This window comes from Salvia hispanica, chromosome 3 (genome assembly GCF_023119035.1).
Source record: "Salvia hispanica cultivar TCC Black 2014 chromosome 3, UniMelb_Shisp_WGS_1.0, whole genome shotgun sequence".
Classification (NCBI taxonomy): Eukaryota; Viridiplantae; Streptophyta; class Magnoliopsida; order Lamiales; family Lamiaceae; genus Salvia; species Salvia hispanica.
This window is the reverse complement of record NC_062967.1, coordinates 38,977,194-39,047,774: the sequence shown is the minus strand read 5'-3', so window position 1 is coordinate 39,047,774 and position 70,581 is coordinate 38,977,194. Positions and strand designations below refer to the sequence as shown.

At 34.1% G+C, this 70,581-nt stretch overlaps 9 protein-coding genes and 1 long non-coding RNA gene across 13 annotated transcripts; 4 read left to right on the top strand and 6 right to left on the bottom strand.

Moving 5' to 3' along the window:
- Positions 1–6,775: 6,775 nt before the first annotated feature.
- LOC125210129 (senescence-specific cysteine protease SAG39-like) lies at positions 6,776–7,906 on the bottom strand. The gene is made up of 2 exons (XM_048109706.1): positions 7,804–7,906; positions 6,776–7,353 (listed from the first exon to the last, which is right to left on the bottom strand). Exons 1-2 carry the CDS (start codon positions 7,904–7,906, stop codon positions 6,776–6,778), a joined length of 681 nt encoding a protein of 226 aa, XP_047965663.1.
- Positions 7,907–16,050: 8,144 nt separating this feature from the next.
- On the bottom strand, positions 16,051–19,207 carry LOC125212304 (protein DETOXIFICATION 12-like). The gene is made up of 7 exons (XM_048112430.1): positions 18,873–19,207; positions 17,217–17,761; positions 17,055–17,141; positions 16,909–16,965; positions 16,591–16,829; positions 16,295–16,500; positions 16,051–16,206 (listed from the first exon to the last, which is right to left on the bottom strand). The coding sequence occupies exons 1-7, from the start codon at positions 19,098–19,100 to the stop codon at positions 16,144–16,146; spliced, it is 1,425 nt and encodes a 474-aa protein (XP_047968387.1). The 5' UTR covers positions 19,101–19,207; the 3' UTR covers positions 16,051–16,143.
- An 895-nt stretch (positions 19,208–20,102) lies between these two features.
- LOC125210128 (WUSCHEL-related homeobox 2-like) lies at positions 20,103–21,138 on the bottom strand. Its single transcript, XM_048109705.1, has 2 exons — positions 20,841–21,138; positions 20,103–20,470 (listed from the first exon to the last, which is right to left on the bottom strand). Exons 1-2 carry the CDS (start codon positions 21,136–21,138, stop codon positions 20,103–20,105), a joined length of 666 nt encoding a protein of 221 aa, XP_047965662.1.
- Positions 21,139–24,024: 2,886 nt separating this feature from the next.
- On the top strand, positions 24,025–25,681 carry LOC125213600 (lysM domain receptor-like kinase 3). The gene has a single exon (XM_048114239.1). The coding sequence runs from the start codon at positions 24,175–24,177 to the stop codon at positions 25,402–25,404; it is 1,230 nt and encodes a 409-aa protein (XP_047970196.1). The 5' UTR covers positions 24,025–24,174; the 3' UTR covers positions 25,405–25,681.
- Positions 25,682–28,063: 2,382 nt separating this feature from the next.
- LOC125213601 (ATPase GET3B-like) lies at positions 28,064–30,639 on the top strand. Of its 2 annotated transcripts, none has more exons than XM_048114241.1 (11): positions 28,064–28,322; positions 28,665–28,867; positions 28,944–29,006; positions 29,121–29,231; positions 29,327–29,401; positions 29,477–29,545; positions 29,627–29,692; positions 29,789–29,863; positions 29,931–30,029; positions 30,145–30,279; positions 30,395–30,639. In XM_048114241.1, exons 1-11 carry the CDS (start codon positions 28,139–28,141, stop codon positions 30,530–30,532), a joined length of 1,218 nt encoding a protein of 405 aa, XP_047970198.1. In that variant the 5' UTR covers positions 28,064–28,138; the 3' UTR covers positions 30,533–30,639. The 2 variants fall into 2 exon arrangements, with proteins under 2 accessions (XP_047970198.1, XP_047970197.1); XM_048114240.1 differs by having other exon boundaries at positions 28,656–28,867.
- Positions 30,640–32,172: 1,533 nt separating this feature from the next.
- Positions 32,173–33,127, top strand: LOC125213602 (OVARIAN TUMOR DOMAIN-containing deubiquitinating enzyme 9-like). Its single transcript, XM_048114242.1, has 4 exons — positions 32,173–32,223; positions 32,330–32,527; positions 32,610–32,694; positions 32,771–33,127. The coding sequence occupies exons 1-4, from the start codon at positions 32,203–32,205 to the stop codon at positions 32,845–32,847; spliced, it is 381 nt and encodes a 126-aa protein (XP_047970199.1). The 5' UTR covers positions 32,173–32,202; the 3' UTR covers positions 32,848–33,127.
- Positions 33,128–33,267: 140 nt separating this feature from the next.
- LOC125213599 (amino acid transporter AVT1C-like) lies at positions 33,268–37,231 on the bottom strand. Of its 3 annotated transcripts, XM_048114236.1 has the most exons (13): positions 37,212–37,231; positions 36,769–36,969; positions 36,004–36,329; positions 35,699–35,913; positions 35,310–35,333; positions 34,892–35,072; positions 34,514–34,733; positions 34,294–34,429; positions 34,195–34,214; positions 33,912–34,057; positions 33,784–33,827; positions 33,640–33,702; positions 33,268–33,565 (listed from the first exon to the last, which is right to left on the bottom strand). In XM_048114236.1, the coding sequence occupies exons 2-13, from the start codon at positions 36,951–36,953 to the stop codon at positions 33,467–33,469; spliced, it is 1,659 nt and encodes a 552-aa protein (XP_047970193.1). In that variant the 5' UTR covers positions 36,954–36,969; positions 37,212–37,231; the 3' UTR covers positions 33,268–33,466. The 3 variants fall into 3 exon arrangements, with proteins under 3 accessions (XP_047970193.1, XP_047970192.1, XP_047970195.1); XM_048114235.1 differs by lacking the exon at positions 37,212–37,231 and having other exon boundaries at positions 36,769–37,198; XM_048114238.1 differs by lacking the exons at positions 35,310–35,333; positions 37,212–37,231 and having other exon boundaries at positions 36,769–37,198.
- Positions 37,232–39,646: 2,415 nt separating this feature from the next.
- Positions 39,647–41,549, top strand: LOC125212629. Its single transcript, XR_007174762.1, has 2 exons — positions 39,647–40,324; positions 41,257–41,549. It is a non-coding gene; the product is annotated as an uncharacterized LOC125212629 (long non-coding RNA).
- A 4,443-nt stretch (positions 41,550–45,992) lies between these two features.
- LOC125210127 (zingipain-2-like) lies at positions 45,993–47,403 on the bottom strand. The gene is made up of 2 exons (XM_048109704.1): positions 47,088–47,403; positions 45,993–46,570 (listed from the first exon to the last, which is right to left on the bottom strand). The coding sequence occupies exons 1-2, from the start codon at positions 47,401–47,403 to the stop codon at positions 45,993–45,995; spliced, it is 894 nt and encodes a 297-aa protein (XP_047965661.1).
- Positions 47,404–61,958: 14,555 nt separating this feature from the next.
- LOC125210126 (senescence-specific cysteine protease SAG39-like) lies at positions 61,959–63,336 on the bottom strand. The gene is made up of 2 exons (XM_048109702.1): positions 62,997–63,336; positions 61,959–62,539 (listed from the first exon to the last, which is right to left on the bottom strand). The coding sequence occupies exons 1-2, from the start codon at positions 63,334–63,336 to the stop codon at positions 61,959–61,961; spliced, it is 921 nt and encodes a 306-aa protein (XP_047965659.1).
- Positions 63,337–70,581: the final 7,245 nt, after the last annotated feature.

Genomic DNA, 70,581 nt, shown 5'->3' with positions numbered 1-70,581 from the left:
TTTAATTAAAATTATATTATACACAATTTATCATCTATACAAATGCTAAATAACTATTGTTGTCTATTTGATCTCATATATATCCAATGGAGAGTAGTAGACCAAACACAAACAGAGAAGAGGACATACCTACCATACAAAAAGTTTGTTAAGATTTAAAAATGGAGCATTGGATGCCTCCCCATGATTTAATTGTTTTTCATGTTATGGGGTTTTAAACTTTATGGAGAGTACTAAAGTATGACTTGTGTATTTTAGCTCAATATTGGTAATTAGGAAGCGGTCATGTCAATGAAATTAGTACATGAATAATTATTGTAGTGAATGACAATATATTATTTTGAAAATGCAATGTACTGAGTTATTCTTAATTCGCAAGTTAAATTAGTATTATATGAGGAGGTGCACGTATATAACTAGGTGCATATGGATAGTCTGATTTAACAGACCACCCCCACCATCGACAATGATGTTACTTCGTCTCATCCTGGTTTTCCTCTTCATAGCATCCCTCTCCAACGCCCGATTCCCTCCTCCGGTCAAGCCCCTTCCGATGGGCTCCATGCGGCCACCCATCACCTGCCAGCCGCCTTCCCCGGGCTGTCATCCTCCTGCGGCCCACGTGGTAGAGCGCGCTCTGCCTCCGCCCCTACCCGTCGACGTCCTGCCGGCGCTGCCGTGATCCACCGGTCCTTTTTCTTCTTTTCTTTTTTCTTTTTTCTTTTTCCTATTCAATCAAGGGTACTTGTTTACCCATTTAAGGTGGAGGTGGAGGCTGGTATTGTATATTATTTATGTATATGGACTTTAATTACGTATGTCACCTTTTTCCTTCTGTTTGCATCATAAATTTCATATCATATACTGATATATCTAAGTTGGATTCTTTTGTTATAATAATAATTCATGTCCATTTGTAAAAACTAACTTAAAAATGGTAATATGTGAGATTGGAGTATGTTATACCCATATACTCGTATATTATGATAAATAGTTTATAATTAGAAAATGATAATCTTGCCTGAAAATAAAAGTAAAAGTATCAAAATATAATGCTAGTAAGTTGGAAAGCTAAAATGTAACGTCCCGATTTTTTCAATCTTTATTGGTTCTCGAAAGGACATCAGAGTCGAAAGGACATCTGAGTGTTTAGCAAAAACTTTTTGTTAGTTTGTTTCATTACGTTGATTAAAGACGTATTCGTTTTTTATGGATGATAAAGAAAAATTTCAATTTCTGTTATCTTAAAATACCACCAAAATACTAATTGTCAAATTTTAAAAGGAAGGAACCCAAGGAAATAATATTTGGACATATTATTAGGGAAAAAAAAAATAATAAGTTCCCTTTTAAAAATTTTAAAATACATAAAATTACTCTTTTAAAAAGGGTAATTGACATATTAATTTTCGTCAATTTTTAAACTTTTTTTTAAATTTTGGCGTGGTTTATTAAAAACAAACCTCTCCTTTTATTAAAAAACAATTTTTTAAAAAGTAGAATTTTTATGAAACTTTTCCCACCACATTTGATTTTTTCCTTTGATTGGGGGAAAATTAATCGGGATGGTGGGAGTACAATACATGTTGGGCCTAAGAGTTTGAAAATCAAGTACAATCCTTTGGGCCTAATTTAAATAAGAAAATAAAACAATCTTGAGCCCATTGTTTTTTCCAGCGCTCCTTCAGGCTCATGTTCCTTCACCTCCAAAATGTGCAATTATCTGGGACTATAAATTCTGAAATCTATTCAAATTTGTTACGACAATTAAAATATTCCACAATCTCTTCTAAATTCTCACTTAGCTTTCACAACCAAAAAAAATCTAAAAAAGAGAACCGAGTGTTAGAAATAAAAGGAGCAGCAAATTAAAGTCCGACTCTTTCTGAATCCTCACACTTCATCAAGTCTAATATCTAGTTTTAGATATGCTCACAATTTATATAAATAAGATACAGATATCTCTAACGAAATTTTAAAATCTCATAAAGCAAAAAAATGGAATTAAACTTTTTAAAAACATGAGCTATATATAAGAAAAGAATGGAAAAAACTTATATGTTATGATAGGAATTAGAGAGAAATGAAGGAAAATTTCCATTTTGAATTTGTGAAAAATCAACCACGTTAGGAGTTATATATAATATTATTAAATTGATAATTTAATTATATTTATTTGTTTATGATTAGGAACTAGTCAATGGCATGATGATTACCATTCACCGATTTTCTATTTTATAAATTACCAAATTAGAAATGAAATAGACTTCAGCTAGAAAAAGCCTTGGAAACCCATCGCATGCATCACATGCATTACAAAAAAATTGCCATGAAAAGTGACTTGACCGAATTTTGGGCCGGCTAGCTCAGGTAGGTGAAAATTAATTGTGCTGTAAATTATTTAAAATTTTGGGCCACACTTTAATTTTTTGTAGTGTACAACATAAGTGGGGTGCCCGTGCCAACTTATTCTGAAGTAGACAAATTGCGAAGCAATACTAGTACAACTTAAACTATGAGAAATGGTGAAAAAGAGTCACGAGATTCATAATTTTTGAAAACTTGCACTCTTATATAAAGAAGTAAATAGATAGTGATTTTTACATAGCATCATCCTCCACATATCACAATGAATTATCTTCTCATAATTCTCCTCAATACCCTCTCCCTTTGCAACCTCGGAGTAGGAGCTGCGCATTCACGTCCACCGCCACCCATCCTTTGCGGCCCTCCGCAATTGGAGTGTCACCCCCTGCTGTTGCAGCGGAGGAAGTGCGTCAACCGCTACCACAGCAGGGGGTGACATTTCGTCGGCGGCGGCCCACAGACGACGGGTGGCGGCGGCGGCGGCGGCAGGGCGTCCACCAAAATTTGCTTCTTTATATAGAGTGCAAGTTTTCAAACATGGCCTAAGTTATAATAGTATTGCATCGCAATTTGTCTTCTTCAGAATAAGTTGGCACCCACTTATGGAGTTGATCAATTGAGGTACAACAACATGTGTTTGGGATAACTAAAAAAATTTGCACGTCACAATATATTAAGTGTATTGACTTAAAACATTGGTGCCGAACATGGGATGGGCTTTGGTCATTTCAATTGACATAAAAATAAATTGTTCTTTTGACCGGATTAATTAAGAAAACTTAAAGCTTTGTAATTTAATTATTATAGTATTTAGATTTTATGGTAATATGCTGGTTTGATTTGATTTACTACTCCACATTTTTGTATCAATTTCTTTGGTTATAATATTAATTCATGTCCATTTGTAAAAATTAACTTTAAAACGGTAATATGTGAGATAGGAGTATGTTATATACGTATAAATAGTTTATAATCAGAAAATGATGATAATCTTGCCTAAAAATAAAAGTAAAAATATCAAAAATATAATGCCAGTAAGATTGGAAAGCTAAAATATAACTCCCCGATTTTTTCAATCTTTAGTGGTTCTCAAAAGGACATCGAATAATTAGCAAAAACTTTTTGTTAGTTTGTTTCATTACGTTGATTAAAGATGTATTAGATGTTTTATGGATGATCAAGAAGAATTTCATTTTCTCGTTGGTACTTCGAATATGACCAAAGTACTAATTGTCGAATATTACGAAAGAAATCCAAGGAAATAATATTTGGGCATATCCATTAAGGGAAATAAAATATTTTATTTACTTCGCAATTTAAACAAAAATGGAATTGTGATGTTGGGATCTTGGGTAGAGACGGGTGATATTTTAGTAGGTAAATTAACGCCCCAAATGGTGAAAGAATCCTTGAAAGGTTTTGTTAATTTCATAACAAATACTAAAATTTTAGCATAACTCAAAAATCAAAAGAGATTACGATACATTTTTTACATTAATTTATAAAAATGTTAATAGAATGGAGAATACATAATTATATATTGAAGAGATAATAAATTAACAAAAATAACATAAATAATGCTCTTTCCAAGATAAAAATATTTATCACAAATTAATAAATGGGTATTAATTTGATACTTGAATACAGATTTTGGGTATCTAAAATCTGAAAATTTCTTTCTTCAACTATCTGACCCATAATTTCAGATTTTGGGGATTTCGATATATTATTGGACAATATACATTCTAGCCGTATTTCCGGTCTCTTCTATTAGACGTGGGACTTAGTTTCATTGAGACATTAAACAATTATTACTATATATGTTGGGATGCAAATCATATTCTAACCATTGGAAAATTAGTAAAAGCAGCATATAATGAATTAGTGATACAAGAATGAGTTGGGGCAATAATGTTAAACGTATATTAATTGGGATCATAAGTTTGGGCCGCCGTTGGCTTAATCGGCTAAATAGGACAAAAAGGTCACATGAATGTAGTACTTTTTATATATTTTTTAAAATCTTCCAATGTAGTACTAGTAGTATTTTAACTTTTCTGTAAAGCGCGGGTTTTTTTTTTTTTTATCGTCATCCATCCCGGTTAATATAACACAATTCTTAATCGATACACGATTTTAGAAGTTGTTGGCCAATGTATTTAAGATTTAAGTGTTAAACGGAGAAACAAAGAAAGTTGAATATTTCAATTTGGGAGATAAAAAAAAGGTTTGGTATATTAATTAAAAGAAAATGTTACTTTATTATTTATCAAAATTTGAAATTTGTCATCTTATTTAAGACCGACAAAATAGGAAAATGTGTCATTTCGCTAGGACCGGAGGGAGTGTAACTTACAAATTTAAGAACATCCATTTTAAAATTTAAATAGTAGAAGTAAGAGAACAAATTAAAGGCCAAAACAAAGATTATTAGTCTAATTTTAAAGTTTCGAATCATTAGAGTTATGCATAGTTTATAGCATCCCTAAAACAAAAATCTTGGATACACCATGGCTATGATGTATCATGTATTCATCATTCTCATAAGTCGATTACTTGACGATGTGTTTCGATTTAGCTAGATGACATATCGAATCATTTAATTGCTTATTAAATTTATTTCCACATAAATTTCTGACGAACAAAATAAATACAAGTCAGTTAAAAAAAAAAGTAAGCAGACAAGAATATCTCCAAACTACAAAATTTTGAATTTGATTGTTTCATGTAAGCCTATCACCAAACAAAGACCTCTCCCTCACCCTTTGCTGCCTGCAGTGGCGGACGCAGAAATTTTGGTCAGTAGGGGCTTCACTATATATACTCTCATTATCTACGAAAAAGAGTACTACGAACGAAACAGGTTTTAATGCTTATTGTTATTGGAAAAGATAAAGAAAAACAGTGATATAGTACAATAGGAGGGGAGAAAAAATGGTGGAAATATTTCTATAAATAGAAACAATATTAATTTTGGAGAATATGCCAAAATAAAAAAATTAGACTTTTTGTTGTAAACGGATGTACTCCCTTCGTTCATGATTATAAGTCCACATGTGACATGGCACGAGTTTAAAAAATATACTCCCTTCGTTCCCCATTAATTGTCCACTTTGATCCCGCCACGAGTTTTAAGAAATGTAAATAAAAGTGGGTTGAAAAAATTAGTGGGATATGAAGTATCTCACTTTTGTATATTAGTTTTATGAGTTAGTGGAATGTGTGACCTACTTACCATTTATGGTAAAAAGTGAAATGCGGGGTGGATGAAAAAAACAAAAGTGGACAATTAATAGGGGACGGAGAGAGTAGTAAAAAGTGAATGAAAAAAGATTAATTGAAGGTAAGGTCCATTACCTTAAATTGTTAAAAATAAATGGAATTTTTATTGATGGATGGACGAAAATGAGAAAACATAATATTTATTAGTGGATGGAGGGAGTAATATTTTTTAATATTAATATATATATAGTACAAATATAAGAAGTTTTTACATAATTAGTTGGAAAGAAAAACGTCTAAAAATTTAATTTATAAATTAAAGTCACTAAGAAAATAAAAATTGAGTATGCATCGATTATTTGGAAAGAGTTATATAGGAGAAACAATTTAGAATTCATTAATTGAAAACTAAATTATTAAATTGAAATTTAGTTTACACTCCCTAAATCCAAAGAAAATTTAACTATAAGTTACAAAACATATTTTTAAAGAAACTGAATATTTCCTTCAAACCAAGACTTTTAAAAGTTGTTATACGTTTATTTTAATTTAATACAGCTAATAAATGAAGCGGCCTCTTTTAGGAAAACACCCATCTTGACACATTTAACAAGGAAGTTTATAATATTAATTATTACCAAGTCATCTTCTTCCTCGAATACATCTTGGAAGCCATTGTTTTATGTTTTATTTTCTGTAAATTTTAACTTCTTGATTCATTTCAGCCCCTCTTACATTTCAACTTTTGATAATTTGGTCTTCAATAACGTTAATCTGGTGAGGGCTGGAGATAAAATTTAGAACTTTTAAAAAATTTCGAAGTAGAAAAAATCCAAAAAAATATTTTGGGTAGGGGCTTAAGCCCTCCCCCAGTTGAACGTGCGTCCGCCAGTGGCTGCCTGCATTGTCCAAATCCATTCTCATAAAAAACAACAAAGACGAGGATGAAGAAGAAACGGCAACCTGTTTCTCCCAGTTGATGCAAGCCGTGATCAAACTTCTTGTTAGAAGTTTTAGATATGCCAAAAGCTCAACGGAATAACTGCAACTTAAGTGGATGCAATAAATATGAATCTTATTGTAAATGATAAATTTTACTACACATATTAAAAGGACATGTACGACTCAAATATAGAAAATAATTCTACATTCTTGATCGCCCCAACACCAGTTAAGTGTAGAAAAATCACGCATTTGGATAAACAGGAATCATTGCAATACCACACATGCCTTTTTTAGAATGTACTTTTCTCTTTATTTTCATATATCCATTCTCTCCCCATCCTGTTCCCCACGAATTCTTGAGCAACCAAAACTTCACCCCATGTTCTTTGCCATAACCAACCATTACGACCCCATGATTTAATCCAGTTCCACACTTCCCTGTCAAAATTCCAGACTTATAAAATTGGAAGGTACTTGCGTCAATGTAAACCGCGATAGGTTGGTTAGCTACTGCCTTTAACAATGCTTTCTCATTATTTTGAGGAACAACACTATAGCTAGTGATGTTTACGGAAAGAGATGATGGTTTGTTATTGGAACATTTTCCTTGAATTGCAGTGTAAGGATAATCGATAGCAGATGCAAGACCCCCATTTTTTATAACGAATTCGAAAGCATCATCTATTGTTCCGGCCTTGCAGGTATCATGCGCGTAGTTACAATCCAAAACATGTTGTTGTGATAATCTTTTTAGCTTGCCCGATCGGATGGCTACTATGCTTTCAATGGCAGCAACGGCTGAGAATGCCCAACAACTTCCTACACATAAAAATTTATGATTATTGATTTTGTTGGACAACAATGTTTGTTTTTGGGGATCATAATAGAAAGTGTGCAAATTCATCTTAAAAACATGAGCTATATTTATGTAAAGAATGGAAAAAACTTATATGTTATGTAAATTTAGTGCAGTAAGTAGCTTGTAAGTGCATTATAGAGTTCTCATAATTATCCCAATATATATTAAAATATATTGCATTGTAGAGTTAGAGTGCTAACCACATCCTCCTTGATCCTCTATAGGTGTGACGGCATTGTAATCTCTCCAGTCAAGACGATGTGGTACGTGTTTTCTACATTTGTATTCAAAAGATGATTGATTCGATGTTACCTTAAATGATGACACGAAACTTCGTGCATACTTAGCCAAGAACTCTTCATTCGTTAGATCTGCAAATTTATTTATCCCAAGCTTGTACGTGTGTTTACCTTCTTGATTATGCCTCTTAATGTGCGCTACATTATCTTTAAATATCTGATACCTTGTTTTCTTTACTGTCTCATTCTCGTATGAGAATCCATGTTCAGCCATCCATTTCTCATGTTTTGTAGACATGCTTTTCTCACTATACGACAATGATGATGCTACGTGATAACATGATGTACCAAAAATAAACAAAATAGCTGCATAATAACAATTTTTACTGAAAGACATTACTAGATATTGATTAGTGTGATGTTTTGTGAAAGGTTCGTATAGCATATATATATATAGAGCTATACAATGTTCCTCTTAGTCAATTACTATTTCTTTAAATTAAATGTAGATTCGGTAATTATACGAAATTTATTTAGAGCATTAATTGAGTAGATTTACCATGAGTTCACGTTACATGTATCACATTTAAATCTGATTAATAGTACTATATTGAATTTCATAATATCTTCAATTCATTTCTAACGTTGCCTATTTATAATTGAGTATGCATGGACCATTTATTAATTAATTTGCATTTACTATATGATGTATAATATGAATGTTAAGTATATGTATGACGATCGATTCAAGTGTAATTTTGTAAAGAAAGTTGTAAATATATTAATAAGAAAATAAATGACTCGTCCTTAATTAGTATTTGATTTAATCTTTTCTGTAAATATCTTCCCTTGTAATCTACATTTATTAATGTAAATTTTCTCTATTCACCAATTCACAGTGATTCCAATTTCTTTTTTTTTTTGGTAAAATGCTACTGATATCTTTGTTTACACACTTTATTGTGTAGTAGTACTATTTTCTTTTAAGAAAATCAAAGTACGATAAACGTGATATACCTAATTACCTAATATTTGATATACTAGAACATTTATTGGGTGCATAATCAAATATCAAATCAAATCACTTAATGCAAAGATGTGATGTTGTGATTTGTGGAAATCAATCTTCATTATAATATTTGCAAATATTATAATTAATTATGTTAATTGACATCCTAGTACATTTATTGGCCGCATAATTAATTATGTGAAAAATTAAACATAAAAACAAAATAACTGAAATCAAGGAGAATCATCAGGTTTGTATGCAATTGATTCGTCACCAAACAGTATATGTGAATGGTTGAACAATGGGAAATATTATGAGAATGGTTATATGTAGGGGTGGCGAAATGGGTTATCCGCGGGTACCTGTACCCGATTTTAGCTAAATTTGTTGTCCCAATATCCGTCCCGAGGCATACCGAGATTACCCGATACCCGTGTCGGGTATCCTGTACCCGACATTGCGGGTACCCGTACCCAACCCAAAATCCTAATAAAAATTTTGAAAACCATACTAACCGTCAATGTTCCATAATTTACTTTATTAATATCGATGGTAAACATTGAATGGATTGAGAATAAAAGTGAGGGGACACTATAGCTAGTTCCGGTGAGTTTTCAATTGTATATTCATTGGAATATAAAAATGTTTTAAAAGAACTCTAAGATTATATAAAGAACTTCCATTATTCCGCCTTAATTAAGGCATTTCATTTTCTTTACACATTTTGAAAATATAATAATATAAATACTCTTTTCTACTCCCTCTGTCCCATTAGAAATGCAACGTTTTTCTTTTTGGGTTGTCCCACTAAAAATGAAACGTTTTTTAAAATGGAAACATCACTCTCTCTACTTTTCCCTCTCTCTTACTTTACTCTCTCTTCATTAACTCACAAAACAACACTTGCATAAAATCCTGTGCCGGAAACCAAAATGAGTGCGTATATGACTATTAAGTTATTATTTAACTATTTACTTTTTTTTCTCCACTTCAACTATTAAAAACACTTCTATTAATATGGAACGAATGGAGTATTAAAAGATGAAATATGCTAATACTAATTATAACGGGTAATATCAGGACTAACGGATATACCTGCAAAACTTTAAAACATGCTACCCGATCCCGCCCCGTGTCCCGTTATTGTCGGATAGTGGGTATCCAACACCCGATGAGTAGCGGGTCGAGATGGGAATTACCCATTACCCGCTACCCATTTTGCCACCTCTAGTTGTATGAGCTATTCCTCAAAGAAATAACAATTCTTATACGTGAAAGTGATTGATAAGTAAATGTATTTTTGACATTAAATTACTGATTATTTGACGGTAAATAACAATTAATGTCCATATGCTAATATTAACAGCAGAATATCACGGTGAAAAGCGATCCGACATTGTGCGTCATTTCATTTTAACATTATATCTTTAATTAATGAAATGTCTAAGCAAAATAATTTAATTTTAGTCGATTAATTAATGAAATGTCTTATTCTAGTATTATATCTTTTTGTTATTAACTTTTGTGATAAAGCCATTTGTAATTAGAACACGATTGTATTATAAGATGTAGAATATATATTTAATAGATTAATATACTTAACAAATCAACGCTACTCTAATTGTTAAGCTTAAAGTTTTGATACTTATAACAGCGGATCTTAGTCACAAGCCCAATAGTTCGACTAATTCATAGGTCAATAATTCAATATATGTGGTTTGAATTCTGACCAAAGTTTTCATCAAATTGTTTGTAATAATTTTATGGTTTAGCGCATGACTTTAGGGTGATCATCGATTAAAATAAAACTAAACCGAACCTAAAAACTGAATTTTTCAATAAAATGAAGATGTAAAATTAGAGACACAGTTATTTGTATTGAACACTCTCAAATCAGGACACCAATTTATGCCATTTTATGAGGCCCATGCTCCCTTGACCAGACCCGATCACACTACCTACAAAATAAGAGTGTATGTTAATTAGTACTTTATATCCAAGGGGCAAGAAAATCTTTTTTGATATCCCCTTGACTACATGTAGAATTTATTTTTAAAATAATTAGTTTTAGCAAATAGCAATGTTTATCAGTGTGAAAAAGGGATGCGTATCATAGCATGTACATGTCTAAGTCCAATAGTAACTAGTAATCATTGTTTTTATAAATTAGAAATTGACACCCAATATCTAATTAAGAGTTAATTTCGTTACGATAGTTACATTTATATTTGGTGAGTTTAATACGTTTAAGTATTCCAAAAAGATACTAGAATGATTTGTCAAAATTCCTTTCTATGAATATAAGTCTACCCCCTCCCCGCGCAAAAAAAAATCATTTTCCTTATTTTCAGACATATTTTGAACAAGCAAGTTGCTATCGTTTCTTCAAAAAAAATTTGCTATTATCTTTCCTTTCTTGTAATTAGCGTTAGGTACAAAATGATTATTTTATCTTTATCTTCAAATTATAAATGTTACACGTATTGTATTAAATGTCACGCAACAAGGGAAAATAATATTAGTATAACAAAGGATTTTCCACATGAGTGAAAACGAGGTATTATCACACATGTAAGTATCTACAAGATTCTACATAGTTATTCATTCACACCCAAAATAATTAGAGTGAACTACAAAAAGGTGCATGGACTATAAATTTATTTCGCTCATAGTCTCTAGACTTTAAAAATATCGCTAGACATCTCGGACTAAGGGTTTATCTCATATTTGGTCTTTTTGCCATTTTTTGATACGAAAATACCCTTTTGAGCATTTAGTCAATTTGGTATTTTTACACTTTTAACATTTTAAATCTGATATTATTTCAGTAATGTACTAAATCTGATATTTTTCAAAATTATCATTCTTCTTCTCTTTTGTCATCCTTCACTTTGTTTCTCTATTTCAATATTGATTTAAATTTATAAAATTAAATTTTAAATTTAGATTTTAAGCTTATTTAAATTTAGTTTTGATTAAAACTATGAATTCATGGACACTATAAATATTGATTAAAACTTATTAATTTTTGTTATTTAATATAATATTCAGCTGAATTGAAGATATACAGAAAAATAAATTGAGACGCAAACATTTAGAAATTATATCTGCCTACTTTTTATACTTTTTCAATTATATTTATACTATAAAAATAAATTGAAACGCAAATATTTAGAAATTTTAAAAAATAATCATAATTTAGGACTCAAAAGAAAACGTCTCTAAGTTAAGGCCAATTATTTTAAATCTTTTGCTTTTTTAGGACGCTTCTATTTGTGTACCCTAATTTAAATTTGTTGTATCATTAGACACACAAATTAGCGTCATTAATACGAGCAATTGAGGATTTGGGAAAGAAACAATCCAACTAAATCAACAATAGATGACGTTTGTGTTTGGGAGCATCTTGTTGTCTGTGTTATTCTTATTATGAGCAAGTGAGGATTTACGAAAGTACAAACAAATTAAGGGAATCAAGTCAGTCTTTCAACATGACATTTTCTTCTTCATCCCATGTATGGAAGTAATTTATTCAAAATTTACTTTAAGTCATAGTCATTTTAATACCCCATTTCAAGCATAATCAGTAGAATTAATGCATGTTCAACATAGTTTGACTTAGAAAATACCAATGCCTACCCTTCAACTCTATATCATCTAGTTTCATGCCAAAATATCTCAAACCCCAACAAGTAGAATGACTGAAGCAAATGAAGGAACGTTAAATGAATAAAATGATCAATTAAACTAATCAAACAACCAAAATAAATGATGAATTAACTTAAACTGTCTAATACAACCAGCCATTTGATGCTTCATCAGCACAGCATTGATTGTTTGATGTAAAAATATGTATGCACATAAAAGGGGTACTTGATGAAGAAAGTACTAGTTGAATAAAACGCCCATAAGATGAAAAACAATTAAATGTAAAATTTAAACAAACTTTTTTGTACAGGTGCCAACCTGACTTATTCTTAAATAGATAAAATAGAGTACAATAGTATTATAATTTTGTCCATGAGAAAATGGTGAAAAAACGGTCACGGGATTCATAATTGTGAAAAATGGTGAAATACGAATGTAATTTAGTCTATATAAAGAAGTAAATCGATAGTCATTTCTCCATACCATCATCATCCACAGACCACAGTGAATTGTCTTCTCCCAATTCTCCTCACCATCTCCCTCTGCAACCTCTCACCCTCTCCCCGCCGCCCATGAAATGTCATCCCCTTGCCCATGTGGTAGCGGTCGACGTCCTGCTGTCGCTGCCACCCATCACCTGCAGGCTGCTGCCCATGAAATCTCATCCCGCCACCGGAGGATGACATTTCATGGGCGGCGGCCCGCAGACGATAGGTGGCAAAAATTCTTTCATGACTTCATTCTCGTTGCTGAAAATGTACTGGGAAAGATTTACAATTAAAGAGTTTATGGCAATCCTCTTGTGTAAATTAATTAATTAATTAAATTCATGGCAATTCTCTTATGTAAATGTTACATACTCTAGTAGTCTAGTGTCGTTTGCTTTCTTACTTCATTCTTCTTTATAATTTATAACTGAAGTGAAATGGAATGAGAATGAAGGAAAGATTATTGATAGATAGGGGTGTGCAATTTACATCTTTAAACTGTGTATTTTTAAGACAGAATAAATTAGGGAAAGCAAAGAGAAATTCAGCTACTACAAAATTTATACTTGACAACCCCAATTTTTATGGTAACTCTTGATATTTGCATAGCGAGGCTTCAACGGTAATTTGGTGAATCCTCTGGATATTTGCATAGAGAGGATTTCTAAATCATTTATGGGACAGTAGTGAATACACAAAAGAGTCAAATCAATTTATAAAATGAACATATATGGTTAATACAAGCTGGAATCGCGCCCAATTCCACCTCCAAATTGCGAAATGAACAAATATAGTTGGGTGACTTTTTATTAAAAAATACTCCGTATTAGGTTATTTTCACGTATTAAGTGACTTCATTTCGTTATATATATGGCGGCCATATTCAGCTCCAAATTATGACGGACCACATGACCTGACGGATGGAAAATTAGTACCCATAATGAGGTATGAAACATTATTGTCATCTTCCAATTTGTTGAAAAAAAATTACTTTTTGAAAGTTCTGTCATATTAGACGACAAACAATGGATTGCCTCCAAAATGGTTGCATTGTTTTAGTGTTAGACTGTATGTAGAGATTATTAGATAACTACAGAGGTCCATAGTTGTTCGAAATATTTTTCAAAGTCTGTAAAATGCTTATAGCCATGGGCGGACACATTAGGAAGAGAGGGAGGGCTTAAGTCCCTACCCAAATATTTTTTTTGTGTTTTTTTTTTATTTATAAAATTTTTGAAACCTTAAAAAATTTAGCTCATATTTCATATTGAACCGACATATCACATTTACTTTTTTTGTCCACCAAATATTATCTATAGTTGATTCGACTCAAATTTTAAAAAATACGTATGAAGAAAAAGAAGTTAGGAAAAATTAATGAAATTTAATCTTAGGAAAAATTAATGAAATTTAATCTCACTTTTTATATAATTTGTATTAGTAATATATATCTTTTGGAATGCAAATCATATTCAACATTGGAAAATTAGTGAAGGCAGTATATAATGATAGAGGAATGAGTTGGGCCAAAAAGGTTAAACCCCATTTTAGTTGGGCTCATAAGTTTGGGCGACCGTTTGGTTTAATTGGATAAATGGGATAAGATGAAGTACGTTTTTATTTTTATAAATCTTCTAATATAGATTTTAATTTTCGTGTAATAATGCGCAAGTTAAACCCCCTCCGTTCCAACTAATATAAGTTATATAACACATTTCTTAATGAACACATGATTTTAGAAGTTGTTGACTAATGTGTTCAATTGGGAAGAAAAAATATGGGTGGGACTTGAGAGTATTAAATTGAGAAACAAAAAAAGTTGAACATTTCAAGTAGAGAAAATAAAAAAGGTTTGGTATATTAATTGAGAGAAAATGTTACTACTTTATTATTTTTTTAAATTTAAAAATTTGTCATCTTATTTAAGTCGTCTCACCGATGTGGAGGTACTCATCCCACATGTCTGTCGCGCCTCCGTACGCCAACTGCCTGATTGCCGTCGTGCACTTTTGGATTGGGGTGTGGCCTGGTCTGCCAGCCGCATCGTGCCTGAAGCGGAAATAAAGATATCGACGCTCCAAAGCATCAACGATACGCATAAACAACTCCATGCACATTCTAAAACGCCGCCTGAACACTTTTTTGCTGGAAACCGTGGGTCCGGAGCGAAGTAGTCGTCACATAGCCGCTGATGTGCAGCTACGTGATCCCGATCAATCACTGCTCGGCGGTGGACAACCGGTGGAGGGCGAGGTACCGCCTGCTGTTCGACCCTTGGCATGTACCGCTCTAGCTTGCGGTTCATGTAGGCCTCCATAGCCTCGTTCATCCGTCGTTCGTACTCCTCAAGCATCCCCACCACTACCACCACTTGCTACCACCCGCGTTACTTATCGCTCGATGTTGCTCTTGTACAGAAATTTAGAGAGAGAGAAAACTCGTTAAAACAAGTGGTGCAAATGAAAATGAAACTAAAATCGCGTATATATAGGTTTTCAAAAAAAAAAAGTTTAAAAAAAACCGAAAATTGGCGCTGGCCGATCGGCACGCCACAATGGCGGCTAGCGCATCGGCCAGCGCCCTCAAATCGGCTAGCCAACGCCGATTTTTTCGCCGGTTCGACGCTGGCCGATTCCAATAGTTCGGCTAGTCGACCGGCTAGCGACGCGAATCGGCTAGCCGGTGGGCTAGCCGGTATTGTGGATGCTCTAAATGAAGTGAGATGATGGAGTGTGTAATAAATGAAGTGAGTTAGTTGAATGTGAGTGCCTTTTTGACTTTTTGGTTTTTTATTTTTGTTTTGATTTATTTTAATGTAGATAATGACATTTGAGTGTAATTTTAGTGAATAATGAGGTAAAATTTTGTGTCCAAATATGGAAAATTCTAAATGTGACTATAAATATGGGACGGACTTTTATGGCAAAATGTGACTATAAATCTGGGACGAAGGGAGTACTAAATAGGAAAATGTGTTATTTCGACGGAAGGAGTGTAAGTTACAGATTTAAGAACCTTCATTTTAAAATTTAAATAGTAAAGTAAGAGAACAAATTAAAGACCAAAACAAAGATTATTAGTCTAATTTTAAAGTTCCGAATAATTAGAGTTAGGTACAGTTTATAGCACCCCTTAAAACAAAATTCTTGGATAAGCTATGGCTATGGTGTCTCATTCTCATTCTCATGAGTCGATTACCTCACGATATGTTTAGATTAAGCTAGATGATTAATCGAATTATTTAATTGTTTATTAAATTTATTTCCACATATAAATTTCAGACGAACAAAATAATTATAAGTCGTTACCAAAAAAAACTAACCAGACGAAAATATCTCCAAACTACAAAATTATGAATTTGATTGTTTATGTAAGCCTATCACCAAACAAAGACTCCTCTTCACATAGCCTCTCCCTCACCTTTGCTGCCTGCATTGTCCAAATCCATTCTCATAAACAACAACAACGACGACGACAACAACAACAATGAAGACGAAGATGAAGAAGAAACGGCAACCTGTTTCTCCCAGTTCATGCAAGCCGTGATGATCACAAGCATGAGGGACTGCATTGTTGCCCCACACAGTATCCCGATCCACAGCCCTTTCCCTCTAAAGTCGAACCAGAAAGACAATGCAGCTGCAATCGGGACCCCAAAGAGGTAAAACGCTACGAGATTGATGTAAGCACCGAGATGCTGCCAGCCACAGCCCCTAGCAACACCTTATCAAAGCAGCAACGGGGCGATTAACCAAGTTATTCACAAATATACACACACTATTATATATTATCGAGAGAATATCGCGTAAGCACCTGAAAGGACTCCTTGGAGACAGTCTGTTATGATAGACAGACAGACTAGAGGAGCCATGTTGGCTACGTAGTCCACGACTTCCTTCTCGTTGCTGAAAATGTAACCAAAGACCTTCCCACTGGGAAAGATGGTAAGGCTTACAATTAAAGAGTTTAGTGCTGCAAGGAGCATCAAGGCAATGACAGATAGACGAGCTCCCTCTGGCCTTCCTGCTCCCAGCTCGTTTGAGATTCGAGTGCTGCACGTTTAAGTGTCACGGAAAGTTAGGAACTCTCTATATTGTGAGTGTAAATAAGGAGAAGCACAAAATTGAGTACCTTGCTGCTGCTGCTAATCCAAATGGTATCGCATAAAGCGTTACAACGATGTTTAAGCTATCAAGACGAGGAATAAAACAAACACAGAGTCGGTTAAAAGCTTTTGCAGTGTATAAAGCATTCAGAAATGTTTAGGAAGAACTTACCAGATCGAAAGCACTGAGGTTTCAAGCTGTGGATTCGGCAATAGCCCTGAAAGCAAAATTAGTAGCTCAAATGACCACCATTCGAGGCTACAATCACCAAATTTTCAGAAAATTACGATAGTTTTAATGCACATCATTAGCAAGTGCAGAAGAAGTTATTACCAAATCATGAGGGCAGAAGGAATCGCGTAGCGGAAAAATTCTTTCATGCCTTCAAATATCTTCATAGAAATTGGGGCGCGAGTTTTCTGGCAATCGGGGGAGTACTTCATGAATAAACCTAGCATGGCTACATTCAACCACATCGAAATATCCATGGCAACTGCACCTCCGATATTCTCTAATCCCGACTTGAAAACCAGTGCCCAACACAGTGGTATGTGGAAGCAGAGCGTCATGCAGGAGCTAACGAGCATGGGGAAAATCAAGCTCTGCATCTGATAGTACCGAATGAGTGGTTGAAGAATCGCGGAGCCAAAGAGTGCAGGGATAAGCCACATTGAAAATCTTCCTGCTTCGCGAGAAATCTGAGGGTCTTGGCCGACATACTTGAGTAAGTCCTCCACGTAAATCCACAAGATGGAGAGAGGAACGCACACGATTATCAGAGAAAAGATAGCAGTATAAGTCTGAGTCCCCAGTTTTTTGTATTGTTGAGCTCCAAAAGCTTGTCCACTAATCGTTTCTAATGCACTGGCCATACCCAACTGTTCCACAACAGATCAGAAACAATCAATCAACTTTAAATCAATTCATATGAATTGCAATAAATAGAATATCTGATCAATAAGAACATTGTTTGCAATCAGGCAATGGGTGAAAGCTCAGGAAGGTTTTCCATAGACGAAGTGATTCGACTTAAAAAGGGTTCAACATACATCCATTAAATCACAGTCTTGCAAGCTCAACAGATTCTCAAAGATATAAGTTACAAATCTTGGTTTGAACTGCATATGAATTGAAAGAACATATCATAGACCAAAAGTGAGTCGATAAAAACCACCAAATCATACTGTTGTGTGCCAATCTACGAGACAAAAAACACAACATCTCATAGCCCCTATTGAAATTGAGTAACCATACTTAATAAGTAATCACTCAAATCACTTAAGCAAACTGAAGACAGCAAGTGTGAGTCACGGAAACATTCACTCACACGAAATCTTCTCATTCCCTATCACCAATCATAAGATAAGTATGCAACTTTCTGGTCCTAGAAGCCCTAATTGAGTCTTAAACACAACTAAGTGGCAGCCAAAAACATGGAATTATCAACAAAATGCAGTCCAAACATAACCAATGAGGGGAAGCAACCAATCAACTCTCTCTTTATAATAGTAACAAACAAGCAAGACATACACCTTTTGCTACAGCAAGTGAGAAACAAATGAACTAAGTCTGCTCAGACTACCAACTTCCCCTTTCAACCAACTCAGCTAATATAAATAGGAAATCACAAAGCTGCATGTTCAAGGTTTCCCCAATGGCAGCACAACATCCAAGCACAAGAAAAATTCAATCTTTGGTGAATTTTTGAATCCAGAAACAATTCTAAGTGACAACAACCAAATAATCAGCAATGAACTAAGTATGTGCTCAAAGTACAAACTTCCCCTTTCAACCAACTCAGCTAATATAAATAGGAAATTACTAAGCTGCATGTTCAAGATTTCCCCAATGGCAGGCACAGCATCCAAGCACAATAAAAATTCAATCTTTGATGATTTTTGAATCCAGAAACCAAATACTCCGGCTTATTAATTCATTTAAATAACAAAAAAAAAGGAACAGAGAGAGAGCGATATGAAATGTGTATACAAGAAAACTGAAGCCAGTGATCCCAGCAAGAGAAATGGCTATGGCGGCGCTGGAAAGAGCGAGTTCCCCTAAATGGCCGACCATAATCAATGAGACAATCTCGAGCAAGTAGAATGATAGAGTGACGGCCACCATTGGCGCAGCTATATATCCCAACCTCTTCACCTCTTCCCCTATTTCCTTCCATCTTCTTCTCCTCTCTCCCACCAACAGCAATCCCTCCTCCATCTCTCTCCCTCTCTCCCTATCTCTCAAGAATAATAGTATATGTAGAGGTTGGAATACCAAGACGAAGGTTTGTCCATGGATGAATTTAAAAAATGCAGCTTTTGGTTGATATGCTAAAATCCCTACAACGCAAAGCTGCCATTTTTATTTCTTTCAGATTAAACAATTTGATTGTAATTATTTACCAGAATGAATTCTTCCAGGAGATCGCTATTTGATTCATAAATAATTTAATTGTCTGAATTTTTTTAAAAAAAATAGATATCAACCTAATTTTTTCCAGATGTATATCTATTAATTAATTGAAAAAAATACCATATTTAGGCTAACAATATTATTTTTTGATATTCAAATTCAGAAAAATATGCTCCCCTCATATTCCTTTACAATTTCATTAAGTTGGGGCTATGGTCAATACTAAAGCCCAGTTAGCCCGAATTAGTCATACAATATCAAGGCCCATTAATGGCAGAGAGTACAATTTCATTCTGTTTATTAATTAGGAGTCATTACTAGAACAAATTTTAAATTGGGGCCAAATTGAGAAAATTAGTACTCCGTATTTATTAGTATTAATTACTTTTATTCATGAATTAATAAATTATACTGACAAAAGCAATTCAGCATGTATTTATAATTGGGGGCTAATTGTGAACATTGGTATTTATATTTACTTACTTTTATTAACTAATTATATATAGTGACAAAAATTTAATGCAGCATGATACTCTCTCTACTAGATACCCTCTCTCTCACTTGAGCACAAACAGCATTTTTGTCATGGCCAAAAGAGATGAGCAATGTCTTGTGTCAGTTGCCTCAACATTCCAAAGTACAAAACTTCAAAACCCTCAAAAAGTTTGATTAAAAAATGATAATTCAACCCACAAATCAACAGATTCTGTCAGTCATCCCTGAAAAAGCCCTAGAATTCAGTGACTTTTATAAAGATCACATTTTTACTGTCAAATTCTACTCTAACAACCAACCAACACGAGCAATTCAATTCTCACCAAAGAAATCAAAAAAGGGACGATCATAACCAGAAATTGATAGCATTAATGATGAACTATCATCACAAAAACTAGGGTTCTTGAATTCATTATGCTCATTATCACTTCTTGGCTTCAAGATTCCAGTGGGGTGGATTGGGAATAAATCAAGTGTTTCTTGATCATGGCTTAGATGCTCCGTTGATTGAGAATCATGCCTTTGATCCGTTAGTGTGGGATGGCATGAATAAGTGGTTTGTGGGATTGGTGTACACCTCTTAAAATCACCAGACGCTGTAGGGAGTTGTACCCTGTGCTGATTGTGGTAGAACACTGGATCATTCTTTTGTGGAGGAATGTAACATGGGCTACAAACCACTGCAAAAATATAGTAGTAGCAAACTTGGGTCACATCCATAGTGTAATAAATTGAGAAAATGTTCACAAATAAAAGGTTGCTGAATATGAAGTATCTTTTTTTTTTGGAAAATGGAAATGCTTTGGCAATAATTCACATTGAAATAAATGAAGTATTTTTTGGAAATGAAAATGCACATAACCATCAGTCATTAATTTAGCAATTGTGATGAAGATGGTAGGTAAAAATCCAATCTTTTTCCTAAACAGCAATCATACTGATTGAGATGGTCGGTAAAAATCCATTATTTTTCTGAATTTTCCCAAACAGAATATATATGAAGAGACATGACACACAAACACACATAGTAGTGGTGTAAAAATGCATTACCATTGTGGTAAAGAGGAGAAGGTGAATGAAGAAAGCGATTGTAGAAAGCAAAAGTCTCCTGCTTCTGATTCTGATTCTGCTTCTGCCTTTGCCTGGCTTTGTGATTCTGGAACCAGTAAAAGACGTTTTTGCCCTCGATGTGGCCATAATCTCCTAGCCTTGCACTGATTTGATGAATCTGCTCAGCAGTTGGAGTTCTCAAACCCTGTCTGTATAAGCCCTCCAGCATGTCTATTTGCTCCTTCGTTGGATTCCATCTCGACCCTCCATTTCCAAGATTTTGATCTCTACCTTCCATTATAATCAAGAGGAAAAGAAAAGAGAGATCTTGATGGAGAGAATGTGATTTTGTGCATGGAATGTATGTAATGTGCCCATTTTATAGGGGTTGAAAAGGGGCCTTGCAATCAACCAATCATATGAGTGCGTGAATATGTGTGCATATATGTGTATATATAGTTACAAAAAAAGAGATAAACGAAGAGTCAAACAAGGGAAAAAACACACACAAGATAGTTGCATGCGTATAGTTTTTGGTGCAGAAACATCTCTGAAAACATGGAGGGTAGCGGCTGAGCATGCATGGAATGACGGAAATGCCCCTAGAGGAATGGTCCATTGGGAATAGAAGAGGGTGTGGAACAGGGGCAAATTAGGGAATGAAGGAGTAATGAGCATATGGCCTAGGCTTTGGAAATTGCAGAAAACTAAGTTGAGTGCAGAGAGAGAGAGAAGGATAATGAGAGTTGGAGTTGGTTCATAGATACATTGCAAAGGTTTGCTTTGAAATGTGAGATTTGGTTTTTCTTCTATCTACACTACTAGTACTAGTTGACACCACCACCAAAATTTGAATTTGGGGTAGCTTTGGATAATAGATTCCATGAAAGGGATCTTTTGTTTTGATTTGAATTATTAATGATAAAACATCAATATTGTTGTTGGCGTGTTTAAAAACATCAATTACGATGGTGTGTTTAAACACGCCAATGACATGGTTCTAGGTTTCGTACTCAACTCTCCAATTTCGTAGAATGGCTTGAAGCCACAAGACATTATAGCACAAAAAATAGTCTAAAAAATGTCGATGTGATTGCTGCTTTTTAAATGACAATTATATTGACATGTTTACACATGACAATCATACTAGCGTTTTCCTTATTACAGAATGTCAAAAAAGGTTTCCCTCGAACCCTTTTTTCTAAATTCACTCCAAATTCTTTTTTTTTTCCAACATCAAATTCATTCTAACTCAATGATGCAACACAACATTCTAAAATAATATATTTGTTGTTATTATTATTAGTTATGGGATATCGATAGTTAGGAAGAAGAAAATTTTATGTAACTCCTGTTTTGAAATCATTGTTTAACGGTAAGTTCATACCTATTAAATTGGAGTTAATAAATTCCTCTTGCTTCGATGGGAGCATTAATAAATAGGCATGCGGCTAAGAATTTAATTACGCATACGATTATGAGCATGGTTATCATGATAAATTAAAATTTGAGGAACAGCAACATTCAATTTTGTGGCTACTAAATTTTAAAGCTTTTTTTTTTAAAGTTGAATTATATGCTTCGTTCCCCAATTCCCCAAATAAATAGATGAGAAGTATGTGCAAGATCTCGTGCAATAGAGTTTCTAGAATTCCAAAATATTCTAAATGCTCTTCCCACCCATACATTAAGTAGTTATAAGTTTAAATATAATATTAAATGATAAATTATTGGCACTTGGTAGCATAATACAGATACGCTAAGATATTAATAGACTCAATTTCGTCTTAGTTATGCAGTTGGATGATTGTCGGAATTTGATTACGAGTCTCTCAACTTAAGGTGTTTTACCACTTGGCCTAAACATAATTTGTAAAGTACGGGTTGTTTGGTTGCAAGATTGTATCCCATATTAAATATATATGTAGTGTGTTTGGTTCATGAAATTCAATCCCGCAATGCAATTTTATATGGATAATCATGGGATAATTAGTCATATCTAACCACCTATGACTAAAATAATGTCAAGACTCAATCCTATATTATATCTAGCAAACCAAACACCATTACTAGTATTACAAGTTAGGTTATTGCAGCAAGATCTGCCCCTCCGTTGCCAATTGCGCTACGCCCCTGCAGGCAAAAATTAAATTTATATTAAATTAAATTAGGGGATTGGGGATTAAAAAAAAAGGACTTAAAAGAAAATTTTATATAGGAAGGGAAATTTTAATACGTAGCTTTGCATACCCAAAATTCAAATGTAGACTAAAGAAAATAAGTCCTTTGAATAAGTAATAACTTTATATAATGTCGATTTTATATAATTGGATCGCCTCACTGACATCACTTGCCTTAATGACCACCAAACGTGTTCACATAAGTGCACAATAACTTTAATAATAATTTTTAAATTATAATTAAAATAAAATAAGACTAAAAATCAAATGTGGTCCCTAACATATGACAGTTTTATCAATTTGATCCTTAACATTATCTTTTTGATTATTTAGTCCCTCGCAAATAAACTCGAACCCGAATCGATCCTCACTTAACAGAACCGTCAAAAAATAGACGATGACCGCAATTTGACTATATTAAATTACTAATGGTAATTAATTATATCTAATTATAATTCTTTTCCTATTAGTAAAATTGGAAAAAAGATAGTATTAGTTGCAAAATGAAATGAATAATTTGTAATTTAATAGGAATTAAGAATTATAATTAGGTATAATTAATTACCATTAGTAATTTAATATAGTCAAATTGCAATCACCGTCTATTTTTTGACGATTTTGTTAAATGAGGACCGATTCAGGTCCGAGTTTATTTGTGAGAGACCAAATAATTAAAATGATAATGTTAAGAACCAAATTGATAAAACAGTTATATGTCAGGAATAACATTTGGCCTTTACTCTAAATATAAAAAATTAAATAAATGACGATAATATAGATTAAATTAGAGCGGTATTATTTTATTTATTAAAACTCATTTTGTGGGTCAAGAAAAGCGGCACCAACCGATTCTTAACTTAACGACATCGTCGCCGCCACTGTTTGAGGTGGCAAAATTTATTTTTGGGAATAAAATTATTTATGTTGTGAATTTTTAGGATAAAATTAATTTTCAACAAATCAACGTTTAATTATGATTTAACAACCACGGAAAAGGACTTAACTAAAAACTTCCAAAATTCCACCTGCAATAAAACACCTATTCCTCGCCGCTGCCACCTCCAAAACCACCGCGCTCCGCCGCAGCTCCCCTCTCCAAAATCCTACTTCTCCTCATCCGTATTTGTCTATCCTCGAATGCCTCCGTCTCCTTCATGTGCAAATCCAAGAACAAAATGACCAAACAAGTGATCCAGCCCACCCCCAAATCGCCATCTTCATCATCACCTAAATCCAAAAAATCCGCCCAAAATTCCTCCTCCTTCTCCACCGCCTCCGGCAATTACACCCTCCCCAGCACCGCCTCCACCTCCAGCTTCTACAAAGACTCCCGCCGCTCCTCCGCCTCCTCCCTCTCCAGCCTCCGCGACACGCTTCTCTCCGATCAGACCCACCTCTACGATTTCCATGAAATCCGCGTCGCCACCAGCAATTTCCTCCTCAAGCCGCACTCCTCGTCATCCTCATCCACCGCCTGGCTCTGCAGCGTCCGCGATCAGCAGGCGCTAATCGTGCAGCGGCGCTTCCGCCGCCAATTGGACACGGCGCAGCTCGTCGATCGCCTCTCTGTGATCTGCAAGAGCCATCACTCTAGTTTGATTAAGCTGAAAGGGGCTTCAATTTCCGGTAGCTATACGTATTTGGTCTATGATTACGTTTCCGGTGCTAGTCTCTCCGATTGTTTGAGAAATCCTAAAAACCCTAATTTTACGGTTTTGTCGAATTGGGCGTCTCGGATTCGGATCGCCTCTGATATCGCGCACGGCTTAGATTACGTTCATAATTCGACTGGATTAGGATTTGAGTTTGTGCACAATCATATAAAGAGTAGTAGCATCATTGTGATTGAGCCGGATTTGAATGCCAAGATTTGCCATTTCGGTACATCCGAGCTCTGTGGTGAGATCACGAATGTGGGGTCTAAAGAGATGAGCAGATCGCGTAGTAAGATCGATAAATTTGAAGGGACTCGAGGGTACATGGCCCCGGAGTTTCAAAGAAGTGGGATTGCCACGCAGAAATGCGATGTTTATGCATTTGGAGTTGTGATTCTTGAGCTTGTATCGGGGATGGAGGCGTTGACGTACAGAGTTGATGAGGAGAGTGGCAGTTATGTGAGGATATCGGTCGTGGATGCAGCCAGGGAGGCATTGGAGGGTGGGGTGAGGCAGTGGGTTGACAAGAGGCTGAAGGACTCTTATCCGGTGGAGGTGGTGGAGAAGCTGACGCGGTTGGCATTGGATTGTGTGGCAGATGATCCTGATAGCAGGCCGGATATGGGGAAGGTGGTGGTTCGGGTTTCACAGATGTTCTTGGAATCACAGAAGTGGGCGGAGAAGGTGGGCGTGATAACTGACTTTAGCGTCTCCTTTGCTCCACGGTGATGCTTTTCCAAGTTCTAAACTGGAGTTTTGGTTTGTCAAGTTATCCCAATTTTTGAACCATGTAGATTTTGTTGCATGATTATTGTAGATTTTATTGTATGTTTAGTTATTTCCTCATGACATTGGTTTGTCAACTTGTGCAAAAATTAAAATCTTGTAAAGATTGGAAACACACTAGCTGCAAGGCTTTTCAGCTTACTAGTCATTTCTTTGTTAGAGAATTCATTGTAAATTTTGTGATATGTTTCAAGTTGTATGAAAAGAGTTTATTAGATTCTTTCAAGTTTCAACCATTTGTGAGTCCTATCTTGTTTTGAAGTTTGTCCGAATTACTCGTAGAAAATAATTTCTTCCTGTTTTCTCGTGACTCATGGCCTTAAACAAGCTGAATTAAAGCTGATTTGTTCATGAATTCTGGCATGTAATTACTAAACTTTTCCTACTGTTGAATGTTGCTATGTAATCTCATATAGTAGATGTTGGATTGAAGAACTTTGAGTTGTTTTGTCGTTATAAAGCTAACAAGATATGCAGCTGCAGGATACCACGAGAAGATTTTGAAGGTTCGTGGTTGCATATGCAACAAATGCATAACTTTTCTGCTAGAAACATTGATTGATTCTTGTTCCACATATCTTTGTCGTCATATGTCTTAGTATATGCTCTGGAATTCGAAGTTTTTCCTCGTGCAAATTTGTTTCTCTTGCTTGATATGCATCTTTTTCATGGTCGAAGGTGAAATTCTTGCTATTTTTGCTTCATTTATGATTAAATACAAGACGGCAACAAATTCTTCTCATTCACCCGGTCAAGTCTTGCCAATGCTGGAATTTTCTGGCTTTTTGTGTGATGTATTATGATGGTGAATATATATCTTAGTCAATGGAATTATGGAAGCCATGATGATTATGAGTTTAGGAGATGACTTTTTCAAAGATTTATGGGGAGATTCTGTTTGTAGTTATCTAAAATATTTGGATGAATTTAATCTGAGTGCTCCACACTAACTCAAAAGGAAGAATCACTTAAAAATTTAAAGTCTTGAGTTAGTTTTCTAGCATTTGTTTTTATACTACATGTATATTATACTATAGCAGTTCAATTTGAATTGAATCTCTTTGATTTGATCAATTCTAATTCTATGATTGACATAATTTAAATGGATACGGGAATCCCATAATTTAATTTTCTTTTGTAGTTTTAATTTTTATAATGAGTCACGGTGATGGCATTGCATGTCGTGTTCCTGTTTGTTGTAGCAATACCTTCAAACACTTTATTTTTATTTTGAGGCAACTCGGTCAATTAAATTAGTGTGATGATGCATTTGCAACAATTAGAGTTGTAGTAATATTTTTTCGTTTTTTTTCAGTTTGGTGTTTTAAAATCTCAAATGTATACTGATTAATTGGGATCCATATGTTATACTTCATCGTCCAAAAAAATTTGAGCATTTGAAATGACACAAAAATTATACTACACAATTAGCAAAGTAAGAGGAGTTGTAATGGTAGACCATAGTTTTTCTAGTGAGTTGTAATGGTAGACCATAGTGATATAAGTTGTAAATAAATTGATGTATATGAGTAATGAGGTGGAGATAATTTATTTTAATAAATGAAAATGATCATATTTTTTGTTGGATAAAGAAAATGAAAAGTGTATATATTTTTATGAGACAGAATGAAGTATATACAGTGGTATATATCCAAGTATCCAACTATGATCGATGCATGTGCAATCAGTTTAGTTTGAATGATTTGAACACAAATTTTATGATACTGACATTTCAATATCATATCATTCTTTGATCGGCATCAAATGGTTCATTAAAAGTTTAAACTCATCTTAACATTCAGTAAGATACAAAACTTTCCCACCACACAGTATTTTTAAAGTATTCAATCACCATTTGATTAGACAAATTCTTAAATAACTTTTGTGGGTATCATTTAGAAATGTTTGCAGCTCGAGTTTCTCATTTTTCGCATAAAATGGGCTGAGCCCAAAATTTATTGGGCCTAAAATATGTAATCTACAAATACCCTTTAGGGATAAATAAATCATTACCATTCTTTTCAAAAATTAAATTATAAGTACTACTACTAAATAAAAAAGTTTGTAATTTCCGTAATAATCTTATCCACTCATTTCAGCCGAAATATATGATCGACGATTTAAACATGCGGAAATGTTACGGTAATATTAGGAATGTTAACTCTCTTTTCTTAGATTGATACGTGTACTACATGTTTACGTGGTGGGTGTTGGATGATGCGTTTAATATTGGCTTCCGGAAACATATTTTGTAGAAAATGAGACATATCAGGTAACTGTAAAAATCTTAAAATTTTATGATTTTAATTTATTTTATAAATATAAGACTAACCAAAATTTAACACATTTTCATTATTTAGCAACTTGCCATTTTATATTCCTTTTAGAGGTTTGTAAGGTGATGAATGAATTATAATTGATCACGAGTATTGGTTGGATTGCGTTTTGCGTTTCAATTTTTACTCGCGACGTAATTGTTTTGGAATTGGTTGAATAAAAACGTTACATTTGAGGTAAAAATAACATTATAATTATTTATTTTATCATAATAAAAATTTAAAACTAACCAAAAGTAAAATCCATTTCATTCATACAGGTCATTGCCATAGGTGCTCTGTTAAGTGTTAACGTAGTCGAGCTCAACTTCACCCATTCTCGCGTCTCTTTCCAAATTATCATGGCCTCCTCTTCTTCGTCTTTCTCAACCAGTATCACTGATTTAAAACCCATGGCAATTAATTATCGCTGTCTTTTCTCACTTAAACAGGATTTCTCCCCTTTCTTCAAATCCAAGTCAAATTTTAGCTCCACTTTTTCGTCTCTTTCGGTCTCTCGGAAATTGCACAGAAAAACATTCCAAGGTGCGTTTTTTACTCCGAAATTCGCTCATTTTCGTTTAATTTCCGGCCGGATTAGGATTAGTCGGCACGTGTTTAATGAGTTCTTTTGCTAATTGATGAATTTCTTAATAGTTCGTTTGATTAATAACAAATTTATGCAACAATTGATTCCCACTGATTTGACCAACTTCTGCATAGCTTTAATTCTATTCATGACATTGATGCAAAAGGGTTCCAGCAAAAAATAAAAAGAACAATTTAGCCTAGATTTTGAGATGCCTTAGTTGTGTTTGCGAAATTGCATAAAAATGACTTCTTTGGCTGGGTAACAACATTGATGCTATTGTTTGGCAGTGAATTCAGTCAGTGTTCCAACCGAATCAGTAGCGGGCTTCGATGAAATGGTGTCGGGAACACAACGAAAGTATTACATGCTCGGTGGGAAGGGGGGAGTTGGAAAGACTAGCTGTGCTGCATCACTTGCTGTTAAGTTTGCGAATAATGGTCATCCAACTCTAGTGGTTTCAACTGATCCTGCTCATTCTTTGAGTGACTCTTTTGCTCAGGTTCAAATATAGCAATTTCAACAAGTGATTGTTAATATGTTATATCTGTTGTTACTTTAAGTTGCTTCGTGTTCAGGATTTAACCGGGGGGAGAATGGTGCCCGTGGAAGGTCCCGTTTTTCCCTTGTTTGCCCTTGAGGTGAGTGGACAAGTGTTTTGCCTATGAATCATGGTGTTCTTCTGTTAATCCTAATCGAAAGGCCATATCTTGTTGTCCAAAGTGGAACAAAAATTGAATGAGTTGCTGGGACAGATAAACCCTGAACAAGCAAGGGAAGAGTTTCGAAGTGCCAGCAAGAGCAATGGTGGGAGTGGTGTCAAAGATTTCATGGATGGAATGGGGCTGGGGTTAATCGCGGACCAGGTAAACATTGTTTCCAAATGTCCGCGCCCTCATTTCAAAGTCCTTACCTTCGTTGGTCTCTCAGTGACATGTTTTCGGATTTGATATGACCGTAGCTTGGGGAACTAAAGCTTGGAGAGCTTCTGGATACACCTCCACCGGGCCTTGATGAAGCTATCGCAATTTCAAAGGCATGTTGTGATTATGTTAGAAATTCTTGCTTCCATGTTGTAGGCTCCATTGCTGACATCTAGAATATTTTCCAGGTTATTCAATTTCTCGAATCACAAGAATACAACATGTTCTCGCGGATAATATTCGATACTGCCCCCACTGTGAGGAAACTACGGCTTCTTTTTATTTAGCTAGATTCTTTAAGTTTGGCTGTGCTGATGAGCAATGAGCTGCTTCTGCAGGGCCATACTCTGCGACTTTTGTCATTGCCGGACTTCTTAGATGCATCAATCGGGAAGATATTGAAGGTAAAATTTGAAGATGGAACCCTAAAGTAGATATCTATTCGCAAAAGTTTTTCCAAGATATTCAATCCTCAAATTTACTTGAAATACCTTTTGCAGTTAAGGCAGAAGATTTCGTCGGCTACTTCAGCCATAAAATCTGTGTTTGGGCAAGAAGAAAATCGGGAAGATAGTGTAAGCTTAACGAATGGAAATATTGTTTCTTATTCAACTGATCCTAACTTCATTTGTTTTCTTGTAGGCCGAAAAGTTGGAGAAACTTAGGCAGCGAATGATAAAAGTGAGGGAGCTTTTCCGTGACACGAACTCTACAGAGTTTGTGATAGTAACAATTCCTACGGTAATGTCGTGTTAGACTGACAGTTAGTTCCTCCATTTTTCAGAACAATATACTTCAGAATATAATGAAGATTTGATGCTTTTCATGTTCGTAATTCAAAATTCGTACATTTCAGGTGATGGCAATCAATGAGTCATCAAGATTAACTGCATCCTTAAAGAAAGAACGCGTTCCTGTCAAGAGACTAGTCGTTAACCAAGTTCTTCCCCCTTCTGCCTCTGACTGCAAGTTCTGTGCAATGAAGAGGAAGGTATAGCATAACCGTCTCATCTTTCTCGAACCAAAAACTGTCTCGACAAGGAATAAACTTATATGTGAATTGGAAATTCCGGTCGCCTCTGACGAATATCTGATTTATACTTCAGGATCAAACGCGTGCGCTTAGCATGATCGAGAGTGATCCAGAGCTCTCCGGCCTAACGACGATCCAAGCACCTCTTGTTGATGTGGAAATCAGAGGTGTACCAGCGCTTCAGTTCTTAGGTGACATGGTTTGGAAATAAAACATGGTCGGACATAGTGAATATAAATAGAAATGAATAATTGTTAGAGTCGAGATACAATAGTACTATTGTTTATTGTTAGAAATATCATCACTAACGATTATACACTACTGGTTTAAAATATCTAAAATGAAAATGCTCGAATATGTTGTCGCTTTTAAATTTTTTAATATTAAAAATATAATCTTCTCACAAAAGGTAAAGGAAGAGTAAAGTCTCATTCACATGTTTATTCTATTCTACTAATGTGTAAAATTGAACTTCCTCGAAGTTGAATAAGTTCGTTGAATTACACCATCCAATTTCAAAATTGGTACATGTGGTTACCCCAAATCGGGTAAATGAAATGCCCGAATTATTATTATTTTTCATGGTTGAGATGATAAAGTGTGACTATCCATTAAACTAATAAATTTCTACGAGTTTTATGGACAAAAATTTATGAGATGGAAGAAGAAAAATGACACTTTATTAACAGAAGTTATTATAGTTATGAGATGGCGAATTTTACAATTATTTAAAATTCTATATTATCTACTTCACATATGAAATTGAGATAATTTGAAATTCAATTGTAGTCAAAATATTTTTTTCCTTATAAAAAATTTAAACGCTTCATTTCAATCTCACAGCCTTAATTCCATAGTGGAGTACCAATTAATTTAAGCTTAAAATACGTACAATCAACAAAATCGCATACCATTGTAAACAGATTGAGAATACAACAAAAATATCCAGTCTTGAGGATTTTTAAATGCTTGTATTTCACGTTTTATATGAGAGAAGTTGCCTCATTCAAATTTCCAACAAAAACATGTTTATCCATAGAAATAGAAATTACAACTACTATAGTACTTAGTAAATTGAAAAACTGGTCTTGTCATCTTTGTCGATATCGACAATATTAATATGAAATTAATAGGTTAATTGCTAAATAAATCACCACTTTTGTTATAAATATTTTTAGTATTTTAATAAAATAATATAAAAATCATGAACTACTTTCCTTATTTACACTATACTTATCACTTTTCTGTTAGGTTAAAAAATATCAAACGGGAACTAGATTATTTTCCTTGATTAAAAGACTTCCATTCGTTACTTATAAATAGACCCTCTCACAAACTACAAACTTCTATACCTTTATTCATCAACCAACTCACAAAATAAGTATAGTTTAGTTAGTTCAACTTTGCTTTTCATGACAATGCTTCGCCGCCCTTCCTACGCCGCGATACTGGCCAACGGCGCTTCTGCCTACGATGCCAAGATACCGGCGAATGGCGCTTCCGCCTATGATGCCGAGATACCGGCTAATGATGCTTCCGCCTATGACTACGTACCATTTTTTTCCTCAAAAATTGTGATCAAGAAATATTTGTTTTCTTGCATGTCTAACTTCTTTATGTCTTAATTAATAATTATTGTTTTCGTTTATTGCAGCATGTTCCTGAATTTAATGGAGGACAAATTCTATCTGCGAATGATGTTTCATCGGATCATGAAAGACTCTTGAATAGGTATTAATTAATCGCTTCTTTTTTTTAAAGAAGTTGAAATCTTGAGATTTTCTTGATTATTAGTAATTAATTACTCTATTTTTTTTGTGATTAACCTCTTTTCTTGTTTTCGACAGGTTGGAGCTATATGAACTAGTCGAACACAAGATTATGGGAGACGGTAACCGTCAGGTTCGTTCCATGTTTTTTGAGATTTTGAGTTGTGTCGTCTTATACTAATTTGTAGTAGTCGAACCATCCTAGTTCGCGGCTTAATTACATGTGTTTCTTTCTGCAGTTCCGCTCGCTGTCTGATCAGATATACGGGACATCAGACTATCACGACGTTGTAAGAGAAGAAATAGTCCATCAGCTGAAGTCAAAGCCCGAGTTATATGCCAATTTTGTCCCCATGGCTTATGGAGACTACTTGAAGAAAATGAGCAGAAATGGGGGATGGGGAGATAATTGCACGTTGCAGGCCGCTGCTGATTCCGTACGCTCTCTTATCATCCCGTCTCTCTCTTATCACGAACACCATATCTATTCATATCTGAACGAACGTTGCTTCGTTGCAGTATGGCGTAAAGATCTTTGTGGTTACTTCATACAAAGACACATGCTGCATTGAGATTCTTCCAAAATTTGACAAATCAGACAGAAGTAAGTTTGTTTGTATGTTTGATGATTATTGTTATTACATGAAACATTATGCTCTAAACAATTGTGTAAAATGCAGCTCTCTTGCTTAGCTTTCGGGCTGAAGTGCACTACAATTCGGTTTATCCTTTGCGAAGATGGCAAGAAGAACAATAAGTCGTGGTGTATGTGAACTGGGAACGTCGTCGCTCACGACTCCAAGCCCATCCCCCTCTACACCTCCTACGTCAAGCCAAGCAGATACAGAAAATCCTGTCTCAAGCCGATCAACACTGCTAATCCACCAAAGCGTCCCAAATGGGCCGCTGGCGTTCTGAGACGCTTCCTAGATTATGTTTGTTTGATCAATGTAATGAGTCGAGCGTGATTATAAGCTCCTTTCCGGATTTTCTTTGTCGGTTCTTTCCCGGATCGCAAGATTCGAACCGCATAGGGTCATTAGAATCTGTAATCTCCCATTGGATTCTAATAAGAAAATAGATACTATTATTATCAAAATCTCTTGTCCCTTTTCTCTCTTCTTCTCCCCTTTCTCATCAACCAATCTGTAACTATATAATAGGCTAATAGTATACATAACACAGTTGCAATCTCAGTTGATTTTATAGAATGAGTGAATTAATTAGTTAAACAATACATATAACTAGAATGGGAGGTATTAAATAAGTTCTTCCCAGCAACAAAAATGTTGTGTAAACAATGAAATAAAGAATAATACTTGTGCAATCAAAATTTAAATGAAACTGCTGGTACAAATTGCCCTCACCACCATCAATCATCCTTTGAGCCTGTCGATGATTTTCGACATAGCTGAATAGCTTCCAATCGCAGACGCCACAACGCCAATTCCAATCACCGAAAAACACATCGCCCTCTGCAGAGAAAGAGAGATGGTCAAGTCTTGATATTAAAGCAAATGCCTTTTTTGATATAGTAAATAAAGTCTACCTGGAGTAAGCTCAGTTTGCCTTTTAGGATGCTCAAATAACAAGCACACGGAAGAATCAACGTCTGCACACAACAGAACTCGTGAGCCGTAGAAACGAGCAAGTGTTGCAACAGCTAGAGAAGTGGTGGTTTAGAGGAACTTACAACTAGCATCGTGAGAAAGGATCCTATCAATGCACTTACCAGACCTGCGTCACAGTGGAGGAGTAGAATTAATGAGTGCACGAAGCACTTGCAACGACTCGTTGTGAAAGGAAGATGACAAAACTTACCAAAGAACGGGATGCTAAGGCCAACCAGCAAGGTGGATATCACCAGTAACGTCCTTATGATGAGCGAATACATGTGGGATTGGGCATTTCTGGATGGTATCAATTCTTCGAGACTCATTGCTACCGGAGCCAAAGTTAGTGCATACGTGTTCGTGGTCAAGGACAAGACAGTTTTTATTATTTCCTCACATTCTTAGTAAAAAATATAAAAATCCAAAGAAATTTGAACACAACTGTGGAATAGCATTGGATTCATGAACATATTAAATCATGTAAAGGATATTTTGTAAATGGATTGACAACCTGCAAAAGAAAGAAGGCAAATTTAGTAAAATGAGACAAAAATTTGAAGATAGTATCAAAACCAAGAAACACAGCTTACTGTAGTCCACACTGCAAGTTTAGTTGCAACTAAATTGTTAGGCATGTTGAGGGTGAACTGCGATTTTGTCCCTTCTCCGAACATATAATAACCCATTATAGCAGCTCCAGCGTACATCAACGTGCAAAGACCAAAGCTGCATCAACAAAAATAGTGAACTCAACAGATATCAACATATCACCTAGTCGAAATTTGTCCAGAAAAAGTTGAGTAGATTTACCTCGTCAGGAGGACAGAAGGGTATTCACTGGGCTTTTGCATCGATGAGTATATATTGGGGAAAACGGCATGCCCTGAGTAGCAATAACCATAGAGACCTATAGCAACAGGAAGACTGGAAAGGTTGATAGCTGCCCCTTGAGCATGGACGTTAACTCCGTCCACTGTGCCTACCCAAAACAGGCAAACGACGACCAAGGTTGATGCAAGGACACCTCCAGCTGCAAAAGTTGAAAAAAGAGAGTGAATATTTATATAACCATTGCTGCTGATGAACAAGCATATCTATTTTACTCAGAATTTTTTTCCCTTTGATCTAATCTTGAATTTAATTCATCAAATGTTTTACTATTTGCATTGGAGAATAAGCAATGCTCACCAGAGAGATAGCTAAGAATACTCAGGTCTCGTAACCAAACAGTAGGAAGAACGGCCAAGGTGGTAGCTAACGCAAAAATATGATGCGAGTCCAACTCAAAAGCTCCAAATTTCAAATGCGCGTTTGGAAATAAAGACGATAAGTTATCACCCTCCAAAATTATATACTCAACACAACAAGCCTGCAAAAAGCAGATGATTATTCAGCAACTATAAGAGTGTATCGATGCTCATGGAGTTGTGAAGGCCACAACAGCCACAAATCTCTTTCCTGATGAAACCGCAGGGGGTAAAGAAATCGATTCATGGAAATCATAACGCATAGACGAAAGAAAAGTTTGTCGTTCTATTAGGAAAACTGAAGTTGGCCTATTGTACTGTCATATGAGATTATTCTCAGAGTTGCGAGATGTACTTACATATAACTCCACGTACAAAATAATCTGCATACACAGGAAAACAAGAAGAAAAGAATGTGAGCTATGAACACTTAATCATGTTTAGTTGATAACAGAACAATGCAGTAACTCTCTGATTTAGATTTGAGCTAAGCCTTTTTCCTAACCATGAAAAGTCTTTCGCTTAAACAAAACCATGATTCAGATAGAAAAACTTAGGACTTTTCACATATGATCTCTGAATAGCTCGCTACTTGTTCAAGATTTCCAAAATGGATGAGGAAAAAAAAACTACCCTATATAACTGCAGTTATTGTCCGGGACTGTCCCATCCTTGACAGAATAAAGAGATAATAAACTCATAGATTCCAACAAAAAATGTCAGTGAATAAGATTGCTATGAAACTCACGGATATGATAATTCGTCCTGTAATGCCAAAGGCAGCCTGGCCAATGTCTGGGTACGTTTCAAGACCAGGCTGACTGTCCAAGCAGTGGCGCAAGAGAATTCCAGTATAGTAAGAGAGACACGCAAAAAGAACTAAAATACAAAGCCCAAGCCACCCTCCTTCTCTGATAGCATAAGGCGTGGAAAGTATTCCAACTCCACATAGCACGTTCATACCTGCATAAGATCGCCATAACCCATATCTGTTTTATGCAACGACAAAAAATCGAACATGAACTAATCCTGTGTGGAAGAAAGAAAACAAACCATTAAGCACAGCCTGTCCATATGTACTCTGGTAAGACACTGGAGGCTCTTGTGCGATTGAAGCTCTCTTATCAAGGACTGCTTTCCTCAAACTGGATTTCCTCGAGAGCCCAGGTGCAGGCCCATAGTAAGAACCACGCGGATCTTTGGATCTCTCAGCCTCTAGCTGTGGCAGAAGTGGCCTGACAAATGAAGGTAGCCTATCGGGAGTGTGCCTCCTCACGAGGGACGATGAAAGGAACGAGCTCCCCAGTTGTGATAACGATGGTGGCCCCAAGAAGGTGAGACTCGGAGATGGAACAGTACCATACAAGTCCATGGTTTGCCTGTAACACACATTCAACAACAGAATTCATTGATCAGTTACCAACCACATCCCGAATCTCCGTCGAGAACACTGTCTACACCATTCAACCTGCTACTTCCATATTCCTCTCATCCAGATCCAGATCCAGCCATCGAATGAATGCTCGTTATGAGCGGATTAAGTATCGAATTGTGAACCGATCCATAACATTCACAACTAACTATCTCAAGTAATTGGATCTCATCATCCATATATGGCAATATAGTCCCCATATTCATCTCAATTCTCATCATCAAACAACACACTCAAAACACATACACATTAAACAAAGGGCATGAACATAAGATGAATGATGTTTCAACACAAACAACAATCAAATTGATACATTAATTGGATAGATTAGATCCCATCTTCAGCTCATCATTAATTAAATTACAAAATGTGTGATATTTTTATACCTGTAACTTTGAGGCCAGGCCGTCTTGGTCTCCTGATTGTCGTTGTCGTCGTCGTCGTTGGAGTAATTCGAATGTTCGGAATCACTCCCATCACCATCACCTTCTCCATCTCCATCTTTGTAATTCTCATCTTCTTCTCCCTCACTTTCGATATAGAAATTCTGCTCAGATGCGGAATTCTTCATCCTCTCCCTTCAAAACCTTCAAATCCAATTCAAATTGCCGCTTTTCTATTCAATATTTATACCAACAATCTTACACCATCATCATCACATGAAAAATTCTTGAAATCTAATCAAACAGATATATATGAATAATGAATTAATGTGCATGTGCATTGGATTCAATAATGCAGAAATCATTCATTAAAATTCAAGAGAAGAAAATGAATCACTGGAAATACGGCTAGAATGTTGGTTGTATGCAGAAACCAAACAGCTTACCTCCAAACAATTTTCTTTCAATTTTTTTGACAAATTAAATCTACAATGGTAAGAATATTTAAATGTTTCTGATATACTTTCATAGTTATTGGATAAAATTATAATATAAAATCTGACTAAGTGATGTGTAGATATGCTATTAATTATTGATTATTAAGATTCTTAATTATATGCTTTATTCAGTTTAAATCCAAAAATCTAACACGTAGCTAATGTTGAAGGCCCAAATATAGAAAAACCGATCTTTGCTTATTCGATTTTACACTTCCCAACCAATTATCGCCCACGTTATATTGTGCTATTGTCCAAATTCATTGCACTTTAATTGTCACAACATACAGCTAGCTGAGTGTTGGTATCAGATTAGCTGTTTTTTATTTGTCACCTTTACTGTTTTCTTACCCAATTAAAAACAATATATAATTACATATTTTAATTTTCTTGTAAATAAAAGGAGCATATATATAATACTCCCTATGATTGATACTTTACATGGACTCGAATCGATTTACAGATCTCATGACTGTATTTCTAACTTGACGCATTCCAAAGGCATGAGCATATATTTAGGGTAGTGATAAAATTAACAAAAATTGTATATACAAAATTGGATATTTTAGGTATTTTACCTTCACAATAGTTAATACATTACATATTTACCCTTTTATAACTATTTATGGAAAGTTGAGTTTCTAAGTTTAAAAACTGCACATTTACGAAAGATGATTCAATCTATTATAAAGCCACATAATTATAGCTAAATAAAAATTAAAAAGATAAATTCTTCACTGTCACGACCGCACTTTGCTAAGGATAGCGAAAGCGGGTAAATCGCGACTAATGGGGGATTAAAGAAACGGGGAATGAAAAAGGGGGAAAGAACTTGTGAATATACTCGAAGGCCAAGTCGATCATTTCATAGGATAGAAGCCAAATGTACCATTTCATGGTCTTAGAACTAGAATGAATATTACATCAATAAATCAGAGTTCGAAGGTGAGATTCTAAGATGTCTCACTTCACAAAAGAGCAGCGGAATAAGTCCATACTAGACGACTTCGTGTATGAAGACACGAATCGTGAAAGATCCACTGGATTATTTAGTAGCATCGACTCCGATCGTTTCTCCAACCTCTTGACGTTCAACCTGCACATTTATAAATACATGCAGGGCTGAGTACAGGAGTACTCAGTGGACACATGCCGAAAACAAAACATACAATATATAGTTGTCATCCATCCACAGTATCGCACGGGGGTTTTTCTTAAAAGGCCCGAGCATACTAAATTCTCTGTGATCTTAAAAGTCCGACTGCAGTCTAAGTTCTTTCAAAATTTCTACCATATCTGTGAATCGTGTACCGTGAAGGTGGCCACCTTCAGCGGACACATCGCCGGCCAACAGCTGATGGCTCACGGCTCTCGTGCACATTATTCCGAACAGGATTTGCGGTCCTATTGGGAACCGAATTCGTTAAACTCGGGCTGGCATCGCCAAAACCCACGGGCTACAACCCCAACAGATAGGCCTCACAACAAACAATTTATGGCATGACAACACTTTAAAACAATCACTGCTTCATTTTGAGAAAAGATGATTTTTCATAATTTCACAAATATTTGCTTTATATCCACACTATAGTGCTGGATATTAAAAGAAAGCCCACCTGATATGCTTATGTCTCAACTCAATTACTCGCTTTGGCTTCACTCGCCCTTGAGCAATTTATCCCTTGAAAATAAATAGCGTAGCACGCTAATTAATACTTGAATTGTTTCTCTTTAGAAAGAATGCATGCATCCTATTGGATAGCACCTATATCTCAGTCTCGGCCTATAGGATTTTTCTTAATCCTACCTCGGCTTTACTACTCTGCAGAGCTTATTTATTCTCTTTATTAACTTTGGAGAAATTCTGTTTTCTCTAACTTAAATATTCGGGCGCTTATTAACAAGAATAGGAATTCTTGGAAAGTCTCTTCTCAAATCCTTTTCTTCGGATTTTTCTTAAGGCCGCCCATGGCGTCGCGGGGCGACGCCGGTCGGCTTTCGCGTCTCCCACTTTACTACTTTATTTTTTTCGGAATCTAAATAAATTATTTGGAAATTTATTCCTCGGCCTTCGAGCTCCAACTCTATTTTTCTCCATCTTTGGAAAACTTAGTAAATCATTCGGGAATTAATTAATTGAGCTCCAACTCATTTCTTAAATTAAATCCCAACTTCTCATAATTTAACTTTCGGCCCAAACAGTAAATCCACTGGCCCAAATCAATAGAAATTCCTTGGCCCAATTCTTAATTAACTACTAAGGCCCAACAATCATTTAAAATAAAATTGGCCCAATTGCCAAAAATTAGAAATGGGGCAGCCCACATTATACTCCCTCACCCATCGGTCAACTCTCTCTTTCTCTCCCACACTTCTCAAAATCAGATTGGGGGAAAAATCGGCGTGGAGAAGAAAGGCCGGTGCCTCCTTCTCTCCCTTCTTCTCTCGGCGGAACTCAGCCGCCCCCGTCTCTTCCTCGCGACCTCTCCGGCGATCGCCATCCTCGGTGTCGCCGGAGCTCTCTCCTTCTTCCCTTAATTTCCAAAACAAATTCCTAAATTAAAAACAGAGGCGGCGCCCCCTTTTTTTTTCTCCGGCGGAAATCGCTGCCATTCCGACGAATCACCGCCTCTCCGCGTCGCCGGGTTACACCGGCTCCGCCTTCTCCCTCGAGTTCGCACCGCGTCTCCTTTCCTCCGGCGAAACCGCGCCCCGCCTGGCTCGCCGGGATTTCGGAGTCCCGCCAGCGCCCGCCCTCGCGCCGTTCGCCACTTCGTTACGCGAGCGGCTCCCTTCTTCACCGCCGTTCTCCGTCATTTGCCGCTGCCGCCGCCTTGCAGCGCAGCTTTCCGACGAGAGGGGGCGTGGGGAGGCGTCGCCTTCTCCTCCCTCTCTCAGCCGCGGCTTGCAGCTGCTCCGCAGAGGTCCTCGGACCCTGTCGACGCTCTTCCGTCGCCCGGCAGCCTTGCCTCTGCTGCCGCCGTGATCCGCAGCTTCTCCGCGGAAGTTCTTCGGCTCCGTCGACACTCGCCGTCGCCCGGCAGCCCCTCCGCCTAAGCCAAGTCTTCTCCTCTTGACCCCTTTTACTTGTTCTATTAAGTAATTAACTTCCCTGAGGCAGTAGCTATGTTGAGGAATTGGGAGTGTGATTGAGTTTGGAGAAGGTTCCCTTTTTAAAAGAAATCCTAAATCTCGACACTTCACCGAAAAGTGTCCTTACTTTTGTGATCTTGCTATGGCTTAGTTCTGCTCCAAGTTATGTGTTGTTTCTATTCTAAGCTTTTGAGCTTTAAGCATGATATTCTATACTTGCTACGGCCGTGAATATTCTATTGAGCTTCTAAGAATCTAAGTTCTCATGACTTGCTCAAGCTATTGTGCAACACTATTGATCTAAATTCTTGGCTAAGTGTTGGTAACTCTACATGATGCAAGAGGGTGTTGAGGAAATTACCTCACTTGGTGAATCCTTGAATCTTGGCTGCCACTTCCTTCTCTCTGCCACCGCCTCTCCTTCGATACTTCTTACAAAATTCAAACTTTGGGGTGCTTGAGAGGTATGGGAGAGAAGTGGCGTTGGGTGGTTTATATAGCCACTTTGCTTGGATGTTTGTGATTGGAATCTTGGAGGCAAAGGCTCCTATTTTGGGGTTGCTAGCTCTTTCTCTTTCGAGCTTGATGATTGTGAGATTCTTGCCAAATTGATGCAATTTTTGGATGACATCCTTGGCTGTATTTTCAGCCTTGTTCTTGGTGTAAGGAGGGGTCTTGTTTACTCCCTTTTAGGCCTAGATGATGACTTCATCCCTTGTCTACTATTGTCTCTATTGCTCTATGTGGAGAATTGGGGATGTCTCGGTTCTTGGGCATATTTTTCGATTCCATGGCAGCAATGTGATGTCTTGATCATCACTTATACCTTATTGGTGAAAGCCAAAATCCTTGCTCTTTTATTGGAATTTTTCTAACCTCTTTGGTGGCTATTTCTTTGTAGGTTTCTTTGGTGTAGCTTGGCTATCAAGGTGGTGTAGAAGTCGAGAGAGAGGAAGAGATGATCTTCCTCAAGATCCTCATGATCCTCTTCTTGGAAAGATCCAAATGTTGGTTTGGGAGCCATAGTCATACTTTCCATTTTCATGTAATTAGAGTCTCTAGAGGAGAGTTGTAATATAAGAGTGTATTGTCACTTTCACTTATGTAAGCACTATGTGAATAAATGTATCTCCAACATTCTTGTACAACTTTTTCTTCAATTATTTATCTAATAAAAGCATAGCTTTACTTTTATCCTTGAACACAAAATTTCCTTGCACTTTATTCCTTCCACGAAACATACTTAAATTACTCCAAAGTCGAATACAACGAGGAAAGTACGATTACACATCTTCTAAAAGAAATTAATTAAGCTAATAAATCCGATTTATCTCGAAAGAAAGGATCGAAATTTCCGGGGCGTCACATTCACCATGCATTTTTATAAATATTGGGCAAGTATTTGAAGAATATTAAATTTCTTCTATTTTCTCACTCAAATACGTATACCTTATTCAATAAAATCTAATGAATAAATTGACATATAAAATGTTAGTAGTCATTAGAAAAAGTCACGTAATGTATTTAAATTTTTAGTATTGTTATCCAATTAATTAAATATTATTATTTTTAAATTTAGTATAACAATCCAACTAATAAAAAATAAACCAAAATAATAATAGTTATTCAAAACAAACTATTTCATCGCGTAGTAAAAATTACATAAAAATTATAAAAATAACTTGTAATATACTTAATTATTTAGTATTACCATCCAACTAATTAAATATCATTCCATCGATTTCTTTGAGTATTGTATATCTTTACTCGAAAATTATGAAATGAATATAAAATAGTAAAAAGATGAATATTAACAAATAACAGTCATTTATATCCAACAATTTTAATGCTCTTATTAGTAAATTTTAAAATTGTAAATTATAAAACAACCACACGTATATTTACTTAATTTGTTAGTATTGTCATCTAACTGATGACCATTTAATCGATTTTTTTTTTGTATATTTAATATTTTGACTCAAAACCATGAAAAAAATTTAATTATCATTAAGTTGATTTCATTGTATTCTCTACATCTGGAATAAAAAATCATGTAATGAAATTATAATTGACATGATATTTAAAAAATAATTTTAATAATTTTAATTTGCATCGAACTATTTTATGATTGAAAAATTCTAAAAATTATAAATACAAATGCAACTACTTCTATATGTACTTAATTTCTACTACTATAAACACCCTTCATGTTAATTAAGAAAGAAAAAATAATTAATATTTCCTTAATATAAAAATACTCATCACTAAAAGTAAATTAAAATAAAAAATATTCATGCATCTGCTTTTGGATATATAATGAAAAAGAGAATAAGTTGAGGAAAAATAGTATTAAAGGAAAATAACACAAAAATCAAAAGATATTGCAAGAAATGTCAAATCATTATTGCTATAATATTTTCTCATGTAGTCCACATATCAAATATAGAAATGCTTTATTATTTAAATTTATTTTTTTCATATATTAAATTATTTTACTGTCACATCATTGATGATTTATATCGTATGATAATTTGAAATAAAAATTAACAAAAAAAATAATCAAACAAGTTATGAAAAAATAACACAATTGACAAAAGAGCTAGATACTAAAGTATAAAAAGATCATATATAAATTTCTTCTAAAAAATATACGGTACTTTATTAAATTATATAGTACTAGTAATTATTCTACAATTAAATATAGTACTTTAATTATGTAGTGTGTTAATTAGTATTACCATAAATAATTCATACTCTAAATCAATGATACTTTACTAAACTAATAGAGTTAAAAATATCCAGCATTAAATAAGGATAAATTAGTCATAAAATTATATCCTAAAAAATAGAACCAAAGTAAAGGGTAATTTGTATATACAATTTTTATTAATTTATCTTTTCTCTTTAAAGATAATATAAACTACAATACTTATAATTTTACAGAAAAAGTTAAACTTGCAAATTAGTTGTGTCTAGTTGTATGTATCCAATCTATATTTTTATAAAATTGTGCATTATTGCAAGTATGACATTATATTTATGACATATACGCATATAATATCCCTACTTATTTTAATTTTAAAATGTAAGTTTTCAATTCAATATGCGCTTATTTTGGTATATAAGATAAAACTACTAGCTAGCATATTGTCATGCCATATAGGAGATCATCAATTTCATATATTAATCTTATTGAGAAATAATACCCATTATCACAAAAAACGATAAATAACACCAGAAAATTATTTATCATGTTCATCTGTAATTATATTGTATGAGTAGTTAGGGATGTCAATTCAACCCGAAACCCGTGAGCCGACCCGAACAGCCCGGTAAAATGAGTGGGTTAGGGCTGTAATTTAATTACCGGAATATAAAACGGGCTAAACGGGTTGACCAGAATGGGTTAGCGGGTTAAATGGATAGGCCCGAACCGGTTGCGGGTCGGCCCGATGGGTTGCGAGTTTTAATTATAAAATATTAAGTTTTAAGAGTTTTTTATATATTTGAATCCTCAATCTTCATTCTACACAATTATTAGTCTTATTCAATTTTCATTTTACATTTTTCCACTCCGATCCCACAATATCAGCTTTTAAGTTCCACCTCACCACCAAAGCCAATCAAGACAAAATTAAGAACTAACCCATCAAAATCTCAATATAATTATCATTTTAATAATGATTCTTGTAAGATATGACTTTTTATTTTCATAAAGAATTAGTTACGAACAATGTCATAATAATGACACGAATACAAGCTTTAATTTATGTTGTAGTTGATCGAGATGAAAGGCTTCTTTTCAAGTATTATTGAAGAGAACTATAAAAATTTGAAGATTTCATTCCAAACTAAGAAGAAAAGAAGTATCTAAAATTTAAATAATTTTATATTTGATACAAGAGATTATTTTTTGAAAGCTTTTAGGCCCGAATAGCCCGATGGGTTAGCCCAAAACCCGGCAGGTTAGGGTTAGGGTTGAAAATTTATGACCCGAAAAATCCATAACCCGAATGGCCCGCACCCAAATAGCCTGACGACTCGAGTGGGATGGCCCGAACCCGAACGGGTTAGCCCGATTGACATCCCTACGAGTAGTTTTATGATTTTCAGATATAAAAATAGAGGGAAACAAGTGAAAACAACTATCAAATCTATAGCAAGCAAGTTTACAAGTAAGCTTCTTAAGATTCCACCTACTTAGAAACTTGGTGAACCTATTGGAATCAAAATTATGATGTACTATATAAATGATACTCCGTCCGTTCGTGAAATTTTGTTCGGTTTTGTGATTTTAGTCCGTTCTTGAAAAAATGTCCATTTTGTTTTTTTTTCTATTTTTGATAAATGGACTCCACTTTCCACAAATTCTTTACATTCACGTTCTATTATAAAATTAATGCTCCCTCCATTCACCATTAAATGTCCCATTTTTCTTTTTTCGGTTGTTCGCCAATACATTCCATTAACACATTCCACTCACATTTTCTTATAAAACCAGTATAAAGTAGGTTCCACATTCCACTAACTTTTCTACCCACTCTACTACATAAAGTCAAATAATTTCTTAAAATTCGTGCTGGTCAAATATGAGACATTTAATCACGGACATAGGAAGTGTATAAATGTGGGATCCTCATTTAACTAACTTTTTCAACTCACTTTTCTTTACTTTAACAATTACAAATTGTTCCTACTGAGTTTATCATACTATGTTAAATCATAAATTGAATGCAAATTATTTTCATCCTCCCTAGTTGGGTAGTATAATGATAGGGAAAGTATATAGAAATATAGGGTTGAGAGGATGACCCATGGTGCGGTCATCTCGTTGATTAGCCCCGCGAGGACCTCGACGTTGGACATGAGGTCCTTGAAGAAGGAGAGGAGGATGAGGGTTGTCTGGCCGTATCCCAGAAATGTCTTGATCTAGAGAGTACAGACCGAACATGTAGGTGGCTTCGGCTGCAGCCATGATCAGGGTGGTGGCGAATACAATGAACCACGCCTTGTGAGATCACTTGGGCCGCAAAGGCCCCGGTGGCAAACTCGGTGCCTCCATTGTTTGCAGCCACCATAGTTATATTGGATGAATGTGTAAAAGGTCTTTGGATGTATGGGGAATGTATAGTTTGGTCTTAATTTATGGTGGATATTCTAACTATTTGAGTCGCCGCTATATAGGACAAGAACATTAATTTGGAGAAAGCCTATATTTGTAAATTTAATTCTCATTCTCAGGATTCATTCTTAAACTACTACTACTATCTAATTTATTTTCTTACTCCGTATTTAAGCTTATTAAATACATCTAACATTCTATCAATATATTATAGTCTTTTATTATAAAATCAATATATAAAGATAAAACTATAATCTACAAATTTTTCAACCGTACTTTCATATTACTCAAATTTATTGTCAATCTCAAATATTACATTTATCGACGGACATAGAGTGAATAATAATAATAATAATAATACTAATAAAGATTCAAAACATATTAAATGGATACAAAAAACAATTCTTTTTAAAAACAATAAATTTATATAAAAAAACAATAGTACACCATAAATATATAGAGAACATAATTCTACGTTCTTATTTATCTTAACACACCGGTTAAGTGTAGTAGAATTAGACATTGGGATAACAACCAAACGTTGCAATACCACACATGCCTTCTTTAGCACCTGCATTTCTTTGCACTCTTACATATCCATTCTCTCCCCATTCCGATCCCCACGAATTCTTGACCAACCAAAACTCAACTCCATTTTCTACTCCATAACCAACTATTGTAACTACGTGATCTAAATTATTTCCACACTCTCCTGTCAAAATTCCAGACTGATAAAAATGTAAGACTTTTAGGTCAATATTAACCGAGACAGGTTGGTTAGCTACTGCTGCTAACAATGCTGCCTCATTATAATTAGGAATACAACTAAATCCAGTGATCACTGAGGAAAGAGATGATGGTTTGTAATTGGCACATGCTCCTTGAGTTCCAGTGTAAGGATAATCAATATCAGATGAAAGACCCCCATTTCTCCAAACAAATTCGAAAGCATGATCCATTCTTCCGCCATTGCAGTCTTCGTGGTAGTAGTTGCAGTCCAAAATATGTTGCTCTGATAATTGAATTAGCCTACCTGATCGGATAGCTACAATGCCTTCAATGGCAGCAACAGCTGCAAATGCCCAACAACATCCTGCACAAGGGAATTATGGGACATATCCATCTATAAAATGATTATTAATTTTGTTGAACATCAATATTTGTATTTTGAGTTCATAATTAAATGTGTGCAAATTCATCGTAAGGATATGAGCTATATATAAGAAAAGAATGGAAAAGTCTTAAATATTAGCACATCAATTAGAGTGAAATTGAAGGAAAAATTCCCCCAAAGGAAAAAAATCAACATAACTGGAAAAAATGATCTACAATATTAAATACTCCTATTGATCAAAGAGGGCAAGCCAAAGCCTAAATAGCTAATTTTGTCCAACACAAACACATGACAGTTGACACGCATATATAGGATGTAATTCAAAAAATAATACTCCGTACTATGAAAACTTTGCCAATTACATTTGCTAAGTGTAAATTTTAGTGCAGTAAATAACTTGCAAATGCACTCATGACTTCTCATAATTATCCTAATATGCATTAAAATATATTGCTATGATGCTATAGAAAAGAGGTCGTAGAGTGAAAGAGCTAACCACAACTTCCTTGATCCACTACAACTGTGACGGCATTGTGATCTCTCCAGTCAAGACTAGGTGGTACATCTTTCATATCTTTGTATTCATAAGTTGATTGATTTGATAATGGTACCTTGAATGATGGCATGGAACTTCTTGCATACTTAGCTAAGAACTCTTCACTTGTTAGATCTGCAAATTTATTTATCCCAAGCTTGTACGTGTGATTTCCTTCTTGATTATGCATTTCAATATGCTGCACGTTATCTTTAAATATCTGAAACCTTGTTTGCTTCACTTTTTCATTCTCATAGGAGAATCCATGTTGAGCCATCCATTTTTCATGTTTTATAGACATGCTTTCCTCACTATAAGACAACGATAATGTTATATGATAACATGTTGCAAAAATACACAAAAGAATTGCATGATAACAAATTTTATTGGAAGACATTACTAGATTAAATGTTTTCTTAGAGGGATTCTATTGACTAGTGTGATGTTTTGAGAAGCAGACGGCAGCGGGGGTGGTGGAGCAGACGGCAACTGGGGTGGAGGTGCGGTGGGAGATGGCGGAGGAGGAGACAGGGGAGACGGAACGCAGACCCCACATTGGGGGTGGTCTAAGACGTTGAGAAAGAGAAGAGGGAGAAGTTGAAGAAACATTTTTAAGGTGATTGATATCAGATATGGTTTGGAGAGTTATATAGAAAACTGAATGTGAAACTCATGAATTAAGTTTTTTTTCAATGGAATAGTATAGGAATAATTGGAATTGAATTGAATGCCGTCGTATCGCAGATTTTCAACGGCTGACGGCAGCCACGTGATAAAATTAAAATGAAATCTAATTCCCTCTGCAAATCATTGCCTTCATTTTTATGGTATTAAATTAATATTTTGTAGTACTCCATCAAACATTGTAACAATTTTTTTTAGCTTAAGAAAAGGTTGGAGTCTTTGCCATGGTTTTTATTTTTATTATTTGCATTTAATATTTTATTTTTATAAGTTACTCCACTAATTAAGAAGTCGTTGCACATTGCACAACACACTTTAAAACTAAAAATTAAAATGAAATTGATAGAATTCGAGTAGTGTCATTTAGTAACAACCCGAAACTTTGAAGGTATTTAACGAGACTAAATAAAAGCATGATGCAATTCTGATCTTCAAAGGAATAACTATAAAACAAGGATTCAACGGTACACGTAAATGAAAATCCTATAGATACAAAATAATCAAAGTTTAATTTATTAGTATAAGAAGCCGATTGATAGGGATGCTAGAATCCAAAGGAAGGAAGTCCGACACATCTTTGGGTATCAAGAATACCCTGAATCACTTTCCTGAATTATTAAAGAATATATTAAAGGAATTACTTAAGTTATTTGAGAAAAAAAAAATATCATGATCAAAGAAAGGTTATCTTATTCTGCAAAATCAACTCCAACCTTGGGAAGATTTTCATAAGATATATATGGATAAGAGGATCAAGTGGATAGTATGCATTTAGTGCATATAATCTTTCTAAAATTCCTTTACACACCAACATGTCATATTTTTGCATTAAATGCAAATATCATCACAAGATTTGTTAAGAGCAATGGACGGAGGAGATTATGCTAAGTAAAAAGAAAAGCAAGATATCAAATCTATGCTGCCATACTTTGCTATTTGATCACATTCATAAACAACACAAACAAAATTACCTTTACAAACAAACTCAAGAAGAAAAGAAGTCAAAGGAATACATGTCCTGTCTAATTTTTATTATTACATCAAAGCGTCATTGCATTTAGAATAGGATTTAGAATCTGCCCAAAACTAACAAGCAAAACTTAGACTACAAATTGTTCCAAAAATGTCAATATGCATAAGTGCATCAAACTCATAATAATGAAAATTAATTAGGAAGCTTATCTCGTTGGCATACTTCTGCCCGGAATCCGGCAGTGGCTCCGGCGACGGTGGCAGCCCCATACCTTCATGATTGTCAACAAGTTCCCAAACTTCACAAATTTACAAGTTAAATACTAAAACTTTTAAGTCAAAGATTACATCTTAGGAAATAAAGTAAATTGGAAATAGAATATATTCGGGCTCTTTTAATTAGGCTAGGCCAAGTTCTATTTATTTTAACTTGGTCTAGTGCAAAATAAATACTACTCCTACTACTGCTTATCGACTAAGAACAAATAGTCGAGAGCGAATTATAGGAAATGAGCTCATGACATTAAATTGATAAATTGTAAAATGAAAATTATAACAAAACCCTCCTACCGTTTCAGTGTAGTTGAGTTGATCCCGTTACCAACACTTTTATAATTGAAGCACGTACGCGTTTTTCCTTCTTTTAAAACTTACCTATACTATGTTTTTATTTTAAATTTTAGCAGCACTTTTAATAAGTAAAACTGTAATTAATATTTTTTACTTTTAAGAATTAAGAGAAGAGTACATCTTCAGAAGAAGAAATGAAGTTGGAACTGTTTTTCGGTTCATCATGTTTTTTTGTTTTTTCCTCAACTCAAGATTCAGAATTAATTATTGCATACTGACTAATACTCCAAATATACACAATAAATTCTTGTGGGCCAAAATTTTTTACTAGCTAGAAATTTCTGCACAATAATTATAGTCAAAATTAGCCTAAGTTTTGGCAACACAAACGCAGTAGTACTCCGCAAAATGAGCTGAACATGGTCGAATAATTGGATGAAAGTAACAAAATTTTTTATTTACTTCACACATGCATATACGCCATTTCTCGATTAGAAGAGAAACCAAAATTTTCCCAAGCAATTTGTTCGAAAGAGCTGGATGGATAATCAAAATTTAAGATCTGCGTGATAAATTATGACGAATTCAAACAGTAACAAAACAAATCTTGTTTGGTTTTTAGACAAACAATAGGTGGGCGTACAACTAAAATCGAAAAGCAATTAAAATTTTTAAAAAAAATGTGCGAATTGATTTATTGTATCCAAGATTATTCAGTTGATCAACGAAATATATATATGAACTCATACAGAAACGAAGCCAAAGACATACTATAAATCCTTTTAGCACTTAATAAAACACAAATTTATGAATTTCAGTTTACATTAAAACTTGAATAATCAATTTGATCCAACATGTATCAATTAATGATCCACGCAAGTATTGACTAGTCGGTTAATCCTAACTAGGAGTATCAGGATACAATGACACATTACCCGACTACTCAATTAGATTATTGAATTTCAATTTTTAAGTTTTACGGAATTGGTACGATAACAATTGAATTTGATGCAATAATATTTTCTAATTATTTACATCATTTACATGAATGCTGAAAAATACTAGCAGATAAGAAAAATCTTGGTTTTGTGTTATCTCACAAAAAACTAATTTATCCTAAAGGAGACTTATTTTAGCTGTTTTCTTATCAATACTTTTTATCGCACCTATCTTGATTTATGTATAGATAGATTGTTTGTGGGATGGAGGCATAGTGTCTAAATTAATTTGTTTTCTTTTCATAAACAGAAAGACTTTCGCTACAACAAAAATAACATCCAAGGACACTTTTTTATTAAGTTAGGGATGCTAATTTATGTTGTTAAATATATCACCGACGCTTTAAAAAGTGTCCTTAGTGGTGGTGTGCCAAAACAAGATAAGGACACAAAATGTAAGCGTCGGTGAAATAATTTTGAGACGCTTTTTAAAAAGCGTCCTTAAAAAATCAACTTAGAGACACTAATTAAAAAGTGTCCCTAAATACAAATTAGAGACACTTTTCATAAAAGCGTCCCTAAATTCTAATTTTAACACTACTCTACTATGATATTCCAATCTAAGATGATATCCCTAAATTAATATTACCTAACGCGATCCTATCTATCTATATGTATATAGGAATATAAAATGAGTTGTCAACAAGTGTATAGTTTTTTGTTAACACGAGGGAGAAAAACAGTTAGTAAAAAATTCTCAACAGATTATCTCATTCACATTTTTGTTCTAGTTGGTAGTGAAAGCTAAAATAATAAATTACAATTTCTTACATGTACTTAATGCCATGTACTTAGCCGTAGCAGTTAAAATAAGATTAGAACAATCTATTTGTCTTCTAATTCAATATAACCAGCAACTACACTACAAAACAAAAATAGAGGATGATCAAGTAGCACAATATAGAAAAGCAAAGGGTTTAAAGTGTAAAGGTGCTTCTGATCTATGTTAAATCCTTAACATGGTTAAATGAATGACTATAATTGATCCTATAGTTTTTGAAGAAAAATAGAAGCCACTTGAATTACATGAAATCTAGAGGTCACAAGATCGCCACGCAGCAAATAGAAACATACCAAGTATAGCATGAAAAAATAAAAACAACACTCCAATATATTTGCCAAAGCATCCATCCAACAACGGACTTTTCTTCCGTGCTTCCAAAAACTCAGCCAACATATAATTTTTCAAATCACAAGGCAATTTCAGATAAAACATATAGTACTATATTAGGAACTTTTGTTTCAATAAACTATTTAAACTGAAAAAAAAATGCTCACCTGATTGGTAGAAAATTCAACAATGTGTTGAGTTGAAGGTTTCACAATAATCTCATTAACACTATCAGCTGCTTCAAAGTCTCCTTTGCTTAGTCCACCATATTGTGATGGAGTTTCCTCAACAAAAATATATCTGTTCCCATTTACCACAAAGCTCTCATATTCAATGTTTAATAATAACTACTCATATATATATAAAACAATATTTAAACAGTTCATTAAAAATCAATGTAATGTCAAATAATTCATACCTCTAAACAATCTCCATCACCATCATTGTCATATTGTGTTGTGCGCTAGCACATCATCTGCACGTGCGAAGATGTGATCCCAGTTTCTAAATAATCAACCTATAAAATGCAGGTTGTTTTAGCCTAAATAAATATCCAAACATGTATAATCATGATCCAAAATGTAACTCAAGACTGAAATCATTGGATATTTTCCAGAAATGAAGAAGATCTGAAGTAGTATGCTTTTCTTGTATGGAACGAGACTTTAAATTTCTTCACATTGATCAAAGGATTAGTATGAAGTACTTAATACACAGATACTAGTATACATATTCAAACATGTATAATCAAGAGCAACAAAAGTGTACCTCAAGAATGAAACCAATGGGTATTTTTCCAAAGATGAAGAAGATCTGGAGTAGTATGTTTTTCTTGTACCACTAGCACTTGTACGGATCTGAGGCAGTAAATTTTGCATCAAGAGAATAGCATGGGAAACTCATAGCAGGAAAATAAAAATTGCATATGAAAGTGATAAGGAATAGATGATCAAGTTTCCCATGGAAAAAGATGGTGCAACTGAAATATATTTTTGCAGAGCTGAGGCATGTGCACATAATAGAGAACTAATGTAAGAAGTTTGTGACCTATTTAGTTCAAACATAAGATGATTGTATCAAATATATATTTACCTCATCTTTATTATTGATTACAAAGGAACCAACTTCAACATAATGAGTAGCATTAGAAGGAAGCAAGAAAGGTCCATCGGGAATCTAGTATGTGTATGTCATTATCAGATAACTTTCTCTGCTTGATGAGATGGATACCGAGTCAAAGTACAATCTCACACATGATCAAAATACTAGCAACAACACATAAAAAATGCTTACTTTTTAATTCTGCATCATTTGAATATCAAAAAATTATATAAAGCACTTTGTAAATTAGTATAGGAAAGACAAAGGAAGATGAGGATTTGATACATATATCCAATTTTATTTTGCATTTCATGAAAGGAACATAACGATCTACTGTACTACAACATAAGCATTTTACCTCAGTCATTTAGACAAACAATTGATGTTCAATCAATTTAACTACTCCACAAAAGAATAATTTCATAATGCAAAAAATACAAAATATACAATTTTAAAATGAAAAGTGTTAACATTGCAACCAACAACAACAATTTAGCAATAAATTTACCTGAAGAAATCAGAGAAGTTGGAAGTGCATATGTAGTGAAGCGATGATGTGAAATCGCGGATGTACACCTTCGATTCGATTAGGATATATGCAATGAGCAATTGCTTGGAGAACAAGCGGTCCGATCATCGTGATGTTTGATTCCAGAGCTTCTCCTGCTATCATCATCAGATTTACGCTCAGCTTGAGCGATCGTTAACGGCGGCGACATGCGACGGCAAAGCTAGGGCTGCGTCATTGAGGTTGTGTAGAGGAAGGGAGAGAACTGATGGGTAATTAGAGATAAATTGGGTTAATTAGATCGTAGTGGGAGTGGGAGTAGTTTGTGTAGAGGGTTAATTGAAGTTTTTGATTAGTGATTCTTTGTAACTGGAGAGGGATTTAGGATAATGCCTTCTTCATTTGAAGGCGCGCGTTATTAGAAATGAGCCACTCACCCCTTAAAAGGCCTCATAAGGGAGGGTTATCCACACTTATATAGATTAGATTGGATCATCCTTATGAGTGTGGATAACCCTCCCCCTTATGAGGCCTTTTAAGGGGTGAGTGACCCATTTCTAATATGGTATCAGAGCGGACCCAAGTCGATGATGGATTTCTCTTTATTTCTTATCTACCTCACGAGTGGAAGACCGATGTCCTTTCCGGCCCACATCGATGATGGTTCTCTCTTATCTCTTGCATTGCCTACCCACGTGATGGAAGACCGATGTCCTTTCCGGCCCACACGTGAGGAGGCGTGTTAAATTCTCTAAATTCTATCACACATCGACTTGGTGATGATCCAATCTAATCTATATAAGTGTGGATAACCCTCCCCCTTATGAGGCCTTTTAAGGGGTGAGTGACCCATTTCTAATACGCGTCTCAAATTTTAACATTTCTTTGAAAAATTACAATGCAAGTAATTGCGTCCTAAAATTTGCGTCTTTATTAATTGGATTTATTGTAGTGTTTAGTTTTAAAATGAACTACTAAGAAAGTATTATCGCCATCTAATTGGAGGATATAAAATGCACATATCATGATATTTCGATTTGTGTTGTCTTTGTTTGATTGAAAATCAAGTTTCCCATTCTTGGATCCGAACCAAATAAATTAAGACTTCTGACATCACATGTTGTAGTCATGTAATGTGAATTTGATAAACACGATGTTCAAAATTTTACACAATTTGTTCGAATATTTTACAAAGCCACAAGGTACATACTCCATAAAATTGTAAATGGGGCTCAAAAATATTGCGATTTCATATAAAAAAAAAAACTAAAAACAAAACATCACCACATTATAACATCCCTACAGTTTCCATTATTAGGAGTCATATAATAAGAATTATTTTTATGGGCTTACCCTCAGGCGTATTTGATTTAGGTTTGCAATCGACAAAATAGAAATTTTATGAAATACAAAAGGTAAAAATATTAGAAAGTGAATCATATACTCCGAGATAAGCAAAAGCCATCACAGCTGCCCGAAATTAACGAAAAAAGTAATGTACTGTGGGGCCAACGCTTCTTTTTGTAACATTTGAATCATATTATCATTATAATCCATCAACTAAAACTAGTTTTCAATCAATTATAATTGTTATCTCTTACGTCAATCATTTTTTATCTATATACCTCTTTATTAACTTTACATTAAAATTGGTATTATGTACTATCAATTCTACTGTATTTTTTTGTGTAAATGAAATTTATAAATATTTCTTACTACTGCATTATATACTACTACAAAATTCCCCTAAATATTTAAGCGGTAGACAGAAACACGTGTAGGTGATTTTTAGATTATACGGTGCTTCATTAGTACCAGAAAATAGTTTTTGTAATCACTGCTGACAGCATGCCCATAAAAATCAAAGAATATAACAAGAGTCTGATTTGACGATGCTTAAACATATAATTAATCTAAATATGTCAATAAGTTATAATTAACCAACGTATTTGGAAAAATAAAATTTATACCATAGGGAAATAATTTTAAAATTATACCATAGAGAAATTAAAATTATAATTAAAATTAATACTAAATTTTAAAGCAGATAAACACTAATGTTCCATCCCAAAACAATCCCAAAACAATCATGTGAACCGTTTTAGACTTTTAACAATAGAGTTTCTAATCTCTATATTACTCCTAATTTTGAATTTATAGAGACATCTAATAATAGGCAGATACTAAATTACTATGCCACATAACATAGATTAAAATAAATATCATACTAAGGACTTTATTTGCATAAAATAAATAAGTAACTATTGTGCATTAAAAGTGAATGATCCAACTGTAATGTAACGGTCCGAACAGAGGATGTATATCCATGTAGAAGAGGACTTATGTGTGTTCTCTACACCAGAATCTATACATATATAAAAGACGAGCTTTGGGCATAATTTTAAATATTTATTTGTTTTGGGTCTCATTTCAATTAATCTAAATTTAATGCATTCAGAAATTTAAAATCACATACGGCAGTTTAATATGCACTACTATAAATGTAATCCACAATGTAAAAAAGTTAATCTCAATCATGCGTTTAGGAATTTGTATTAATATTATGTAGTAGTAATGCCCAATTCAATCAGATATAAATTGCATATTAATTATTATTTATTAATTATTAAATCAATGTGACTGCCGTTGCGCAATTGAAATTAATATTAGTAAATGCTAATAATTCCCAATTATTGCAACGCTTTGCTTCATATGTATATTTAAATATCGAGTCATCATTTTCAACCTCCATTTTTATGGTCATTTTCTTCCAAGTTTTCTATTTTGTTCTTTTCTTATTTGTTTATTTTGTTCTTTTCTTATTTGTTTATGCTTTCTAATTATGTTTATTCGTGTTTAGGTCTACTTTTTGAGCTTGTGGATTCTGCTTCGAATACAATTAATATGACACTGGAAGAAAAAAGAGAGTAACAAAAGGAGGAAGTTTTGCTTGGCAACCGTCTTTATATTCTTTGAAGGTGTTATTTTTTCTATTATCTAAATTAAATTTTGTTCAGTTGTCATTTGAATGTGCAAGGCTTAATGCAAATAAGAATGCACTCCATGTAGACGATAATGAAAAATGAGCATTCAACGGCAAGGTCTTGCAAGGTCAGTAGTTGGGATAACAACACGAACAGGATTTGTACAATGTATTCATGGATCCATGATGTCGATATGGTGCTCATATTTTATTGTGTTTCCGTTTGTTATCAACCCTTTATATGTTTGAAAATCTTATATAGCTATCTATTATTGCGAATTCTATCATAATCTTATTTAGGCTATTTGATGTTTCGTTTGAAAATTGCAGAAAATTCAACATGAAGCAGAAGATGGAGGCGCTACAAGTTTGAAGAAAGGAAGCTATCATTTTTTTAAAACCTGATTGACTCTATTAAATAGAAATAGGTCAATTTGATGGTTAACTTAATTCAATTAGTGGGTTTCAATATAAATTGGCTCAATTTATTCAATTCAATTTATATTTGTATAACTGTATTCGGCTGAATTATTTAATGCTAAGAAATTATTGTAGAAGGGTTTAATTAGGTCTTACAGTTTGAGGTTTCCATAATTTTCTGTATAGATTTAGGTTTTGAGTTTTAGCATATGGAACCCAATTATAATATTTTGGAAAAAATAGGACTCTAGGTGTAATAAAAGGTAATATTATTTTTAAATATTACTATATATTAAAATTACATAAAATACATAAATATATAGAATTAAATCATTTACTGAATATCTTATTCAGTGTATTTCTATGTGACGTATACTAAAAACAAAGTACATATGGATATTTTATTCACGCATACGAAATATATCAAAATAATGTTGGAGCAATAATATAGAAAAATCAAAAAAATACGTTAATGCAAAATGAATATAGAATGACCTATTTATATAGGTGACTAATGAGAAATCAATTATATAATAAAAAATAGAATTATAAATATATAACATAAGAAAGAGAATAAAATCTCAAATTTTTATTATACAAATGGATTAGGACATTGCCTAACCTGTGATTAGAATTATCAATCTGATAAACTTTGTGCACTGACAAATATGTTACATTATTAACTATAGTGATAAATGGATTAAACTATAATTTATATTTCAATTCTACTGACAAATTGAATATGACTTTATGAAATTTAAATTCTTAATTTTCTGTAATTAATATAAAATATTTAGTTTAATTTAATTTTAGGTTTAATACTCATACACAATATTTGTGTCTTATATTACTGATGAATTTCTTGAATTTATTACTATTTTTTTGTAGTATAGGATTAAATTATTATTACACACATTTATTTGTATTAATTTCATGCAGGTATTGCTTAATTTTTTAAAATTTAGACAAATATATAAATTAATGGTCCGTGCATAGCACGGGTATTACATTAGTATTTATAAAATATCACTTTTATTAAAATAATAATGAATACCATTACCCGCATGCAAAAAGAGAGCTACTGTCAGTTTTTATACCTTAAACAATGATAAACCAAATATCTGGTCTCCCCAATTCCTATACATGAGGAAAAAAAAAAGATTATAGATATTGATTATCGTGGGGTGCCACGTGGGCAAGGGGCAGAAAATTTTGAGCCACAAGCTTTGTAGGCGGGGGACTCTTAAAATTGTAGAATTGGATTGAGATAATGGAGAAATCTCCATTGGAAGAAGAAAAAGAAACTGAAAATATGAAAAACTGTCGGTAGAGAGAGATATGAGAAAAGGGGAAAATTCATTTATGGACTACATTTTACTGAAGTGTTAAAATGCAAAATACAAATAAATGCCTTATATATAGGCACAAATACAACTAATAAAATTCTAATCTAAAGCCTAATTACATTTTATTTTATAGTTTCAACAGCCTCCCTCGAGATGGAAGCAAAATGCTACCATCTTGACAAAAACATCAAACTACAAACATCTAAAATTTATTCTAACTCTCCCTTGAGATCATCATGAGCTGCTGGAGAGAAACCATTTCAGGCCTTGAGTTTCTTTCTTCATACCTTCTTAAAGATTGTTGATGGAGCACAACTTCAATGAATATCATAGCCCAAGCTATCTATACCCAAGCAACGTTGTTTGTGGCAACTGAAATAAATGGATTGAGAGTCTGTAATCCAACTGATCCAATCTCACAGACCTGCTGTTCAGTGATGTTTTATATACTTTGGACCACAATCAAACACCATAAAATTTAACAACAGAATCAATCACATCAGACTGGTTTCATTGAGGAAATCACTCCATCTTGAGCATTTGCAAACCAATTGGAGCTGCTGCTGCATATTATAGTAAAACCTTGCTGCCTCAAAACATTCACTAGCATCGAGTACAACCAAAATCACCACACAAACCAAATAACAACCTCCAATTCTCCAATATAGCTCAACAAGAGCTTTACACCAAAAAATCACCAATTGCAACTTTCAATCCCCCACCCAACGCAAGACCATCAACAGCCACGAAAGGTCTTGCAGTTGCAACAACTAGGAACCATCACAACACCAACAACGAACAACAATTCTAATTGGTGATTGATGAGAAACAAAACACCAAATTGGTATAGAAAAAAAAACAGAGGAATCATCCGACGATTTCATCGGTGAGAATAGAGCAAATTCAGAGATAGATTCAACCGAACAATCGGTGAACAACAAAACAAACATCCGACATACAATCGGAAAACCAGAGATAAATCTGAAAACATATTCAGATTCAACAACAAATTTGAGAAATCACATCTCAAATACTGAAACGAGAGAAACAAACTTGGATCATACAAATCCAAAAAAAACAACGAACCGATTCAAACAACGAACCGATTCAAACATCAGAATTGAAAAATCAGAGAGATTTGAAGAGAGAAAAATCAGAACCTGAAAAAGGATCAACCGCAAATGCAGCGGGCAAATTCTACAGCAAACCTCACCAAACAGCAACTGCAGTGAGCCGAGCACATACTCTCCGGCGACAAAGCAGAATACCAAAAAACACCAACCCTAGATCTATTGATATCAAACGGAAAATCAACAAAAGGATAGAGAAGTTAGAGGTAATCAGAGGCGCGCAGCGGATTTTGCACTCTGATACCATGTTAAAATTGTAGAATTGGATTGAGATAATGGAGAAATCTCCATTGGAGGAAGAAAAAGAAACTGAAAATATGAAGAACCGTCGGTAGAGAGAGATATGAGAAAAGGGAAAAATTCATTTATGGACTACATTTTACTGAAGTGTTAAAATGAAAAATACAAATAAATGCCTTATATATAGGCACAAATACAACTAATAAAATTCTAATCTAAAGCCTAATTACATTTTATTTTATAGTTTCAACAGCCTCCCTCAAGATGGAAGCAAAATGCTACCATCTTGACAAAAACATCAAACTACAAACATCTAAAATTTATTCTAACTCTCCCTTGAGATCATCATGAGCTGCTGGAGAGAAACCATTTCAGGCCTTGAGTTTCTTTCTTCATACCTTCTTAAAGATTGTTGATGGAGCACAACTTCAATGAATATCATAGCCCAAGCTATCTATACCCAAGCAACGTTGTTTGTGGCAACTGAAATAAATGGATTGAGAGTCTGTAATCCAACTGATCCAATCTCACAAACCTGCTGTTCAGTGATGTTTTATATACTTTGGACCACAATCAAACACTATAAAATTTAACAACAGAATCAATCACATCAGACTGGTTTCATTGAGGAAATCACTCCATCTTGAGCATTTGCAAACCAATTGGAGCTGCTGCTGCATATTATGGTAAAACCTTGCTGCCTCAAAACATTCACTAGCATCGAGTACAGGCAAAATCACCACACAAACCAAATAACAACCTCCAATTCTCCAATATAGCTCAACAAGAGCTTTACACCAAAAAATCACCAATTGCAACTTTCAATCCCCCACCCAACGCAAGACCATCAACAGCCACGAAAGGTCTTGCAGTTGCAACAACTAGGAACCATCACAACACCAACAACGAACAACAATTCTAATTGGTGATTGATGAGAAACAAAACACCAAATTGGTATAGAAAAAAAAACAGAGGAATCATCCGACGATTTCATCGGTGAGAATAGAGCAAATTCAGAGATAGATTCAACCGAACAATCGGTGAACAACAAAACAAACATCCGACATACAATCGGAAAACCAGAGATAAATCTGAAAACATATTCAGATTCAACAACAAATTTGAGAAATCACATCTCAAATACTGAAACGAGAGAAACAAACTTGGATCATACAAATCCAAAAAAAACAACGAACCGATTCAAACAACGAACCGATTCAAACATCAGAATTGAAAAATCAGAGAGATTTGAAGAGAGAAAAATCAGAACCTGAAAAAGGATCAACCGCAAATGCAGCGGGCAAATTCTACAGCAAACCTCACCAAACAGCAACTGCAGTGAGCCGAGCACATACTCTCCGGCGACAAAGCAGAATACCAAAAAACACCAACCCTAGATCTATTGATATCAAACGGAAAATCAACAAAAGGATAGAGAAGTTAGAGGTAATCAGAGGCGCGCAGCGGATTTTGCGCTCTGATACCATGTTAAAATTGTAGAATTGGATTGAGATAATGGAGAAATCTCCATTGGAGGAAGAAAAAGAAACTGAAAATATGAAAAACCTTTTGTAGAGAGAAATATGAGAAAAGGGGAAAATTCATTTATGGACTACATTTTACTGAAGTGTTAAAATGCAAAATACAAATAAATGCCTTATATATAGGCACAAATACAACTAATAAAATTCTAATCTAAAGCCTAATTACATTTTATTTTATAGTTTCAACAGGGACCACTGAGAAATACACGAGCTAGATTCGGAGTTACTCCGCAAAATGAGGTGAACATGGTCATGGTCGAATATTTGGATTAAAATCAGATAAATTTTTTATTTACTTCACACATGCATATATGCCATTTCTCAATTGGAAAAGAAATTACGAGGAATTCAAGCAGAAACAAAACAAATCTAGTTTGGTTTTTAGACAAACAATAGGTGGGCGTACAACTAGTCTAAAATCGAAAAGCAATTAAAATAAAATAAAAATTGCACGAATTGATTTATTTTATCCAAGATTATTCAGTTGATCAACACAAATTTGCGAAATATATATATGAACTCATACAGAATCGAAGCCAAAGACATACAAATTTATGAGTTTCAAAATTTATACTATTAAAAACTAAATAGTCAATTTGATCCAACATGTATCAATTTGATCCAATAGTATCAATTAATGATTCATGTGCAATACATGTCAAATACTACCATTCAAAAACATAAAACATTAGCATAACATTGAATAACTAGTATCAAGATACATTACCCGACTACTCAATTAGATTATTTAATTTCAATTTTTAACTTTAACGGAATTGGTATGATAACAACTGAATTTGATGCAAAGATATTTTCTAATTATTTAACTTGCATTTGTGTCCTCTCACAAACAACTAATTTATCCTAAGGAAACTTACTTTAGCTGTTTTCTTATCAATACTTTTTATCGCACCTATCTTGAATTATGTACAGATAGATTGTTTATGATATTTCGATTTGTGTTGTCTTTGTTTTTTTGGAAATCAAGTTTCTCATTGTTGGATCCGAACCAAATAAATTAAGACTTTTGACATCACGTGTTTATATAATGTGAAATTGATAAACATGATGTTCAAAATTTTACACAATTTGTTCGGCAAACAAGGTACATACTCCATAAAATTATAAATGGGTAAAAAATAGGATACTTATTGTAAATGATAAAATTTTCATATTCAAAGGACACATCGTTCTTATCTATTCTATGAGCTAAATGCAGAAGAATCATGCAATTGGATAGCAACCAAGCTTTGCTATACCACACATGCCTTCCTTAGCATCTATATTTCTATGTAGTTTCATATATCCATCCTCTCCCCATCCTAGTCCCCATGAATTCTTGACTAACCAAAACTTAACTCCATCTTTACTTTCGCCATAACCAACTAGTGCAACTGCATGATTTAAATTAGTTCCACACTTCCCTGTCAAAACCCCAGATCGATAAAATTGCCAGGTTGTGATGTCAACGTCAACCGAGACAGGTTGGTTAGCTACGGCCTCTAACAATGCTGTCTCATTATTAAAAGGGATAAAACCAATGTCAGTGATCTTTGAGGAAAGAGAAGATTGCTTGTTATTGGCACATGATGTTGGAATTCCCGTGTAAGGATAGTCGGTCTCAGATGCTAGACCTCCATTTTTAATAACGAAATCAATTGCATTAATTTGTGTTCCACTATTGCAGCCTTCGTGCTTGTAATTGCAATCCAAAATATGTTGCTCTGATAATTCATTTAGGTTGCCTGATCGGATGGCTATTATGCCTTCAATAGTAGCAACGGCTGAGAATGCCCAACAACTTCCTACATATGAAAATTATGCGAGATATCCATCTCCCCATTAATGACTGAATTTACTAAAAAAAACAAAATTGTATTTTGAGCTCATAACTAAAAGCATGCATATTCATTTTTAAAAATTGAGCTATATATAAGAAAAGGATGGAAAAGACTTAAATGTTATCACACACATTAGAGTGAAATGAAGAAAAAAACCTACCATTGGAAAAACATCAACATAACTTGGAGAAATTTATCTACAAATGGTGATCAGAGAGGACACGCTAGGTAGCTGATTTGTCCACTATAAACACCCGACACACATATATAGTATGTGGTTCAAATAAATTTTTAAAACTTATGAGAACTATGCAGATTGCATATGGTTCATTTTAAAGTTTTCATAACTATCATAATATAAATTATAATGCATTGTACTGTTACTATAGAAGACAATAGGTCATAGAGTCAGAGAACTAACCACATCTTCCTTGATCCTTAACCGCTGTAACAGCATTGTGATCCCTCCAATCAAAACTAGCTGGTATATCTTTCATATTTTTGTATACAAAAGATGATTGATTCAATGATGCTACCTTAAGCGATGCGATAGAATTTTTTGCATACTTAGCAAAGAACTCTTCATTTGTTAGATCTGCAAATTTGTTTATTCCAAGCTTGTACGTGTGATTCCCTTCTTGATTATGCCTCTCAATAAGCCGCACATTTTCTTTAAATATTTGAAACCGAGCTTCCTTTACTTCCTCATTCTCATAGAAGAATCCATGTTGAGCCATCCATTTCTCATGTTTTATAGACATGCTTTCCTCACTATAAGACAACGATAATTTTACATGATAACATGTTGCAAAAATACACAAAAGAATTGCATGATAACAATTTTTATTGGAAGACATTACGAGATTAAATGTTTTCTTAGAGGATTCTATAGACTAGTGTGATGTTTTGAGAAAGTTATGTATTGTTTATTTATGGCTATACCTCTTAGCTGGTTATTGATTTAAATTAAATGTGGATTCGGTTATTATTCAAAATTTATGTGGGGCATCAATTGATTTATGAGTTACCATGAGCTCATCCATCACATTTAAATCTAATAAATGATATCTTCAATTCCATAATATCTTCTATTAATTTTTTACATAAACTGCCTATATATTTATAAAGATCGAGCATACACAAACCGTTTATTGATTAACTTGCATTCAATTTATGATTTAACATAAATTGAGCGTACTTTCTTGAAATAAAAATTGTTATATTAATAAGGGAAAATTGTTGACTTGACTCGTCCCTGATTAGTGTAGTTAGTAGTATTTGATTTAATCTTTTCTATAATTATATTTTCTAAAATCATAGGAAGAAGTTGTACGCATCGCATATGCAATCTATTAATACACGTTTCCTCGAATCAATGTTGATTCCTATATCTTTGTTTACATGGTATGAGTATCAGTCATACATACTTTCTTAAATCGTATCATTCCGCAGTCACACCCTAATTATTGTAATTAGTATTTAATTTAATATTTTCTATAATTATATTCCCGTAAATCATGGTAAGTTGATTTAAACCCTATAATTAATCCATAATTAACACGAGTTTTCTCTAATCACCAATTCACGGTGATTCCCATATCTTTTTTTTGGTAAAGTGATCCCCTTATCTTTGTTTACACATTATTATCCACTATTTTCTGCATTACATGCAAGAAAGTAAACGATTAAACGTGATATGCCTAAGTACATGCTAATGTTTGATACCCTAGTATTAATATCAAATCCCAATCATTGAATTCAAAGACCGATAAGGTGATAAGGCATTGTGATTTGTGGAAATTTATTTTCATTAGGGTATGTTTATTTGCCTTGTAAGCTCCTAATTCACAGACCGATAAGGCAACTGATGTGAATGAAAAGATTAAAAAATTATATATTTATATATATATTTTTAAATTTCATCTTTAAAAGAATTATCTCAATTAATATGATGAAGTACTAGTACTATATTGTAAGTAATAGAATAAAAAAAACAAGAGCAAATGTAAATGGTTTGTGTATACCCGATCTTTATAAATAGGCAGTTTATGTTTCTTTAAAATTAATTGAAGATATTATAAAATTGAACATATGGCATTTATTAGATCATTATAAATAGGCATTTTATGTTAAAAATTTAATTGAAGATCTGAATCTATGTAACAGTATAATTTATAGCTATAAATACACTATGCATAACTTTCTCAAAACATCAATTAATCCAGTAATGCAGAATTTTAATTTTAGAGGATCTAAACTGTTGTTATTAATTGTTGCATAAGTTTAATGTCAACGACTCCAAATAATTAGAGAACGAACAATATAAATTAGAGATACATATGGAATAGTGTCATCATCGAAATAATTTTAAGAATTTGTTTAAGTATAAAGTAACTTTAAAATTATTACTAGAGTAAAGACCAAAATTGGTCCTAAACATATACCAATTTTATGATTTTGGTCCTAAACATTATCTTTTGGATTTTTTGGTCCTGAACATATGGAAATTTGATCATTTTGGTCCTCCGTCAACATTTTTGTTAAAAACTAACGGTCAACGGATTTAATCCCTATTTTGACCAAATTAAACTTTTAATTCTGATTTTTTACTTCCTAATTAATTCCCTAATTATTTTTATAAATATTCTTTTAAAATTAGAATTAGATAATATGTTTAGGGATTGTTTCACTTCAATTAAATAATAGTCAACATATTTAATCCAATTTTAATCAAATTAGACTTTTAATTCTAATTTTTAAGTTACTAATTAATTCCCTAATAATTATTTTAGCAAATATTCATTTAAAATCAGATATAAGTTTGAGCAAATATTACTAATAAGTTTTCGTCAATTCCAGGTTCCAGCTTTCATTATTCTAAAAGTTTCGAAGGGATGCATTCGGCGCTCTCCACAGCTGCCGGAGAGCAAGCCTCAAAAAGCATTTCCATCTATTCGGCTACATCAATACCTCCTCCGACGATTTCTTCGAATTCCTTGAATCCACAGTCAAAAACTACCAATTAAACTTCAACCTCAACCAAACCGGCGAGCTCGACGCGCCGACGCCAGCAAATCATCCTCCCAACTGCGGCAACGTCGACATCATCCACGATGCGTTCAGGAAAATCGTCGAACACCTACAGCGCAAACTCAACAATCCACACGTCGCGCACTACTCCTACTTCCCCAACCGCCCGCGCCGGCCGCCGGGGAAGAGCTAGCTCACCTATGCATTAGCGCCAGAGAAACAACTCTTCGATTTGGTAGAGGCATCTTTGTGAGCGGTGGTCGGAGGTGACGCCGCTGACGTTTGTAGCGACGATGTCGTTCAACCGCGCGGATCTGAGGATCGGATTCTTCAGCGGCGACGGGGAGCCTTTCGACGGCGTGCTGGGGACGCTGGCGCACGCGTTCGCGCCGCCGGTGGGGCAGCTGCACTTCGACGGGAGGAGTATTGAATTTTCCAATTTGGGGGTGTTCCTCTTTAAAAGTACAGTAGAGAGAAAATCAACTGGGGAAGAAATGGGAGAGGGAGAGAAAGAGATAATGTGATTTAAATATTAAGTTGCTTATAATAATTAAGAATGTAATTTGAGGGTTAATAATCACGTTTAAAGATTGTAATTGGGTCAAAATCGTGTTCAAAGATGTTGACCGTTACAATTTAACGGAACCGTCAGTTTAGGACCAATTGTGATCCGATTTGAAATGTGTAGGACCAATTGTGATCCGATTTGAAATGTGCAGGAAAATTCAAAAGATAAAGTTTAGGACCAAAATCATAAAATGGTCATATGCTCAGGACCAATTTTAGCCTTTACTCTTATTACTAATACAAGTATAATATACATATGCATGCTAAAGATTTATTACAATAACAATATTTATTGAAATGGAAAAAAGTATACATTTTGGTGATATAAAGAGTGAAAAAATAAAATAAAAATTGAATTAAGTAAAATAATTGGACAAATTTGAGAAAATAAAAAATACTACTCCCTCCGTCCCCTATTAGGAGTCACTCTTTGACCGGGTACGGGTTTTAAAAAATGTAAAGAAAAGTTGGTTGAAAAAGTTAGTGAAATGTGAGACCCATTTTTTTATATTGGTTTTATAATAAAATGTGAGTGAATTGCAGTTATGGAATATGGGACATACTTACTATTTATGGTAAAAATGAAGTGCGACTCTTAATTGAGGACGGACTAAAATGGAAAAGTGTGACTCTTAACGAGGGACGGTTAATTTTAGGAAGTATATAATAAAGTTATTATAAAAGAAAATGAGTATGGTCAAAAGTGGTCCTAAAGATATTACGATTTGCCAAATAAAGATTCTAAATGCTCAATCCACATGAGTTTATTAACCTACAAATCAAAGCTAGAAACCGAAAATATGTTTGATTTATCAAAAAATCAAATCCCCACATCACTCGTGTTTTCCCTCACAGTAAAATGGCCCGCGGCTACATAGAGATCCCCAACCGCCTCCTCTTCCCAAGCAAACAGATTCCTCCTCTATCTAAATCTCTATGTCCAAAACCTATTTTCCCACTCTCTAATATCCTTAATATAGTCATCTTTCTGTTTGGATAGCAAGAAGAGTCTAGGAAAAGAATCTTTAGGCTCTCCTCACCCATCCAAAAGTTGTGCCAGAATCGTGCTTGGGCACCATCGCCCACCTTCATAAGCACTCCTCTTGTTGCCCCTTCCTGAATTACTTTTTGAAGTTATTGAAGCCAGCTCTTGATTACTTTATGTTTCTATCATCATAATTATTTAAATTAGACATATATTGCTAATATAAACATATTGAGATAGGGTACGTTATAATGATAACCTTTTTATTAAATTGTTAACTTGCTAACTCATCAACATAGTATATATAAAATGTCAACACTGTACATTAAAATATCAACTGAGTTTAACTTTGACATTTCAATGTTATCATGTTGATATCTTTAATAGACTGCATTGATGAGTTAGCAGAGTTAGCAACTTAAAGGAAGTTAGCAACGGATCATACCTCTAATACAGGGATGTATTAATATCTTAGCTATAAATATATGGAAAACAGAAAACACTTGTCAATCCATTAGATCTTGTAATATAACGGTTATATTAATACGGCGTGTCATATAATAATAGAGATTTTTAGTCTAATAATGTAGTTCGGCTAATAATATGGAATAACTTTTTTAGTCTAATAATGCAGATTTTAGTCAATAATTTAGATTTCCAGACTAATAATGTAGCTCGACTATTATTATCACAATTATCCAATCCAAGGTTCAACACCACCACCTCTCGTTCACATTCAACCTGCACTTTTGGAAAAGACATGTAGGGCTGAGTACTTGATATACTCAGTGGGCACATGTTGAAAACATAGTTTTTCGTGAAAGAGTTTTGTTAGCCACAGTTGAGTGATGTCCACCTCAAAAGCTTAATCTTTAGTAAAAAATCTGACTCTGACTTATTTGACATGCGAAGATGCCTCTTTTAGAAATAAAATATTATTACTTTAATTAGATTTAAACATGAATGCATCCTATGTGTGGTCATTTTATTCTTTCTCTTATTTCTAGAAAAATTCATTGCATTAATTAAATCAGGAGATTTAATTATTAACGTTGTGTAATTCGACATCTAATTCCTTAGATTAAACTGTTTTGGGCTAAATATATCGGAGATTATTTAGTTCTCTTGGAATTTATGTATCGGCTCATCACATAAAATAATCGAACCTTGGAATTTTCTCAACTATTAGCCCCTCGAAAGAAAATTATTTGCTGAAACCCAAAACATAGAATTAATATGAACCTCAGTCCATGTAATGACCAAAGTTATCGACCCACTACATTGCACTTATTAATTAATGAAATTGGCCCAAAGTGTGAAGAAATCTCCTAGCCCAACCAATTATCAAATAGTTTCCAAAACATGCATTAATATTAATTAATGAATTGGTTTAATTTATCTAAAAACATGCATTAATAATATATACCAGAAGAATTTAAAAACTGAAAGAAATAAACTATCAAAGAATGAAATACAACCAAATGGGAAGAGGAACACATGTCAGAAAATGGATGCACAACTTTGTACTTGTAATTATGGTCCCAATTCCAGAATGTGGCTACGAGCAAGATACAACAACGTTACAGAAAGGGAAAATTAGTCAAATCTCATTTAAGGATGTGGTGCAAAATTAGTCAAATCAAGAGTAGGAAATCATTTTCAACAACAAATCCGAGAATAATCAGTTCACTATCATTATTTATAACAACTATCATTATTTATATGCTTGTTACCTTCACTAGTTTTCAACCTTTGTTATGATATATTTGGTTCGTCTTGCATATGAACATTTTTGTTACACTTTTTTCATCCTTTGACAGTCGTAACTGCTGCATTAGAGTAAAAGAAGTAAGCATAGACAACATATTAAAAGAGGAATGAAGAATAATATTGCATTCATACCAAAACATGAAAAGTAAAGCTGATCAAATTTTCGCGGACGACTCAAAATAAGAACCGTATCAAATTTTCGGACGAGGTAGATTTCTTAATAAACAAAATTGTAGTTTGCATAATCCAGTTACCATGTTCGATTTTGAAGATAAGGAAACAAGTTTGTATGGTTTACTTTGTCCTTTCTTTCCATTACTTGTGGTTAAACTACACAAACCAGAAAACATTTTATTTGGTCTTCAACACCAGCATAACATATAAGAATTGTCTATGGTTATTAACAAGTTTGTAAAGATAGCATCATAATGCTAGATGAAGAGAAACGAAACAGAGAGAACTTGATTTTGATTATTGATTTTGAATGAATCACAAAACAAGTATGAGCACCTTATATACTAAAGTGCTTTGGTGTCGCTACAACAAGTACAGAGAGATAAAACTCATCTAAACTAACTACAAGTGACAGCTTCATGACAGCTGTGCAAGCTCAAGTCTTCACCTCCACGTAATCTCGAAGCTCCATGCATAGCTTCTCGCTTGGTTGATCTTAATCACATATATAATAGTTATATTAGTAAATTATGTTGATTGCTAAGTATTTTACACATATAGAAAATTGAGAGGATTGGCTATCGTCCCATGAGAAAAGCATTCTCTATTCTCTAATCAACCTCCATCTATTAAGCAAACAACTTCACTAATTCTTGCAATTCCTGTTATGGCGATATTCTTGAAAGAAAATTAGGTGAAAGAAGCGATGCACAAACCAAATTAACCATATCTGATTCGGAAAATTGAGGCAGATAATGACTAACTAAACTCGTTTTGAACTTCTTTAATCAGCAAAAATTCAAAAATCATCAAAGTGTTGCCCCATTTATAATTTGTCCCAATTTCAGCAATTTCACTCTAATTACTTCACAAACTAGGTTTAATAGCTAAAACATCTAAAGAAATGTGCGATTTCAACCTAATTTTGCTTAAATTAGTAGTGGGGAAGATCTTGAACACACCTAACTTCAATTTGAATTTGAAATAGGATAAATAAGAGGTGTGGGAAGATTACTTTGCATGAAGGATAGACAAGACTATCCTAGAGATGCCGTGACGGGTAGTGAGATTTTATTTTGGATTTTCAGGTATCGGGTTAAGCGATGGGTATACCCGAATTTTTTATTTTTTTTAAAATTTAATAAGCTAAATGTAATTTTGAAAGTCACATTTTAGAGTACCACAAAAATTTAAAAACCATGAACGCACACCTCCCTCTCCTATCCTGCCTCTGCTCTGGCCGTGGGCGCTGCCTCTCCCTCTCTGTCTGATCCCGAGCGAGCTCTCGGCCCTCTCCTCTCCCAGCACCGCAGTGCGCTCTCATGCCGGCTCTGCCCATTGTAGTCAATACACGATTTTTCCAAATTTGAGACTAAATTACATAGCATGCATCAAACTTGTAATATTCCAAAATAAAATTAATATACAAGTAGAATGTTGGAGGTGGAGTAGGGATGTTGTAGGGAAAGTATTTGGCGAT

What these genes read in the sequence shown, in the direction of transcription:
- LOC125210127 (XM_048109704.1), bottom strand. Translation starts at nt 47,403, where the DNA reads ATGGCTCAACATGGATTCTCCTATGAGAATGAAAAAGTGAAGCAAACA. An exon ending in AGTGGATCAAGGAAGTTGTG is followed by an intron (nt 46,571 to 47,087) that starts GTTAGCTCTTTC and finishes TCCCTTGTGCAG; the next exon opens with GATGTTGTTGGGCATTTGCA.
- LOC125210126 (XM_048109702.1), bottom strand. Translation starts at nt 63,336, where the DNA reads ATGTCTATAAAACATGAGAAATGGATGGCTCAACATGGATTCTTCTAT. An exon ending in TAAGGATCAAGGAAGATGTG is followed by an intron (nt 62,540 to 62,996) that starts GTTAGTTCTCTG and finishes TTTCATATGTAG; the next exon opens with GAAGTTGTTGGGCATTCTCA.
- LOC125213602 (XM_048114242.1), top strand. Translation starts at nt 32,203, where the DNA reads ATGGGAGACGGTAACCGTCAG. An exon ending in TGGGAGACGGTAACCGTCAG is followed by an intron (nt 32,224 to 32,329) that starts GTTCGTTCCATG and finishes TTCTTTCTGCAG; the next exon opens with TTCCGCTCGCTGTCTGATCA. An exon ending in TGCAGGCCGCTGCTGATTCC is followed by an intron (nt 32,528 to 32,609) that starts GTACGCTCTCTT and finishes GCTTCGTTGCAG; the next exon opens with TATGGCGTAAAGATCTTTGT.
- LOC125212304 (XM_048112430.1), bottom strand. Translation starts at nt 19,100, where the DNA reads ATGGAGGAGGGATTGCTGTTGGTGGGAGAGAGGAGAAGAAGATGGAAG. An exon ending in CCTTCTGCCCTCATGATTTG is followed by an intron (nt 17,142 to 17,216) that starts GTAATAACTTCT and finishes TGGTGATTGTAG; the next exon opens with CCTCGAATGGTGGTCATTTG. An exon ending in GGATTAGCAGCAGCAGCAAG is followed by an intron (nt 16,830 to 16,908) that starts GTACTCAATTTT and finishes TTAAACGTGCAG; the next exon opens with CACTCGAATCTCAAACGAGC.
- LOC125210128 (XM_048109705.1), bottom strand. Translation starts at nt 21,138, where the DNA reads ATGGAAGGTAGAGATCAAAATCTTGGAAATGGAGGGTCGAGATGGAAT. An exon ending in TTCTCCTCTTTACCACAATG is followed by an intron (nt 20,471 to 20,840) that starts GTAATGCATTTT and finishes ATATTTTTGCAG; the next exon opens with TGGTTTGTAGCCCATGTTAC.
- LOC125213600 (XM_048114239.1), top strand. Translation starts at nt 24,175, where the DNA reads ATGTGCAAATCCAAGAACAAAATGACCAAACAAGTGATCCAGCCCACC.
- LOC125210129 (XM_048109706.1), bottom strand. Translation starts at nt 7,906, where the DNA reads ATGGCTGAACATGGATTCTCATACGAGAATGAGACAGTAAAGAAAACA. An exon ending in TAAGAGGCATAATCAAGAAG is followed by an intron (nt 7,354 to 7,803) that starts GTAAACACACGT and finishes TTTTATGTGTAG; the next exon opens with GAAGTTGTTGGGCATTCTCA.
- LOC125213601 (XM_048114240.1), top strand. Translation starts at nt 28,139, where the DNA reads ATGGCCTCCTCTTCTTCGTCTTTCTCAACCAGTATCACTGATTTAAAA. An exon ending in TATTCGATACTGCCCCCACT is followed by an intron (nt 29,546 to 29,626) that starts GTGAGGAAACTA and finishes CTGCTTCTGCAG; the next exon opens with GGCCATACTCTGCGACTTTT. An exon ending in AAGAAAATCGGGAAGATAGT is followed by an intron (nt 29,864 to 29,930) that starts GTAAGCTTAACG and finishes GTTTTCTTGTAG; the next exon opens with GCCGAAAAGTTGGAGAAACT.
- LOC125213599 (XM_048114236.1), bottom strand. Translation starts at nt 36,953, where the DNA reads ATGAAGAATTCCGCATCTGAGCAGAATTTCTATATCGAAAGTGAGGGA. An exon ending in AACTTGCAGTGTGGACTACA is followed by an intron (nt 34,215 to 34,293) that starts GTAAGCTGTGTT and finishes TTTCTTTTGCAG; the next exon opens with GTTGTCAATCCATTTACAAA. An exon ending in GTTGTCAATCCATTTACAAA is followed by an intron (nt 34,058 to 34,194) that starts ATATCCTTTACA and finishes GACCACGAACAC; the next exon opens with GTATGCACTAACTTTGGCTC.